We start from the raw sequence: 72,089 nt of genomic DNA, 5'->3' as shown, positions 1-72,089 counted from the left end.
ATCTATCCTTGGCAATGGATACTTGTTCTTAATGGTCACTTGATTCAATCGCTAGTAGTCAATGCATAATCGCAATGACCCGTCCTTTTTTCTCACAAACAACACTGGCGCTTCCCAAGGCGATGCAGTGGGGCGGATAAATCCTTTATCCAGCAATTCTTGCAACCGAACCTTCAATTCCTTCAACTCTGAGAGGGACATTCCGTAGGGCGCTTTGGAAATCGGTTATGTCCTTGGTGCTAACTCAATCACAAATTCCACTTCTCTTTCAGGTGGCAATCCCGACAATTCTTGAGGAAAGACATCGGGATAATCGTGCACCATCGCTATATCCTTTAGCCTCGGTTCTTCAATTGACGAATCCACTACAGCAACAAAATATCCTTGGCATCCTTCATTTAACAACTTAGTCACTTCCAGTGACGAGATCAGAGGAATCGAGATTCCTCATCGACTTCCCACAAACTCAAATCTAGGATGACCAATAGGATTAAATTGGATCACCCTGCTACCACAATCAAAAACAGCTCTTTGCTTTCCCAGCCAATCCATTCCAATTATAACGTCATAGTCATGCATAGTCAAAACTGGTAGGTCTATTAATTCTTCTCTACCGTCAATGACTATCTTACATCCAATACACCCTAAGGTAACCAATACTTTATCCTTTAAGGACGTAGTTACGTGCAACATTACTTCTAACAATTTTAACTCAATCCCAGCTAACTCCACAAATTGAACGGATATGAACGAATGAGATGCTCCGGAATCAAAGAAAGCATATGCAGCATGATCACATAAGGAGACCGTACCTGTGATCACGCCAGGCGCATTCTCCGCCTCATTACGCGCCATTGCATATATTCTCCCTTGTGCTGGCGGTCTGCTTCGATTATTCCGTGGAGCGGCTCTAATATGAGGTCTCACCTGGGGTCTTTGGGGTTGAAATCGCTGTTCGGGGGCTAGCTCCAGGCAATTCCTTATATGATGATCAAATTTTCCACATTTGATGCACGCCCCCGTCCTACTCGGGCAAGGTCCATTCCCGTGCCTCCCGCCACAAAATCGGCGATTCTGATTGGACTGATATACCGATTTTCCATTATTCCTCCTCACTGGAGGGACAAAACGCCTATTTCCCATCATTGGCCTTTTACCAAACGGCGGTTGTCCCCGGATCGGCATGAACCGCGATCCATATGTGGCAGCCATCTCTTTCATTTCTCGCTCCACCATCTGACCCCGCTCATACAACTCGTCATAGTCTCTCGGGTTCAAGAAAATCAACTGATCGCGAAGCTCCAACCTCGATCCGTCCCGAAACCTCCTTGCTCTATCCAATGGATTCTCTACCATTCTCGGAGCATACTTCGACAATCTCGAGAATTCAGCATCGTATCGATCTATCGTCATCTAGTTCTGGCGGAGTTGCTGAAATTCTAACATCTTCTGCTCCCGAGCGGTCTCGAAAAAATATTTCCCATTAAAGACTTCCGTGAAGACAGTCCAATTCAAAGCGGTACCCTCCAAGAAAACTCTTCCTTTAGTGGCCTTCCACCAATCACCGGCTGTATCTTGAAGTCGATACACTGCTAGGGTCACTTTCTCCTCCTCGATGCTACCCAATACCTCGAATGCTTTCTCCAGATATTCTATCCAACGAGGTGCAGCTTCCGGGTCACCTTTCCCGGTAAACTTCGCCGGTTTCAATTTCAAGAACTGCTCTACCAACTAATGCATCCGCCTATTCCCATTGTCATTTCCCTGATTGACATTGCCCCCACGGGCAAGAAGAACAGAAACCTCAACGGCTTGGGCAATAGCGGCAGCTCGTTCCCGAGTCCGCCTACCCATAAGATTTCCCATCTCCTCAAGATCCCTAAGGACTCTATCCACTCTCCGATCTTCTCTAACTGTAGTTCTCGAACTAGAGGCTCCTCTAGAACCTCCTCTAGATGCTCCTCTGGAACCTCTACCTTGATTTTCCATTTCCATCAACTCTCTTCTCAACACCTGAACCAAAAGTAATTCTGTCAAGGAATTAGAGACCTAAACCATCTACTCGGTCTAGCAGTCTCACACTGCTTAACATAGCAATTAGCTCAAAGCTAATAATCGTTTCTGGAAGAACGATTCAACAAACAAAACCAAGCACTCAAGACGACAACAATCAATCAAGCAAATCACGGGCGCATATTCAAATGCCCCGCATAATGCGATTAGCTCACGTAAACACCTAATGTCTCTCCGCCTAACTATCCCAAAGTCATCGCTCCTTATCACTTCACAACTCTTCCAAACTTGAATCGAGCTGACCTTACTACGATACCACTCCAAACGGGGATGTCACGACCCGAACCCTACGAGTCGTCGACATCCCACCCGGCCGCAACGTGTGCAGGTTCTCCAGGATCCAAAGGCCAACAAAATAAAATTTCGTGGAAGCAATAAAATCTCCGTACAGAAAACCAATAACACTACGATAACTTGGGATGGTAAAAACACACATATGTACATATATACATAGTTGTTACAAACTGTTAAACCTAGGGCTTCGGGGGTCACTGTACAAGCCCGTGACCACCTATAACAAAAAGGCATGTGGTCGAAGCCCGCTACACAACCAAAATACAACACGCTACAAAAACTATGAGGCCAACTACCCTAATCCTCGTCCTTGCTACCCAGCACAAACCCGTATCGGGCTGCCAGCTCGGCCTCATCCAACTCTGGAGATCGCTCGGCATCCAAAGGCTCCACAATTTCGCCATCTTCTTATGTAGGTACCGTAGTTACAGGATCGGGCGCCAAAACTTCAGGTGCAGCATCGGGATTCACCACTTCTCCATCTGGAGGTGCAGCTTTCACAGGATACTCCCCGATTCCATTAAAGGGAACATGAAAACCGCTCGGTGGTCCCACGGTCGGGTTCCCGTGGCGATAAGTCCATGCCACATATGTCCGGGGCTTCCAGTATAGCTCTCCGATGTCTACCCAAACTGTAGTTGCATATCTATAATAAACTTGATTTTCCCCTACAGGATACTCTGTCACTTGCATATCCATGTCCCAAGGAATATCGAACTTCGGGGGCGGAACACTCATAGTTGAGGCGGAGGGTCTAAAAAACAACAAACCCACGACGGGGTGAGATAAAATCTCAGTAGGAAAATCTCTAACTCTAGATTAGGTTGCTAGTGCCTCCAGACACATTTTCATTGAAAAATTTCCGACAATCCCTTTTTCTTACCCAAAAATTCACAATTAAAATCCAGAAAAATTCCATTCTTTCCGAAAATTCTCACACCTTCTCCAATATTCTACGTTACTCCCGTTTCGATGTTCCACGCCTTAGTCCGACAATAAAATATTCTACGTGCTTCGGGGCCCGTGATGAATGCATCGAACCATAATATAAATATCCACATTACTCCGAAAATTTCCACGTTACTCCGAAAATATTCCACGCTACTCCAAAATATTCCACGTTACTCCAGAATATTCTACGTTACTCCAAAAATATTCCACGTCACTTCAGAATATTCCACGTTACTCCAAAAATATTCCACGTTACTCCAGAATATTCCATGTTACTTCACCCTCATCATATAAGTTCATAACATTGAGCCTCGGACCTTTATAGAACACGGCTCTACATATATATACCAGAGTTTCGGACACAAAGGAATACGACCCACAAATCTCGGTCTCGGACACATAGGAACACGACCGGATTAAGTCTCGGACAATTAGTCGAACACGACTCACTTTGGTCTCGGACGACTTAATTGAACACGACTTTCATACTTTCTCGGTCTCGGACAATCGGACGAATACGGCTCACTTTGGCCTCGGACGACTTGATTGAATACGACCATCACATTTTCTCGGTCTCAGACAATCAGACGAAAACGGCTCACTTTGGCCTCGGACGACTTGATTGAATACGATCCTCATATTTTCTCGGAATAGTTCAGGACCACGTGATTCACTCACGTTAGAGAATAAATAAATCGGGACCACCCGATTAATTCACACTAAAGTAAGGATTAATCCAGACCACCCGATCAATTTATGCTAACGTAGCAATATATAAATAACGTACGATTAAAATTACTAACGTGGGAATTATTAGGATTAAACAATAATAATTTTCTAATGTATAATTAATTTACGACTATAGTACTAAACTATAGTAATAATGCCACATTTAATTAGCACCATGACATAACAACATTATGTCACATAAAATTAACTATAGTTAAAATATAATCTAACCATGGTTTAAAAATTAACTAGAGTCAAATACTAACATAACCATGATTAAATAATAGCATAAAGTAACTATAGTTAGACATAAAGTAACCATGGTCAAATTTTGACCAAATAATTGTCCTCTTGACTCCACTATTCACCTCAAGAACATGTTTCTCTCTCCTCCATTCTGCAAATTTTCGGCCAGCACCCTTCCAAGCTCAATTCCAACAATTTCTTCATCAAAATTTTGCAAATACAAGGTCTATTAGCAACCTAACCGCATAATTTAGGTTTAGAAACAATCCTATCTCAAAAATTCGCAAAACCCTCCGTTGAACGGTTGCGAAAATCTGGAATCAGACGGCGATTCCGGCGGTCCTTGCACGGCCGGCGACTTGACGACGATCTAGCAACTCCAAGTGATCCAAAGCGACACCGGTGAAAGCTTGAAGAATTTTCGGCAATGGAGGGTGAGAGAAAGAGAATTCGGCCAAGTGAGGGAGTATGAGGTAGAGAGAGAAAGTGAGCTAGAGAGAGAGGGTTCTTGAAAAAAAAAATGAAGAGGAAGAAGGCTAAAATAATAGCTAATATAGGTTAAAAATAATTATTTGGGTCCACGAAGTCGAGATGAGAAAAAAAAAATAATTTTCCTCCCCATAAAGACTAGTTGAACTCGGCCAAAGGGAAAAATGACCAAAATACCCTTCGGTCCAAGTGAAAAATGAGGTATTTTTCGAAGGCAAATGGGTCATTTCCCATATCCAGTCCAAATATACTTTTCCCGAACCTTTTTGGGGCGAACCGCGAAGGAATTGCACACGGGATGAGGAAACGTCCAAAATTTATTTATTGAAACCCCTGAAGGTCCGACGTCAAATTTTGAAGGTCGATTCGCGATCAATCTCGATCGATAGAATTTTCAGCGTATCGCAAACTAACGGACGGCTTTTAGGAGTTACGCGTATCGACCCGTGATAAAATCACGTTTAAGAATTACTCGAGCCATGGCAACCTTGGTTGTCATTCAATTGCGAGGGCCAATCATTAGTCCCAATGGGCACGATCGTTACAAAATAATTTAGGGGCATTTGGAACCCATACAAGGTCGAATGGAATGACCCGTGATCCAAGCGTAGGGTATTATCCAAATCGTTCCTTAATTATTCTTGGATCTGCCTATATTGGTCCAAAATATTCCTTCGATAATTTTCATAGCCAAAGAGTCAGTCCAGGATCAAGTTCTTAGGTCTACATACTTGATTTTCCTAGTTAGCCATTTCCATTTGGTTAGTCCGCTTGAGAGGGATCAATTCCGAGTGAGATTCGACTGAAATACATCGATGAGACTTTTCATTTATTCAAGGCTTCAAAACAAGTTGGATTACAGGATGTCACACATACCAAACACATCTCTTCGTGGACGTATTATTACATCTCCCACTCGGACATGAAGGATTTGATAATACTCTAAAACAATTAACATCGCCTACTTTAGAATCAATTCATACCTACAAAAATATCGTGCGACCAGTGAGTACACCTACACTTGAGAGCTCAGTTATGCACCTGTTAGGAATACATAACAGCTACAACTCTAAAAAGAAAAATAATGTCTCACAGTACCCCGGACATATTTTATTACATCGGTCTAAGTATACCTATCCTTTAAAGGCTATACTTGACATTCTTTAATCCACCATGTATTTACAATTATATTCGCACACACAATAAGCGATATAATTGGTCGACCAATAAATACATGTGATAGATGAAAAACAACAATAGTCTTCCTTCGTACTCATGTCTCTCTCCATTTCAGAACAACTGCTTTCCTAGACACGTCCCATAAAACCATATTAATTTTCATGACCGCCGGTAACATGCTAAAGCAGCAACATTGATCCGTTACTTTAAGAACATAGTTAGAAGTAATATATGGTACAAATTGAGATAATCAATTCATGAATTACCTCAATGACTCACACGATGAGTAAGTAGGGATAATTATACTCATCCCCTTTATTGGTCGAATAAAGCACATGTAGTATGAATTACATGCTATAGTAGATTTCTCTTTTTACAAGAGTGTATATCATTTATCAAATATATCCACTACACGGATCCTAGCCTAAACATAGTCATATGCTTTTCATGTATGTATGTTTAGCTCGAGTGCTATATCGGCTCGCTTTCTACAGCACCTAATTAAACACTTGCATCCGGCTTCCATCGGGCATACATGATTGTGGGAGTATCATGTTCGGTCTCATCATTTATAAATCATAGACCTCATCTTGATTCCAATCAAGGCAACATAAATATATTATGTACTGAATTCGCTCTTCCAACATCTTTCGTACATACCGTCTCATCTCAACTTGCTTACTACAGCGCTTGAGGTGATTGCTCGTGTGAGTGAACCAATCATTGCATGATGACATACCTTTCAACAATATATGTATGCTTGTGCTAGTCTTATAATGAATTGTACTTGAGAATGAAACATCAATTCATTTAATAATAAGTACAGTACATTTATAGTACATATACATAATGTAACAATCCTCGACAATATGATAGATTATATTCTACGTAACCCTAGAGACACCCTGTGCGTCAAGAACAAGTCTCTAGGAATAGCCTTAGTGAATGGATCAGCAATCATCTTGTTCGTAGAAATATATTGTATGGCTACTTCCTTCTGCGCTATTACATCTCCGATGAAGTTATTCTTTATGTCAATATGCTTTGTCCTACTATGATACTTGGGATCTTTGATATAGGCAATGGCTGCTTAACTATCACAATAAACCGTCACTGGTTTTTGAACATCAGTGATTATGACTAAATTTTCAAAGAAACGTTTTAGCCATACTGCTTCTTGCACTGTAGCAGAGCATGCAATAAATTCAGCCTCCATTGTAGATAGAGCTGTGCATGTCGGTTTCTTGCTACTCCAAGAAATCGCACCTCCATTAAGCAAGAACGCATATCTAGATGTCGACTTGCGCTCATCAAAATCTCCTCCACAATTAGCATCAGAGTAACCAATTAAGCGTAAATCAACTCCTTAATAACAAAGTCGATAGTCCATTGTGCCTTTCAAGTATCTCAGGATCCTCTTGACTGCTTTCCAGTGTTCTTGGCCAAGATTTGACTAGTAGCGACTCACTATCCCCACGGCATGACATATATTGGGTCGAGTACACATCATAGCATACATTAAACTCCCGATAGCACTAGAGTAAGGAACAATTTCCATTTCTTTCTTTTCTTTTGGAGTCTTAGGACATATCTCAAAACTCGGGCATTCGCCTTGCATGATAGGGGTATCAATGGGATTACAATGCTGTATATTGAATCATTCAAGAATCTTTTTAATATAAGACTCTTGAGATAAAGCAAGAAGGTGTCGTGAACGATCTCTTTCTATCTTAACTCCCAAAATATAAGCAGCTTCTCCCATGTCCTTCATTTCAAAAGTGGAGGACAACCATTCTTTTATGGTGACAACAAGATCCTTATCATTCCCAGCTAACAGAATATCATCCACATAGAGTGATAAAATCACAAATTTATCCTCGGATCGTTTGACATACACACAGTGATCTTCTTCAATCATTATAAACCCAAAAGAAGTTATGGCTTGATGAAAACGAATGTACCATTGTCCAAATGATTGCTTAAGGCCATATATCGAACGATGAAGCTTGCAAATTTTTTGCTCTTGGCCTTTAGTTATGAAACCTATCGGTTGCTTCATATAGATTTCTTCATCTAGTTCTCCATTGAGAAATGTTGTCTTTACATCCATTTGATGTAATTCTAAGTCTAAATTTGCGATTATAGCTAGGATAAGGCGTATGGAGGCAAACCTTACAACTGGTGAAAAAGTTTCTTCATAGTCTATGCCTTTCGCCACAAGGTGAGCCTTATGCTTTTCAACGGATCCATCCGCCCTACGCTTGATCTTGAAAATCCATTTATTTCCAATTGCTTTGCGTTCGGGTGGTAGATTAACCAAGTCCCAAACATGGTTTGCTCTCATAGAATCCATTTCATCTTCCAAAGTATTTTTCCATTCTTCCTTGTCGGGAGATGACAAAGCCTCTTCAACTGTCTTAGGCTCTGATCGCCTTGTGAAGCAACCATAAATGTTTCCCCTTCAATCTCAAAACGACGACGAGGAATGCTTGTACGATTACTTTTACGTAATTGAAGTCCTTGTGAGTTCGGTTCACTAGACGATGCAACACTTCCACTAGGTCTAGTATGTTGAGGTAAATTATTATTTTTTTCATCAACATTAGTGGGTGCGTTATCAGGATTTTTCGTCTCATATAATTGCAAATCCTTATCGATTTCACCTCTACTAGGAAAATCGTTCTCTAAGAACGTGACATCTTGTGATTCCATTTCAGTCACACTTCCATCAGCCTATTTACCTATGAACACATATCCTTTGGAGTGCTCAAAGTATCTAATAAAGATACATTTCTTCCCTCTAGGACCTAATTTTTCATATTTATGGAAAGAGTCATGAACATATCTTGCACACCCCTAAGGTCACAGTCCGGTTAAATCTGGTTTTCTACCAGTCCATAATTCATAAGGAGTGGAAGTGACCGACTTAGAAGGCATGCGGTTAAGTATATAGGCGGTAGTTAATAATGCATCTCCCCATAATGAGATCGGTAAATTTGCTTGTACCATCATAGACCTAACCATTTCTAATAGGGTTATATTCCTTCTCTCAAGAATCCCATTTTGTTGCGGGGTATAAGGAATAGTCAATTGCCTTTTGATACCCTTTTCATCACAAAGAGCCTTGAATTGCTCAGATAGATTCTCACGCCCGCGATCGGTTCTTAATGTTTTTATTGTTTTGTCTAACTAATTCTCTACTAAACTCATATATCGTCTAAAACAATTCAATGCTTTCACTTATGGGAGATCAGAAAAATATAACTGAAGCGCGTGAAGTCGTCTATAAATGTATAAAATATGAGGCTCCATGCCTCGCCATCACATTCAATGGACCACAAATATCAGAATGTACTAATTGCAATGGAAATTCAGTCCTAATTCCTTTACCAAATGATTTTCTAGTTGTTTTTCCTACTATACGGTGTTCACATGTGGGTAAATCGATATTACCGAGCGACCCTAAAATGCCTTCTCTAACTAATCTTTTCATTCTATCTAACCCAATGTGACCCGATCTAGCATGCCAAATATTTGCATCAATATTCACATTTTGAGAAGATGCAATTAAAGAAAAACAATCATTTACATTAACATTGTACATATTATTGTCAATGTCTAAAATCATGAAACCATTCAGTATATAACCGGAACCATAATAAGATGTTCCAAACTTAATATCAACACAATCACCATGAAAATTTAAAACATAACCTAAGCCTAGAAGAACAACTACGGAGACCAAATTTCGCTGAATATCGGGAGCATAGAGGACATCATGTAGGAACAGAGTTCGACCACCACGTAAATTTAATTTACATGTGCCAATACCCTTCACTTCAATTTTGGAGTTATTTCCAACATATATCCATCTTTTTCCTAGCGGTATCCGACGATACTCCACAATTGCTCCTCGGTCTCTAGCTACATGGTCCGTGGCTCCTGAGTCTATAGTCCACATAGGATGTGATTCAGCAAGCATTACAGTGCTAGAAACAAAAGCATTACTTAAAGTAATGGAGTAAACTATTACCTTCTTTGGCTCGGTGCATTCACGAGCGAAATGACCCATTTTGCCACAATTGTAACAGATCATTGTGGCCTTATCCTTCTTCCCACGATGCTTCTTGCTTCGAAGGGTTTTGGCTCTTTTGGATGCTTGATCAGTCTCCTTCCCTTTATTGTTGAACTTATAGTTCCTTTTACGCTTGAAGCTTGAACCTTTGCACAAACTAGTTTCAGCAACATAAGCATGCGTAGAAGATTTAGTAGCCTATAGGTGCTCATATTCTAACTCCAAATTACGCGCTATATCATCAAAAGTTGTGATATTCTCATTATGCGTCATGTTGATTTTCATATGCTCCCAACTTTCGGGAAGAGACCTAATAATGGCTCGAACTTGCTGCTCATCGCTTAGGGTAAGGCCTGCCGCCTTGAGCTCTCGTATCATGTTTGACATCTCCCGAAGGTGTTGCCTCATATTTTGATTTTGACACTTTTGAAAGGTGTCAAACTTGATAGTGAGCCTCCTCAATTTAGTAGCGGACGTACCCCCAAGTTTTTCTTTTGGAGAAATCCAAATATTTTGAGTCTCAAGTCCTTCAAACTCACACATGAGATCATCCCGCATACGACTCAGCAACGTGATGCGAGCAATGCTATTTTTCTTTTTCCAAGCTTGATAAGCTTCTAGATCTCTTCTGTGTTGAGCAAAATTTCCTTGCTTAGGTTGATCCATGGTGTGGTTGAGGGTTTCCAAAACCTCTTGCTCTTCAAGGATGTATAGAACCTTTCGGTGCCAAATATCATAATTGTCACTGTTCGGTTTTTCACCCTTATTGAAGTCAACCATAATGGTCTTAGATGCAGAAGCCATAGTCAATGACAATTCTATATTGACAGAATAATCGTAGAATTAATACTAGCACATCTTTCACATTAACATATATATATATAATTAATTTTTTACAGCAAAGAGCATCTTAAATAAATGATAATTCGACAAAAGACATGAAACGAAAGTTCACCATGTTCCCAATCAGTTTCTATGTTACGATTGTCTCACTATCATGTATTTAGTTCAATTTGCACAAAATTCAAGTTCTAGATGAGAATTTCATCAAATTCTACCAACCTATGAACTCCCACTAGAAAAATAATTACATTCTCGTGTAATCGTAAAAGCTTAACATGATGCGAACTAGTATACAAATAATTCAAGCATCAATTATAATAAAATACGGAATACTAGACGTAAATAAATAAATAAATATATATATACATATACTGAATTGCATGTAATGGCAAAACAGTAAATAAAATGAGTAATGGCAAAATCGTAAATAACCAGCCAAGGCAAAACAGTAAATAAGCAAAGAGCAGCACGTGGTCCAAAAAAATGCAAGGCAGACCAGTGCACCGTGCACAGTGCATTGTGCACTACCATGTACAGGCGCATGCCATGCACGTGCACATAGGCCACACGTGACCCGTGTCGTGCGCATGGAGAGCACGCGCAGGGCGACTCTTCTATGCGCTTGTGTCCTTGGCGACTGTTCAAAAATTCCTTCTTCTTTTTTTATTATTTCTTTGCCACTATTTGCGGAACCATAGGACCAAAATTTTCATTGTATCTCCGGTGAAAATGTGAGATTTATCCGAGGTCAATTATGCCACCCAAAAAAATCACATTTAAAAAAAAATGTGAAACTTGGACTTTCGTCCTTCCCAAGTCCACAAAAAATCAATTTCTTGTTATTTTTCTTTTTAATATACACCCGCTGTTCACTGTGAACATGTAGCCAGAGAACAAAAATTCTCCAATGATGGTCCCACACCACATTTCACTTTCTTTGCACATCTGGCGCATACGACGTTGCCCATAGGACTATCACCAATCATTTTTCTCGTCTCAACGAGATCTATCTCACCGTGCGATGAAAAAATAATTTTCATGAACAAAATTTCGAAGAAAGTCGACGAACAATACGGTGATCTATCGCGCTAGAATCGTTTGTAAATATTCATGCAATAATCTTAAAACTACCAGTCAAAACTCAACCGAAGAACAAGGTAGAGATCTAACCAAGGCTCTGATACCAATGTTGGAATTTAACATCGAGAAATTCTACTAACCTCTATCGATGTTTCATTGCGGAGTTTGCCCAAGAACTTTGTTGAATCTTTGACGTGTCCTCCACGAATCTTCAAACTCACAACAGTCCGAATATAATCACGTGCGGAAAGTATTCTTGATTCACAACGTAAATGCAAATCGATTCTCAAAGTAACTGTTTTTGCTTTTGGTGGGAGTGTTTGTTCTTGAGAGTGCAATGGGAAGAACGTACGACGTTCATTATCGTATGTACCCTTTCAAAGTTATCTTTCCCTTTTATAGATAAGAAGGTTGTCATTCAAAAAGCACCTCTTCGTAGGGTCCTCTCAAACACACCTCTTTGTGTACATACCAAGCACACATCTTCATGGACGTATTATTACAGAGTATAAGAGCCATTCTCTTAATTCCGCGTTAAATACTAATTATATGGCTAACGTTTTGCGTGACTTATTATAGATATCGTGCATGTAATGATATTTTTACATGTAGCTTATGCATGAATTAGGCATAAAATTTTTTGTCACTTACAATCACAATGATGTTATCACGTTTTTCCATGAAATCTGCATTTGAACCTATATATTCTGCACAAACACCAAAAAGGGAAATTTTTTTAGTAAAGTTAAACATGCAAAAACCTGCATAAAAGTTAAAATTTAGTTAAAATGGACATATGATTAAAAAAAAAAATCAGAGTAAAGAAAAGTTTTGAGAACTGGCATCTTTGCAATAAAAGTTTTGTTTTACACGAGTTGGACGTCCTTACAAATATATTATTTCTTTTAGCGCAACTTTCATTAATTTTTCATAGGCCGAGTTAGCGCTTATGACTATTTTTCTTTATCCATAGTTTGAGATGAGTTGAAAATCTATAATGAATAGATAAATTTTTTTAAAGAAAAAGATTTTAATTGCATTTAATATCAAGGTGAAGAAATGTGATAAGTTGTATTTTAAATAGATACAATGTCCTAATCTTTACGTTGTAATTCAAATAAAGTTAGTTTTCTTTGTTCCTTTCAAAGAATTAATGCAATGATTTTTTATAATAATTATGTTGTTTATCTTTTTATATACCATATATCTTCATTTTGCACAATTTTAATTTCTTTTTCGGATTAAGTGACTCTCCATATCTAATTGATTTTCTCCATGACCAACGAAATTAGTTATGAACGTGAAATAAGAGTCAAGAGCTTCTTTCTGAGGAAGCGATTGGAACTAAAGACTTTCTATAAAAAAATATTGAGGTGTTTTTTTTTTCGAATAATTTTGAATCAAAGTCAGCATTTTCAAAGTCCAACCCAATGCAAGTCTTACCTAGCATTAATTTAATTCCTCTAACTCTGCCCACGTTAATATTTTTGTTTTCCTACACCCTCACTAAATTTTCTAATTTCAGTTTACCCTCGCTTCACACGCTCCATCTCCTCTACCTTGCCATTGCGCCGCCCCTCGACCGCAACATCTCTGGCGAGTCCAATGGCGGAGTCCACGAGTGACCGCCACCGGGCCTTCCACTTCAGAAGTCTGATTAACCCAGCAAAACTCAGCAGTCCAATTACCAGCACTACAAAAAAAAGAGGATTTAGCGACGAATTTTGCCCCGAAAAATTTGGAAAATTTCGTCGCTAAATGACTTTTATGACGAATTTTGCCACGAACAAAAATTCGTGGCTAATTCGGCGTCGCAAAATTTAGCGACGAAATTTTGAAATTTCGTCGCTAAATTTAGCGACGAAAATATATTTCGTCGCTAAAGTCGTCACTAAAATTTAGCGACGAAAAGTGTGTTTCGTCGTTAAATTTGGCGACGAAAATTCCATTTCGTCGCTAAAATTTAGCGACGAAAAGTGTGTTTCGTCGCTAAATTTAGTGACGAAAATTCCATTTCGTTGCTAAATTTAGCGACGAAAAGTGTTTTTCGTCGCTAAATTTTGCGACGCCGGAATAGCCACGAATTTTTTTTTGTGGCAAAATTCGTCGCAAAAAGTCAATTAGTGACGAATTTTGCCGAACTTTTTGTGGCAAAATTAGCGACGAAATCAACTTTTCGTCGCTAAATTTGATTCGACGATTTTTTTTTTCCACGAATATTATTCAGGGATAAATTTTGCAACGAAATTTGTTCAGCCATGAATTTTGCGACGATCGGGCATGGGACGAATTTTGCATCGAACTTTTATATTTTGTGATCGTATAATAAAATAATTTCTTTTAATTTTCAATTTTAAATGTAATTAAAAACAAATTTAATTTCTAGAATTTGTATTTAACATTGATAAAGTAAGATCTAAATATTATAATAATATGCAAACAAAATGCATTCATCTACCATTCACTGGAAGAGAGAGTTTTCTGAAAAAATAAAATATCATTCATCTATCATTCACTTAACATAGATTCTTAAGTACCGCAACAACGCAATCTCTAACAGACAAGTGCAGTGAGTTGGGGTAGCCTCTTGAGGTGTGGTACTGTTACTGCAGCCCCCATTTGAAGACACTTCAATTGAGGATGCGCATTTTCCAGTTGGAGAAGAAATCCCTTGTGGCAGCGTTTTCGGAACCGATGATTTATTTGGTGTACACGGCAAAGGCTGATTGAACAACCTCTTAATGATACTGGACCCTTGAACCATTGAACCACTGATCACACTTTTCTGGCTTAAGCTCTGCACTAACCTGGAAAGGTTAGCATTTCCTTGATCTAAGTTTGTGCTGCCCTGACAGTTTAAGAGACATATCAATAAAGCATTCAAGAGCAGAGGCAGTGCAAACTAATAGCTGCTACAAATAAGAGTGTGTGCTCCAGACGTCTACGCAAAGAAACTTAGAAGTAAAACCAGCAGCACTAAAAGGCTCTTTTTTTCTGCTTGATAACTATAAAAAAACCTTTAGCCTCATAACAGCATCAACAGCCAACTGGGCAAACTGTTCCTTATCTTGAGATAATATTATGGAACTCAAAGTAGTCTTTGCAATCTTCATCAAGTCAGACGTAAATTTCTCTGCATCACCCAAGATAATTGTGAATTAGTCATAAAAGTTACAAAAGGCACAAATGTTGAACAGATGAACAAGCAAATGAGAAAGGTCGTTGGATTTAGCAGCTAAAAAACAACTGTACCTACATATATATCTCATCAGTGAGAATTTTACCACACCCAAGGATACTCGACAATAAAACGTTCATGATGGAAACACTAGTTATCCAAATGTTGGAAGCAAATCACAGGCAATGGTCAAGAAGAATACCTGCATCGTCTTTGTTATCCATTGCCCTCTGTAATAGAACATCACATGCACATTCAGCTACCATTCGATATCCTACAGAGATGAAGCACTTAAGATGACTTCGACCTTCAGATATCAGCATCAAGTGAAAGGTGGTAGAGATTAAGGACAAAATAAGATAGCTCAGAGGAAAAAAGCCCTCTACATTCTACTGCAATGATAACCCTATCTATAACAGCACCCATACACCATTTTGACGTGTGATTTATCCTGAGGACCAACATTCCTCTATACTGAGCATGAATGGAACCACCTATCATCAGCATCCACTTAGACGATTTATCTATCACAAAACCTTTACCCAACAAGTGATCCAGTGTCATTCAGCTTTCATCAAGCATGCCTGAGGGAAAGATCTTTCAATTGGACATAATGTGTTGAGCACTCTATCAATGCATAAACTTCAAGAACTGGAAGAACAAATTTTACTACAATAGAAGAAGGTTTACAAGACGAACCAAAAGAATATTGAAAATAATCGAGGATCACAAGAGGAATAATGGTCAAATCTCATAGGAAAGGTCCTGGGTCACAGATACCAATATTCACCTCTCAAACTCAGTGGAAAATATTGAAAAAAGCTTAGCTACCATGGAATAGAAATGCGTAATGAATTGAATGATTCAAAGGAAACAAGAATGGAAGATAAGGATTTCCACAAAAAAGTATAGAATCCACAAGAAACTCAAAAGGATCCCAAATAAAGAACACAAGCACAAACCAGAAATTATCGTCATTGGGTGTATCTTTGCATTGACCAGCTTCTCTGCCTCACGTAGAAGTTCTCCAGCCAAAACAATAACCGATGTAGTCCCATCGTCAACTTCATCATCTTGAACTTTAGAGATTTCTGACTCACATATTAAGAGTTTTGCCAAGACAGATACTGACATCGGTAAGCAAGCAATAAAAAGTCTTCCCTATCTACGTGAGGCATACAGCTCTACAGGTTTCCTATAACTTAACTTGATTCTTTTATAAGTAGTATACTTAGAATCAAAATCATTAATTTCCTTATCCCCTAGAGTTGCTTTCAGGAAAATCTTCTAGTGCCAGAAAAACATGCAACTATGAATAATGAGAAATTTTTGTAGTATAACAGCACTTATATCATATGAATGATATCGACAAGGACTTTAGCGGCCGGATTGTCAATATGAAGAGATATTAAGATGGTGGCACCATCATTTGTAACAGTAACTTCCCGGCCTCTGCCTGTTGATTGCAGAATCTTATCCTGAAGTTATGATACATCAAGAGAACCAACTTCAAATCACATAAAAAAGGCTAGCCATCTCCAATCCATAGTTTACATCAAGCAGAATTCCAATTTACTCTACATGGCAGAGGCTAACTTATGCAAACCATTCCAGATAGACAATACACTCAGAGAACTGTAAATATTACCATTCCCTTTGGACCTGAGGTGGTCTTGACCAAGTCTGCAATTGCCATTGCTCCAACAAAGGATGCCTAGAAACAAAAGTTGTAAATTCATAAGAGGAGATGACAGAGCAATAACTCAACACTCTGTGCATTCAATTTAAAACAGTTTCAAAATGATAATAATCACCTACACACACTCAAGTCACTCAACTCTTGTCGCCAACGTGCATATTTGCAAAAACATTCGCCATTTGTTAATCAAATTACTCAGGAGGGTCGACACTTCAATCCACTAAACCAACCAACGGATCCCCACATTTCCCAACATGAGGGTCGACACCATCCCACGATGTCATGCATAAAGCTTAAAATTTGGATAAAATAGCTTCGAACCGAGTAAATCGACAAATAGAACAGAGAAACAATAAAAACGATTGATAAAATCTCCATAACATATTAGCAGTAGCATATGCTGCCCACACAATGCTTCCTCTGTCCCCAGATAAGCTTCCAGACATCAAATCAAGCATAGAGTGAAAGGGAAGTCGGAAGGACCGTACCTACAGCCATCGACACAGATCCTCAGAGAGAGAGCTCGAAAATAGCCAGTTTCTGGCTACTGCCGGTCGTGGACTGCCGATTGATGGAGGCGGTAGGTCGCTGGAGACGGCGGTGCGAAGGCGACGGCGGTTGATGCTGGCTCTGGTGGCGAAGGTTGAGAGAGAGAGAGAGAGAGAGAGAGAGAGAGAGAGAGAGATAGATTTGGGCTCTGGCGGCTTGGTCGAAAGGTTGGGGATGGAGAGGGAAAAGGAAAAGAAAGAACGCGGCAAATGGATTTTGTCTGGGAACTTTAGCGACGAAAACATATTTTTGTCGCCAACTTAGCGATGAAAACGTATATTCGTCGCTAAATTAGCGACGAAAAAAAAATACGTCGCTAATTTAGCGACGAAAAATTTATTTCGTCGCTAAATTAGCGACAAATAAATAGATTCGTCGCTAATTTGAATATTTTATTTTTTATTTTTATTCGTATTGTATTAGCGACGAATAAACTTTCCGTAGCTAAATTGAATATTTTTTTTTTCATATTATATTAGCGACGAAAAGAATAATTCGTCGCTAATTTGAATATTTTATATTTTATTTTTATTCATCACTAAATTAGCGACGAATATTTATTTCGTAGCTAAATTAGCGACGAATATTTCTTTCGTCGCTAAATTAGCGACGAATATTTATTTCGTAGCTAATTTAGCGACGAATATTTATTTCGTCGCTAAATTAGCGACGAATAATTTTTTTCGTCGCTAAATTTAGCGACGAACTCGATTTTTCGTCCCTAATTTAGTGATGAATACTTTGTTTCATCATTAATTTAGCGACGAATTCTTTTTTTCGTCGCTAAATTAGCGACAAATAAATAGATTCGTCGCTAATTTGAATATTTTATTTTTTATTTTTATTCGTATTGCATTAGCGACGAATAAACTTTCCGTAGCTAAATTGAATATATTTTTTTTCATATTATATTAGCGACGAAAAGAATAATTCGTCGCTAATTTGAATATTTTATATTTTATTTTTATTCATCACTAAATTAGCGACGAATATTTATTTCGTAGCTAAATTAGCGACGAATATTTCTTTCGTCTCTAAATTAGCGACGAATATTTATTTCGTAGCTAATTTAGCGACGAATATTTATTTCGTCGCTAAATTAGCGACGAATAATTTTTTTCGTCGCTAAATTTAGCGACGAACTCGATTTTTCGTCCCTAATTTAGTGATGAATACTTTGTTTCGTCATTAATTTAGCGACGAATTCTTTTTTTCGTCGCTAATTTAGCGACAAATAAACAGATTCGTCGCTAATTTGAATATTTTATTTTTTATTTTTATTCGTATTCCATTAGCGACGAATAAACTTTCCGTAGCTAAATTGAATATTTTTTTTTCATATTATATTAGCGACGAAAAGAATAATTTGTCGCTAATTTGAATATTTTAGATTTTATTTTTATTCATCACTAAATTAGCGACGAATATTTATTTCGTAGCTAAATTAGCGACGAATATTTCTTTCATCGCTAAATTAGCGACGAATATTTATTTCGTAGCTAATTTAGCGACGAATATTTCTTTCGTGGCTAATTTAGCGACGAATAATTTTTTTCGTCGCTAAATTTAGCGATGAACTCGATTTTTCGTCGCTAATTTAGCGACGAAATAGTTTATTTGTCGCTATTCTTTTTATTTTTATTCATATTCTATTAGCTACGAATTTTTCTTTCGTCGTTAATTTAGCGACAAAAAAATGAATTCATTGCTAATTTGAATATTCTCTTTTTTATTTTAGTTCGTATTCTATTTTCATATATTTTCAATTTCTTAATTTATTAAATTTGTTTATTTATTCCATTTATTATTAAATATTTTCTTTCTATTCTTATTTTTGAAAAAAAATAGAATTCAAAATAATTCGAATTTGGGAATTATATCCTATTGGAAATTTTGTCGCTAAATGAGCAACGAAAAATGGAAACAATCTGAAGCTTCTTAAAATTAGCAATGAATTCTATCCTATAGAATTCAAAAGAATTCGCTAAATTAGCGACGAAACAATCTTCATCGGAAAAAGAAATCATCCTTGCCTCGGAAAAAGATCTCATTCGCTAACATATTATCCATGCTCCATCTCACCAAGAATAGAAACATTAGCATTAGACTCCTAAATGTATCAAAAGTAGATGTCACAATCTGAAGCTTCTTAAAATGTATTGCCACCGATCATCAACATAGAAATAGAAATGAGCACGAGCAATATCTTATTATATAGCAACATAGAAATTGACCAAGACAAATGAAAATAGAGAATGACTTGTAATTTGAATTAATAGCATATGAATTAAATATTTATAAAATATTAAAAATATCATATCTAATGTTTAATACTCTTAATTAAGACAATAAAATTCTAAAAATTAAATTTTGTATGTGACAAGACAATTACTTTGAAATTGAAAAAATAACCATGTCAAAAACACTTCCCCAAGTATTTGCTTGAATTATTTATAGTAGAGCATGGTTAATCCGATGAGAATTGCAAATTTCGTCGTTAATTGTATAAATTAACGAAGAAAATATGTTGGACTTTAGTGACAAAAAAACATATGTTATTTAGCTACGAAAATCCCTTTCGTCGTAAATGTTGCGACTAATTTTGCGACGAAATCGATTTTCGTCGCTAAATTACGGAAATTGGTTTACCGACGAATCACCTTTTCGTCGCTAAATTAGAGACGAAAAAATTTTTCGTCACTAATTTAGCGACGAAAAACTTGTTTGTCGCTAATTTCGTCGCTAAATTAGTGACGAAAAACTTTTTTGTCGCTAATTTAGCGACGAACAAGTTTTTCGTCGCTAATTTCGTCGCAAATTAGTGACGAATTTTTTTCGTCGCTATTTTTGTCGCCAAATTAGTGTCGAATTTTTTTTCGTCGCTATTTGCGTCACCAATTAGCGACGAATATAGTTGCGTTGCTATTTTCGTCGCTAATTAGCGATGAATTTTTTCGTCGCTATTTTTGTCTCAAATAGCGACGAATTTTTTTTTCGTCGCTATTTTCGTCACAAATTAGCGACGAAGTTTTTTCATCGCTAATTTTCCGTGGCTAAATCCTTGTTTTTTTGTAGTGCAGAAATTCGAGCAAAAATGACCAAGGCTCCGTGGAAGGACAAAGAGAGCCAACCTCCCATCTCAGGCTATATGACAATGAACTCCTACCCTAGATCTGAGATCAGGGCTCTGGTCAAGCGCGGCTGAGTACAAGACTCGAGGCTCGTGCAAAATTTCGAGCCTCGATGGCGGTGGCAAGCAAAGCAGAGGGTGAGTAGAGAGGGGAAGAAAGGGAAGGGCTTAGTGCTGCGACCTAGCTTTGGGTGATGCCATATTGGCCCTCGCTGGAGGAGGCGGAGGCTTGGCTGGTGGTGCTTGTGTCCGGTGGTCGGGTTTGGGGAATGACTGGCGGTCCATACTACGATGCATGAGTTGCAATAGGAGTAATGATAAAGTCGAGAATAAATTTCATGTTGTAAATGGGAATATGTTCGAATTTGAAGAAAGCCCAACATAGGAAAATAACTAAATTGATGGAAATTGTCCAAATAGGAAAATCATTAAGGGTGCATCTAGTGAAAATGCAGTGGATTAGGTCACATACGATATGGAAATATCTCCATCCTTCAAATATATTGTGAACAATATATAATAGATAAAACTTGTGCAGGGTGTATATCAAGAGAATAGTCTGATTGGTTGATTGTACCATGTCAAGATTCTTATCAGATGCATGCGATATTTTTTTTCCTTTTCTGGGAGATTTGAAAAGGCAAAGGAATATATGAGTTAAGCATATAGTAGAGAATCTCGAACTTCCTCTGGTGTCTTGCCGCGAGCCCATATAAGCCATTACCGGAGGAAGCAATCTCAACACAAGTCCACGCTTCACCGAATAGAGAAAGAAAAGAAACGACAGAAGCCATGCCAGGTACTTCGAAGCAGACCACAGGCCGAAAATATGATAAGGATTACATCAGTCTGTTGCCCGATTGCCTAATCACCCACATCTTCTCCTTTTTGCCCACGAGGGACGTCGTCAAAGCTTGTGTTTTGTCGAAAAGTTGGCGGTCTGTTTGGACCACTATCTCGGATCTCAGGTTCTCCGTCTCTTCTTATGATGATGATTCGTTTGTGGATAGGGTTTTGACGTTGTATGAGTGGGCTAAGGTGAAAAAGTTCCACCTTGACATCAGAGCAGAGCTCATCTACCCCTTTCAGATCGATTCATGGGTTCGCTTTGCGAATGATCATCAAGTGGAAGAACTTCATCTCAACCATTATATCGGCCAGTTTACACGTTGTCTCCATTGCTTTATAATTGCTTTTCGTTGACAAGGCTATGTTTGAGCGGCTGCAGTTTCTCATCTAGCGAAAGGATCAGTTGGAGTTCGCTTAAGTCCTTGTCCCTTCAAGACGTGAGCTTGAGTGATGACGTGCTTCAGAAGATTTTGCTGGGCAGCCCTGTTCTGGAATACTTGAATTTGAAACGATGTTATGGTGTAAAAGGAATTCATTCAACGAGTTTGAAAGAGTTGGTGATTGTAGATAACAACGGATTGCGCATTTTGACTCCTCAATTACTGTTATTGCGTGTGACAGGTCATTCTCATTATGAGGCAATAAGACTTGTTGAAGCACCACCCTTGCTTGAAGCCGAATTAGATTTCTACGGTCCCCACGAATCAGATTTCTGCCTGCTGAAGGAAATGCTTTGCAAGCTGCAGAATGCTACTTGAATTCTTCTTAGTTCTTGGTGCGCTTGGGTAAGCATTGTTACCTTGCTACATAATGGACGTTATCTTTTCCATGTAGCTTTTCACTTCGTATAGTGGACATCGATCTGCCAAAGCTTGTGGACATTTAGGGGTTATATTGATGAATTTTCTATGAGGAAACGAGTACTGGATTGTGATTGTACTTGAGAGAAGTTCCATCGATATTTTATCATTCCAAGCTATACTTTGCCAACATAACAAATACAAAGGATGTCACGACAAACTTTTCTCCTAGTGATCTGACTTTATCTTTTGACGTGGTTAGGTTATGGGGACTCAGAAGGTAGAAGACGTGCAGGTTTCGCTGCCGAATTGCAAGTCTCTCACCCTACACGTTCCCATCCTCGATTTTGGCTTTCATGCTATGGCAAATATGCTGGCAACTACACCAAATTTGGAGAAGCTGGCTATAATTCTTGAGCCATTTCATTCGTACTCGGTATATTCTCTAAACTCTAATTCACAGGTTAAAGATATTTCAAAGGATTCACTGGAATGTACCTTCCAAAGTCTATGCTTTCTTTTGTCTCCTCGTGTCATCAATTTATGAAACTAGTATAATTAATGCCCTAGTAGTTTCAATACTATCGCAGCCTATGTTTGAAATGCCCCCTTCACAATACTCCAAAAAAGTTTCACCACAATCTTGTGGATTCTTGTTTGTCATGTGTGTGTGTGTGTGTGTGTGAATGCCACTGACGGTGATGATTAGAAGCTTGTTAATTTCTTTTCTAGACCAAGATAGATTTAGTCTAGAAATGTATGACAATGGACTGTGCTCACATTGATAAACTCGGGTGCCAGAATTTTGGTTTTCCCTTGCTTATGATTTCCTCGGATCTGATTACTATGGGTTAGAGACCTGATTTTACAAGAGACGATCATTTTTTTCGGGTGATCGAGATATTAAAGTGTGGAAACTAAGTTGTGTTCTATTTGGAACTTTCACTTTGTATTTTATCCGTGTGTAGGATACACCTGACTTAGACTCCTCCAATGTCGATCATGACAGCTATTGGCATCTAAAGAAAAAGTTCAAGCGTTGGGCTCGACATCTCAAGAATGTTGAGATTGTTGGATTTTGGTCTTGTTTAAGATTCAAATACGAGGAAGTGCTCACGTTGGTAAAGTTTCTTCTTGGACATGCTTGCGTGCTGGAAAATATGGTCATCAAAGTTGTGAATGGATCACACTATCTTCAGGTAGTCGATTCACACGAATTGCATAAAGTGGCCCGACGACTTCAATGTTATCACAGAGCTTCTAAGCATGCCGTAGTTACACTCTATTACCTGGAAGAAGAGTACGGGAAGCGCTGGAAGAAAGGAGTTCGAGAAACAAAAAAATGTATGTGCATTGGCCGTAAAGATGCCTGATTGGAATAGGAATTACTATAAGCTATAACATCAACTAGCTTGGTCTGTTGCTGGTATTGTCTCATGGAAAATTTTCAGTGTTTTAAAGCAAGTTAGGGTTGAGCAACGTGTTGTCTCTGGAGCCCTCTATCCAATAAGGGAGTCTCTATTCAAATGAGTAATGCTGTTCTAGGAAATCCACAGTAGATCAATGACAGTGACATTCCCCACTTGGCCTTTAGCCTACGGACCGGGTGGCTTATTGTTTAATTATTGAGAGCATTTCTTGTTATGTACACATCCGGGTTGCTTTAATTAATAATTTTCAAAAAATATTGACATCCTAAAATTCGGGGAAACTCCTGAAAGAGTTTTTTTCCTTTTAATAGCATAACGAGTAGAATGCCCAAATATAGTACATGGATCAAAGTAGTTATGAAAATTTGAGTCTATTGAATAAGAAATATAAAAGATGAGAGTGCTCGATACATTATAAACTCTATGCAATCTTTGACAAGCAATGTGAGATTAAAATCCCCTCTCACACGGAAATCGTTCTGAGAACGGCAAGTAAAGTTGATGAACGAGGGCGCACATGTGTGACGGAAAAATTACCAAAAAAAAATCGTAAACCTATTGTAATTGTGTCAATTCAGTCCTAAATCTTTTTTTGTATGCTAATTTAGTCCTAAACCTTTTGCATTTGTGCCAATTCAGTTCACTTGACTGGCCGGCACCGACGTCACTGTCACCAATGCCGACGTCTCGTCTTAATACAATCAAGATGGAATGCAATAGCAGCGTGGATGGAGTTTTGAATTTAAATTTGATATTGCGGTTTTAAATTTGTTAACTCAGTCTTATGAAGAATTCTACTTGTAATCGCTCATCTCAGACAACTTATTTGTGATGAAATAGCTTATTACTTAGTTATATACATGCTTAATGTCTTCTCCTTGTGAATGCGCATGGTTAGGTTCTATTGCTTCTTATGATGTAGATGAATGTTAGTGCATTTGTTGTCAGATGACATATTTATGCTGTTGATTTCAACAGGTTGCGAGTTCTCCGGATTCTCACACAGATCTGTTGAATGTGTGAGACCGGCACCAAGGTATCACCTGTTTAACAAATTATTTGACTTAAAAAACATAGATTAGGACGACAAATCTATGTTGCTAGTCAGGTCTTCACGTTAATATCTAGAGCTCAATGGTGTCGGCGGATCCCACGTACTTTATAAATTGCACTATAATGAAGATCTAAGTGAAGGCTGGAAATAACTTCTGAGAGGTATTACCGTAATAATCAATCTCATTATAATAATTGAAAATGCTTAATGGGTAACAAACAAGGTAGTGAAAGTAGGTGTGATGTGATAGAGGATGATAGATTAATTAAAGTCATTTTATGTTGCATCCTATAATGAAAATGGGCGACCAATTTCATCGGAGGGCACACATGCACATGTCCTTTCTCGTGAATGACAATGTATAAAACTGGGTAGATACATGCATGAGGAAGCAGAAAGAAGGAAAATGCAGCGCTTTTTAAACCAAAATAAGTAGTAATTAGTTGCTTAGAGCATTGATTTATCGTTGCGGCGGTCGAAATAATGAGGGAAGGCAAGTGAAAAGTGAGGTCTTGGTTCCGGTTCCGGGGTGGGCCCAGGGAGGACGGAAAGAGCAACAGCTTTTTCCTTAATTTTTTTTTGGCCAGTTTGGAACCGGCCCGGAACCACCGGTTCAGGGCCGGTTCCTAATTTTTTAAAATCGGAATCGGCCCGTCGTGGGCTTGGCCTGTTCGGGTTCGGAACCGCCGGTCCCGGTCAACGGGCCGATTTCAGTTCTTCCGCGGGCCGGTTCTTGGCCCAAACCGGCCCGTGGCCATGTCTAGACTCAACTCTCATTTTAACCTTTTTCTTTTAAGAAGGCTAGTTCTTAATTGGGCCGTGCTCGGTCTCTGGTGCTCCATTGGTCCGTCTCGTGGAGTCTCCCCGATTTGCCTTAAAAACTAAAGCTAACAACGATCAATCAGTTAACTCGCGCGTGCAAGGCTATCTAATGAAGTTTGGGTTACTATTCTAAAGTTTTGCTGAAATTTGTTACAAATTCTAATGTTGTTGTTAATAGTTTCTTGTTTTTTGTTTACATAAATGCAACCACCATATATCATGCTGCTGGGAGGCGGAAGATAACCGCACAGTCATCCAATTCTTTTCAACATCCTAAATGAATGAAATGAGCGATTCCAAAGGCATAGACATTGCGTGGTCCTTAATTCATCGGGAGGCGGAAGATAGCAGCACAGTCATTGCTTTTTGTGTTTGTTAGAATTCTTTCGTCTTTTGTGCTGTTTGGGAAGCTTGATTGTGGAATGTTAATAAAGAAGGTCGATCTTTAGAGCTTAGTTCGGACGTGTTAGACTTGGACACATGTTTAAATTCAATGACATTTAATTTTCCAATTTATTGCTGTAGATAATTTTTTGTCGGTGTTCACCGATGCATTTCCGGATCACCCGACAAGTAGAAGAGCGGAGCAAAGGAAACAAACCGCATCAACTTTTATAGCCTCATATTCAAATCCTGAAAACAAGAATGGGTTCTGCCACGGAAACTGCAGCTAATCGATCCATATGCTTATCAATCGTGATAACCCCCAATCACATGTTTAAATTTTCCACTTGCCCTTCAACACACGACTCGTTTAATGTCCGTGAATTACCAAAATGCCATGGGCGGTAGATTCAAGTTCAGCTAAAGTTGGAGCACAACTTTACCGATTGATGAACAGAGCTGCATGACTTGTGAAACACTGTTAATGGAGATTGCCCGCCAACGGCACCAAAGGAAAATCACGGAGCAAGCAAGAGACGCTCCAGCAATGGCGAACTTGCAGAAATGTGAAAAAAAGACGAGCCGATTCAATTTTGCTACAATTCGCGATCTCAACAGAGATGGGTAAACAGTCATGAATGACCATCAGCAGAGTACGAACGAATTAAAGTGAATAGGAACATTGCGAAACTGATTGGACGGGGAGATTGATGACTGCGAACACTAACATCTCATTGAATCGAACCAAGTATTCGCATTACACGTGACTTCGATTCCAAACCAAATCAAAAGCCCTGACGCTAGAGCGCCGCAACCACCACAACAATACCTAATTCAACGACAGGCGCATTGGAGTGAAACACCGCCCCCAAAACGCAATCAACCGCCGAAGCCATAGAGGATCCTGCCCTGCCTCTTGAGGGCGTAGACAACGTCCATGGTGGTGGTGGTGACGGTCTTGCAGCGGGCGTGCTTGGTGTAGGTGATGCCTTCATGGATGCCGTTGTCGAGGAAGATCTTGAGGCCGCCGCAGGTCTCCTCGTAGATGAGGCCGCTAATGTGCTTGATGTCGCCGCGGTGGGCCAGGCGGGGGATGATGGCCGCGTATAGCTCTCCTGTTGGTTCACCAACCAGCTGTAGCTTCCAGTCGTTTCTCCTCATTGTTAGTTCAGCCATTGCAGGCATGTTTATCCCTAATCTGGTTGAAGCCCACATGCCCAATATCATCAGGTATAACAACAACAATGCTTAAGTCACATATGCAGAGCTAATTTGATTGAAATGGGAGATTGCGAGGGTGAAGCTGTAGATAATTGTTACAGCATACAAAAAGATGGAGGATGTTGCAAATAAAAACTAGTATACTGAGAAATGGAAGTGCCACATACTCTCTTTATTTTTTCCCACGTTTATTCGATTGTCAGAGAATTGTGATGAGTTGTTTATTATTATGAGATTAAATATTAAAGTGGGGTCTACAGGAGATACGGTGTGCGCCCATGCGGGCAACCATACCCCATTGAGCAGTTATATGCTCAAACGTGAAAAGTCACGTTGGTTGGTTTTACGTCAATAACCGACGTGGTCTCCATCGTTCTCCCCAGTTGTTCATTCTGTCACTTTTCAAGAAAACAGAGAACGAAGAACGCTCCTCCCATCGTCAATTGTCGTTTGACAGAGGAAAACTCCGAGATCGCAAAGGGCATCTAATCGGTGATCAATAAGGTATGTCCTCGTGATGTATCTTCGTCGATCGGTGAATCCGGTGATCTATTGGGCATGTTTCCGCTGTTTTTGAGTATGTGTTAGATCGGATTATGTATCCATCATTGGTATCAGAGCATGTGTTACTTGATTCCCGATCGTTTTGTGTTGATATGGTGCGTTTTTTGAAGATTTTTTTAACCCTAATCACGAAGTTTCTGTTCATAGCTTTTTGATTATGATTTTTTCGTCAAAATAATAAATTGAACATACCAGTAGAACGGGCTCATCGAGACGATCGTTTTGAGTGGTCGCCGGCCACGAGGGTCCGCCGGACGTCGCCCCACGCGCGCCACGCGCCGCGACGGGGCGGAGTTCCGCGAGGCCGTGGCGTTTCGTCCCTTTTTATGCCATTTTTGTTCGCCATTTTTGAGTTATGAATATACCATCGTGTTCGTCTCGAAGAGACGAAAATTTTGGCGAAAATTTGGTCGCCGGAGGATGCCGGACGGTGGCCCACGCGCCCGGCTCGCGCCGCCAGGGGCTGCGCGCGGCCGGCCACGCGCCGCACGTGCGGCGCACGTGGGGGGCCCGGGCCGCGCGCGCCTGCGGCCCGCGGCTTGTTGGGCCAGATCCGGCCCAACACCTAGCCCAGTCTCTTTTTTTGTTTAAAAAAAAATGATCCGGCCCATTTATTTTACACGGCCCATTTCTTTTTTGCTGGACCGGCCCGCGACTCGCGACCCGTTTCAGACCCGACCCGGTCCGACCTTTGACCCGCGACCGTTGACCGTTGACCCGTGACCGTTGACCCGTTGACCGTTGACTTTGACCGTTGACCAAAAAAAAAAAGTATTGTTGGTCAATACTAAGGGGTCGTGTTTTACCTATTATTTTATTTGTTATGATATGTTCATAATAGTTACAAAATAATTGGATTTTCGTAATCCATTTGTGTTCTGCATTCGTTGCGGGAACAATGCAATGGGTAAGACGAAATGCGAGAACACCCCAAAGGCCAAGGAGAGCTCAAGCTCGGCAAGCTCTAAGGGAAAAGATTACAAAATTGGGCCTTTATAAATGGGATAATACTTCTTACATTATAACTCATGTTATTAAGGTCAACGAAATGATCCAAGAAATCGTATGGGCTGGACAAGAAATGACTCCAGTAGATGCATTTTATGCACTACGTAACACTATACCTGTAGAATGGCATGGTTTGATGAATAGCGCGTGGTGGAATGATGCTGCCACATATAAGAAATCCGTGCTACATTTCTTACACGATTTTATAAGGATCGGAGCGATGAAGACGTCATCGCTTGCAATGAATATATCTTGGCGCAGACAGAATGCGCCCGGGCGTAAAGGCAAGGGTCCGCAAAGGTTTTGTCCAAAGGAGCTGATTTTGGCCCCCGATTTGATTCATAATCCTCCTCGAGACCTTAATTATTCTTTTCCTTGTACCAAAGAAATTACATATGCTCATGTTGAAACTGGAGCTAGGAGGATCACACGTTATTATATTTAGACTTTTGTTTTTAGCTAGTTCCTTTCTTGTATGTCTTAGGAGACTTTTAGGGACTTGTGATTGTTGTATTGATGATTTTTGTATATGCATTATGTTATGTGTATATATTTCGAGTGGGAGTGTTCATAAGTTTTAGTAACTGTATGATGAACACAAAGTGATGATTGTATTGGTATTGGTTTTAGATAAGAAAATCTGGATGATGATGGGGAACTTAGTGAACTGTTGATTTTAGAATTCTTTTTTGAAACTATATACCAGTATAATCGAGATGCATGAATATGATTGCATTTGTTGCATACAAATAGACTTTAAATACGTGCTAAATGTTATATTCAGATACTATGGCAACGACATCTAAGAATATTGTTGCTGAGCTCAACAAGGGTGAGAAATTGAATGGAGAAAATTATGAAATCTGGAGTATGAAAATCCAAGATGTGCTTGAAGAACTAGAGGCACTGGAAGCTCTTAACCCGACCATGACCGAGCCAGAGGATGGCAATACCGCACAACACAGAAGAGACAAAGAAGCCTTAACTGCCTGGAAGAAAAAGAAATCTACTGCTCGCATTACGTTGTTGAGTAGTATGGATAATGACATCATGAGGGAATTCAGGCAGCATGAAAATGCTAAAGACATGTGGGATGCATTGAAGGCTAGATTTGGTCAGACTTCTGTCACCAAGCTGAGGCAGCTTACAATCGGGGTCGACACTTATAAGATGCCACATGGGCAGAATATAAAGCAACATTTGAGGAAGATGTCGAACATGATTAGTGAGCTAAAGGATGCTGGACATGTGTTGTGTGATGAACAACAAGTGCAGGCTGTAATTCGCTCTTTGCCTCACAATTGGGAACACATGAAGGTGAACCCGACCCACAATGTGAACGTCATAACCTTTGAGGATGTTGTGCGCCATTTGGAGCTAGAGGAGGACCGCCTTCTGGCGGCTAAGATACAATCCGATGTATATGTTCTTGGATCTAGCTCACATGGAGCTTCGGGCTTCAAGCGCAAGCATCCTGGAAAGTTCAAGAAGTGGATAGGCAAAAGAGTTGAACCGTCCGGCAAGAAACCAAAGTTTGAGAAGCATGGAAAAGGGAAACGTCCCATGAAGAAGAACATTTCGAGGATGAAATGTTACAACCGTGGCAAGAAGGGTCACTTCGCTCGCGACCGTGGTGAGCCGAAGAAGGTAGAAACTCTTAACACACTTAAAAGTGTTTGTTATGTATCAAGTTCTGTATTTTTAACTAAATCTCATCCTTTGTGGACTGTAGACTCAGGAGCCACAGACCATGTAGCCGGAGATCGAAATACGTTCGTGGAATTTCGACGAATTCCAAGTGGAGCGAGATTGATTTATGTAGGAAACAATTCCAGAGTAGAAGTGAAAGGAATTGGCACTTGCCAACTTATCATGCGTGGTGGACGCACTTTATTTCTACATGATGTTCCGTACGCTCCAGAGATTCGTCGAAATCTTGTCTCTGTGTTGGTATTAGTCAAACTTGGTTTTAGGATGAATTTTCATAACAATGGTGTGGATTTGCTGTTAGGAACGACTTTTTATGGTTCTGGTTATTTCACGGATGGCTTCATTGTATTGGATATCGAACATACTAGTGTGAATGTATGTTATTCCCTGTTTGCATCTTCTAGTTCTAATGAGAATGATGTGAATACATGGCATGCTAGACTTGGTCATATAGGCCAACAAAGAATGAATAGATTAGCCAAAGATGGCTTATTAGGCAATATTGAGAAAGTTGAATTGCCTACCTATGAGCATTGTCTAATGGGAAAAACAACTAGAAAGCCATTTGGAAAAGGGACAAGAGCTGAATTTCCATTGCAATTAATTCATACCGACATCCGTGGTCCGATGAATGTTAGGGCAAGGCATGATGCTGTTTATTTCATCACATTTATTGATGATTATACTCGATATGGATATGTCTATCTAATATCTCATAAATCAGAAGCATTTAGTTGCTTCAAGAAATTTATGACCTTAGTGGAAAATCAGTTAGATAAGAAAATAAAAGCTTTGAGATCCGATCGAGGTCGAGAATATTTATCCGATGAGTTCAGAATTCTATGTGATGAAAAGGAAATAAATAGACAGTTATCTATTCCATACACTCTGCAACAAAATGGTGTTGCCGAAAGACGAAACAGAACCCTACTTGAAATGGTTAGGTCCATGATGGCACAAGCTAATTTACCGATTGCCTTTTGGGGCGATGCTTTATTAACCGCTGCCTATGTACTTAACCGAGTGCCTTCCAAATCAGTCACTTCTACCCCATATGAATTGTGGACAGGTCGAAAGCCTGATTTAAGCTTTCTCAAAACTTGGGGTTGTGCCGCCTATACTCATGAGTCCTTACATAAATATGGAAAATTAGGACCAAGAGGCAAAAAGAGTATCTTCATAAGATACTCGTAACACTCAAAAGGATATGTGTTCATAGGTGAGCAAGAAAGTGGAAATGTGACTGAATTTGAATCACGAGATGTTACATTCTTAGAGAATGAATTTCCAAGAAAGGGCGAAATAGGTGAAGATTGTTCCCCATTTGAAGCATTGGATCAAGATAATGAGATTATTGGACATAATGATCCAAGTGGAAACAATGTGAGAGGTGGGGAGTTGAATACAAACCGATCTCCATTGCAACCACTTGATGAATCAATGCCATTATCTGGTCCGAGTGGGAGCGTATTGGAGGAAGAAGTACCCTTGGTACAATCTTCTCCACGACGAACTAGTAAAAAAAAGCATTCCTCGACGACGCTTTGAAATTGAAGGGGAAGCTTTCATGATCTCTCCATTGGATGAAGATGAGCCAAGAAATGTGAATGAGACTCTATCTTGCCCCGATAAGGAAAAATGGATGAAAGCGATGAAAGAAGAGATGGAGTCAATGAAATCAAATCAAGTTTGGGAACTGGTTGATCTTCCAAAAGGACGCAAAGCCATTGGGAGCAAATGGGTTCTCAAAATAAAGCGTAAGGCTGATGGCTCAATTGAGAAATATAAGGCACGCCTTGTGGCGAAATGATATAACCAACAGGAAGGAATTGACTATGAAGATACTTTTTCTCCCGTGGTAAGATTTACCTCGATTCGCCTCATTCTAGCAATAGTGGCTAGTTTGGATCTTGAATTACATCAGATGGATGTAAATACTGCTTTTCTCAATGGAGAATTAGATGAAGAGATTTACATGGAACAACCCGTTGGGTTTGTTAAAAAGGGCCAAGAACAAAAGGTATGTCGACTTTTGAGATCGATATATGGCCTTAAGCGATCTTCAAGACAATGGTATATACGCTTCAATAATGCCATAGTGGCATATGATTTTGAAATAATTAATGAAGATAATTGCGTCTATATCAAAAGGTCCAAAGGTCACTTTGTAATTTTATCATTATATGTTGATGATATATTGATTGCTGGAAATAATATGGAATTTGTGAAGACAATCAAAAGTTGGCTATCTTCTAATTTTGAAATGAAAGATATGGGTGAAGCTACATACATTCTCGGAGTTAAGATTTCGAGAGATCGTTCGAAAAGGTCATTATCTCTTTCGCAAGAGACGTACGTCAATAAAATTCTCGAACGATTTTGTATGCAAGATTGCAAACCCATTGATACTCCTATTGCAAAAGGTAATGGGTTGAGCAGAAGAATGTGTCCTAAGACTCCACAAGAACAAGAACGTATGAAAAATGTTCCATATGCCGGTGTTATTGGAAGTCTCATGTACGCTATGATGTGTACAAGACCTGATATTTGTTATGCGGTTGGATTGGTCGGTAGATACCAATCCAATCCAGGTCAAGCACATTGGATTGCCGTTAAGAGAATTTTGAGGTATCTGAAAGGAACTGCCGATTACTCGCTAACTTATCAAGGAAGTGATCTGCACCTAGAGGGCTACACCGATGCTGACCGGGGAGGAGATTTGGATGAGAGAAAATCAACTTCTGAAAATGTATTCTTACTGAATAATGGCGCCATATCGTGGAGCAAGAAGAAACAATAGTGTATAGCCTTATCCACCATGGAAGCCGAGTTCGTGGCATTATCAGCGGCAGCACAAGAAGGTGTTTGGCTTAGAAGATTTATGGATCGTTTGGGTGTTACAGGAGATGCTGCAAAACCTGTGAAGGTTTATTGTGATAGTCAAGCAGCAATGGCTTATACTAAGGATCCTAAGTTTCATAGTAAGATCAAACACATAGACATTAAGTATAACTATGTCAAGGACATGGAAGCACGAAAGGAAGTGAACCTACGGTATATATCTACGCATAGAATGTTAGCAGATCCCATGACAAAGCCAATTCCTAGAGATGCTTTCTTTGGTCATATAAAGACTCTAGGACTCGGTAGAGGTTAATGTATTGAATATTTGTAATTTTTCCCCGAACGTTAATAATTGATGATGTTGTTTATCAATATTAAAGTCTATAAGTTTATTTGATATTCATGCATATTAATGCTTGGTGCACTATATGTTAAAAAGGTATGTCGGAAAGATGAGAGGTTAGCCCACTCACACGGGTAACCGCCTCTATTTATTTATGTAGTGAATAGAGATGAGGCAATTTTAAGCTTATTATCTAGGTGATAATTGAGAGCTCAAGCTTAAAATACTAATACCGCCTTAACATGATGTTAAGATGAGGACTTATTACTTACAATGTCCGGAAGTGAAATAACCCGCATATTTCGCTTTATCCGTCTTAAACGCCGGATGAGAGTTCCGATGAAAACTCTTGGCTGGAGTTGTTACGTGAACTCAAGTTAGACATTGAGTGTGTCAAGATGAGCATCCGTACGGTATTAAAATAGAAAGACATACGCTCCATAGGGAAGGAGAACATACCGTAATACGTATTTCATATTACGTATGCACTATCGACCAATGAGAGTAGGCAAGAGTTTTTTGATCTCAACTTCTATGTGCCGTGTGAGACTCTCGAGGATAAAATTCCTCATTTTAAGTACCCTCATGACTCTTCATTATTCTCAAGGTCTCTATTTAGTGTTTGCTATCTTAGGGTGTTGCCTATGGTCATGAAATTGATTCGATCTAAAGGGACATTTCTAGAAAAGCGAGCTGAACCGAGATTGAGAGATCTAATGAATGAGGAAGATTGATTTGGAGTTTTAAGTCACATTATGAATTATATTCACAGACCGGTCAATTATGATTATTTAGTGTGATCATAATTGTGAATATAATATGTCAATTTTAAAATGAGATCTAGTGAGAAATTTATATGTGACCGATCGATCTAGGGTACAACATACAATTCATTTCTTTTTATGTCCAATTTTAGAGCTGTCATGTACTCCCAACGGATATATGACAACGAGCTCTCAGTGTATGCTGGTCGCACGGGTTATTTGCCAATATGAACTTTGCGAAGATAAAATGTTTAGTTGTTAGTCCTCCGTGGACAAATAGGAGTTGTTTGCCCTACATGGGCGAGGGGGAGATATTAGATTAAATATTAAAGTGGGGTCTACAGGAGATACGGTGTGCGCCCATGCGGGCAACCATACCCCATTGAGCAGTTATATGCTCAAACGTGAAAAGTCACGTTGGTTGGTTTTACGTCAATAACTGACGTGGTCTCCATCGTTCTCCACGCTTGTTCATTCTGTCACTTTTCAAGAAAACAGAGAACGAAGAACGCTCCTCCCATCGTCGATTGTCGTTTGACAGAGGAAAACTCCGAGATCGCAAAGGGCATCTAATCGGTGATCAATAAGGTATGTCCTCGTGATGTATCTTCGTCGATCGTTGAATCCGGTGATCTATTGGGCATGTTTCCGCTATTTTTGAGTATGTGTTAGATCGGATTATGTATCCATCAATTGTATAGGAGTAACGGGTGAGTCTTGCCTAGTAGGGTCAAGTTGAAGCTGATCCATTTCCGCACTGGAAAACCCTCGAGCACGAGTGAGGAGCAGAGACCCGAGAGTTAGCGAGCGCTGGAGCAGAGACCAAACGATCGTCGGAGGAGTAAGGAGCACCTCTTCTCTAGTTGAATGCTTGAGCGGTTCTTTCACGATGCTCGCGTTCCCTCTCTTTGCTGCCGCCGACTCCAGAGGAGCAACACTTCCTTTTGCGCTCCCCCATGGATCAGCGGCTGGTCGTCAATTTCGAGGAGAATCCGCTTCGTGGAAGCAACGTCATCCCGCTCGAGACCCAACGAGCGATGAGCGAGCGCCGAAGTACAGATTGAAAGAGCGGTCGAGCAAAGACCAAAGGAGAGTCATCGGAGTAAGGAGCATCGAGCAAGAGCGAGTGTGCGCCAAACTAGAGGAAGAGCGAGCGACCGAGAGAGCGCCGGAGCAAAAGACCAAACGAGTAGTGGAGCAGAGTGTGAAGCCGAAGGCTCCAAATTTCAAAAACAAGAGAGGGAGAGAAGAGAGTCGTGTTTCTTTGGTGAGAAGGAGCGGGACGTCACTTCACGTCTTCCACCTTCCGAAGCGGAAAAAGGGTAATTAATGAGGGAGGTCTAGAAAAGACGATTTTTTCAAATGAAAAAAGGCCAAAAAAACTTTTTCTCGAGAAAAGCAAGTGGGCTTGACATGGCTGACATGGAGACACGTGTCCGGTTGTGATTGGCTGGGTGAACGGTGACGTGGCGTGGCCGGGCCACCCAATATTTTCTCGTTGTCCTTCATCTTCTTCCTCGCGACTCCTCTGAAACCGTGAGCCTCCTCACGCTCCGAAGCCGAGCTCGCATCGCCGACGCTCTAGGCCGGAACCTCCCGTCCCACCTCAATCTGCTCCTCACCGTGAAGTAGCCGCACTTGTCCGAGAACCAACCGAGCTGCTCTGCACCGACCGTCACCCGATTCGGCACCTCGCTGGTCTTCACTCCAAGCTTCACGCGCCGACGGCCCGACACTTGCAGCCAACGAGGAGGTTGCTGTCCTTACCGTCGCTCGAGCCCCCACCGAGTGTAAGCCATCACTTAAGGAAGCAATCTCAACTCAAGTCCACGCTCCATCGATCAGAGAAAGAAAACAAACGACAGAAGCCATGGCAGGTACTTCGAAGCGGACCTCGGGCCGAAAAGATGATGAGGATTACATCGATCTGCTGCCCGATTGCCTAATCCACCACATCTTCTCCTTTTTGCCCACGGAGGACGCCATCAAAACATGTGTTTTGTCGATAAGGTGGCGGTTTGTTTGGACCACTGTCTTGGATCTCAAGTTCTCCATCTCTTTCTTCGGCTCTTCTTATGATGAATCGTTCGTGGACGGGGTTTTGACGCAATATGCGTGGGCTAAGGTGAAAAAGTTCCACCTTTACGTCGAGATCGTGCGCTTCTACTCTTCTGCGATTGATTCATGGCTTCGCTTTGCGATTGATCATCAAGTGGAAGAATTTCTTCTTGTCGAATATCTAAATTCGATCCTATCAACGATGCAAGAAAGTAATGGAAATTCGCACAACACAAGAATTTACGTGGTTCGGCGGTGAAGATGTTCCGCCTACCTACGTCCACGGGGAGATGAGATCTGTTTCACTAATAACGTAGAAAAGTGTACAGCCGCTCTTTCTCACACCCTCTCTATATATTAGAGATCCGTTTCGCCCTAAACATATATAGCGAAACCCTACATGGCACAAATTACAAAATTGCCCACATAGCCTAAAATATTTAATTTTTCCATAGAAAACCTTCTATAACTGAACATAAAACGCCTCCGGCGGCTCGGGGGCGCTGCCCCCGCGACCCCCGCCCGGGCGGCCCCCCAGGACCCCCGCCCGGTGAGCGGGGAGCGGGACCCCCGTGTTGTCCAGTCGTAGGGGGCCTTTCGGAACCGCCTCATAATCTCTTCAATAACAGAATACAAGACATCAACCTCAACACTTCTCACTTTTACTATTTGCTTGGGCTACTACACGTTGTCTCCACCGCTTTATAATTGCTCTTCGTTGACTAACCTATGTTTGAGTGATTGCCTTTTCTCATCTAGCGAAAGTATCAATTGAAGTTCGCTTAAGTCCTTGTCCATGGAATCCATGCTCCTGGGTGATGATGTTTTTCGGAAGATTTTGATGGGCAGCCCTGTTCTTGAATACTTGAATTTGAAAAGATGTCGGGGTATAAAAGGAATTCATTCAACAAGTTTGAAAGAGTTGGTGATTGAAAATAATGTGGCATTCCCTTTGCAGATTTCGACTCCTCGATTACTGTCATTGTGTGTGAGAGATCACTATTTTTATGAGTCGATAAGAATTGTGGAAGCACCATCCTTACTTGAAGCTGACTTAGATTTCGATGTTCCATCCATATCAAGTATCTGCCTGCTGAAGCAAATGTTTCCCAAGCTGCAGAATGCTACTCGAATTCTTCTCGGTTCTTGGTGGGCTTGGGTGAGCATAGTCATCTTGCTTCATAATGGCATTATCTTTTCCCCGTAGCTTTTCACTTAGGATAGTGAGCATCAATCTGCCAAAGCTTGTGGACATTTTGGGGGTAATATTGACGAATTTTCTATGAGGAAAGAAGCACCGATTGTGATGTACTTGAGGGAATAATCTATGTTTTTATCATTCCAGGCTAATTTTGCTAACATAAGAATGTCACCCCATGCCTTTTTCTTGGTGATTTGACTCTTTTCTTTTGATGTGACTAGGTTACGCGGAATCTGAAGATAGAAGACGCGCAGGTTTCGCTGCCGAGTTGCAAGTCTCTGACCCTACACATGCCCGTCCCCAGTTTTAGCTTTCCTGCTATAGTGAAAATGCTGGCAGCTACACCAAATTTGGAGAAGCTGTTTATAATTTTGAAGCCATATGATCCGTCCTCGGTATATTTCCCAAACTCTAATTCACTGGAATGTAGCATCCAAAGTCTCTCCCATCTTTTGTTTCCTTGAGTCCGTTCATACGGTGAAACTAGCATAATGCTCTGGAAGTTTCAAGGCTGTCATGTGGACTCTTGCTCCTCTTCTCTCTCTCTCTCTCTGTGAATGCCATTGTGATGATGACGATTAAAAGATTGTGCTTGCATTGATGAACTCGTCTGTCCGAATTTTCACTTCCCTCATACACGATTTCCTTGGATCTGGTTACTATAGGCTAGAGATCTGATTTGACAAGAGATGATTGTTCTTTCGGCTGATTAGGTTATTAAAGCGTGGTAACTAAATCGTATTTTATTTGGAAAGTTCACTCTATCTTTTATCCGTGTGCAGAGTGCATCTGACTTAGACTCTAAGGAAATCTTGAACAAGAATTCTTGTCGTATGAAGAAGAAACTCAAGCGCTGGGCTCAATATCTCAAGAATGTTGACATTTTTATTTGTACTGGAAAATATGGTCATCGAAGTTATGAAGCGATCACAAAATATCAAGGTAGTCGATTCAAGCAAATGGCATGAAGTGGCCCAACTACTTCTATGTTGTCATAGAGCTTCTGAGCATGCTGCAATTATGCTCAATTATTTGGAAAAAGAGCATGGAAAGTGGCAAAAGAAACGAGGTAAGAGTAACAACAAAATGCATTTGCGTTGGCCATAGGATGCCGGATTGGAATAGTGACACTGTAAGCTACAACATCAATTGCTTTGGTGTGTTGCTGGTATTGTCTTCAGGGAAGTTTTTGAGCATGTTAAAGCAAGTTTTGGGATAGTAATTTGTTTCGCAATTGTTTTACGAGGTTGAATGACGTGTTGTCGTAGCTTTTCCTTCTGTAGCCCTCGATCCAGTAAGGAAATCCCTATTCAAATAAGTAATGATATTCTAAGAAATCCATATCAGATCAATGACAGTGACTTACCCCATTTAGCCTTTGTCATGTCATTACCATGTCTACTGTTTCGACCAAATACATGATTTAGGCAATTGTTGGATAAGATGTATTGGATCCAGGTATTGATAGACATGACTTGTAATTAAAATTGTTGTGTTGATATCCAACCCAGGTGCAATCGATGGTGAGACATATATATGCTTGTATTTGTTATCGATACTAGCAGTGTAGACATTATGCTTGGTGTTATGTTCAATCAAGCAATTAACCATTTTGTTGATGACATTATGAGTATTGTTGTAATTAGATTAACGGATATTCAAAAAATATTCATATGGCATAATTCCGTAGTTAAAATCCTGCACCTAGTTGAGTGTATGACTTGGCTCAAGCATGTTGTGATTGTTTGATTTGGTGTTGTTTATCTTAGTCTGAAACTGTAGTTTCTGTATTAGTATTTTTATTTGCAAATTTTCTAAGAAAATTTGGAAATGCACTCGTATTGGATAAAATAGCGATCCTCACCAGTGGACCAAATCTGTTGAAGAAGTGGATCCTTGGAAACTGTTTGAAGTAGCCCGAGTTGTTCTAAACCTCGGAAGAGAGCTTCTCAAATGCTAAGTTGCTTTTGACTATCCTTTCCTGCGAAATCCTTCCGAAATCATGTGGACATCTTAGCTCTGTGTTTGAGCTCACGAATGTGTTGTTGTTCATCATGTGTATGTCCTAATAGTGTTCCAGCAGTTTGTCAGACATGCCATTTGGTTATTTGACTTGTGTTTCTTCCCGTTGGATTTTCCTTTCATGATGGAAACAACTGTGGCATGGCTGTTGCTCCTAAATCCAGTTTGAAAGGAATGAAGTTGAGGAGCACGGATAAGCTCCTGTAGTCAACTCGTAAAGATCATTCTCTGAAGCAGGAGAATAATAATTCCCTATGGAAAATGATCGTGGAACACTCCCGAAAGAAGACAGAAGCTGGTGCAACTGCAATAGCCAGACTTTTGAAGGACTTGGTTCCATGGCAGATCGCACAGCAAAATTCACTAGAGAAAGCAAGAAACAATATTTGAGTGCATAGCTTTATGTGTGTTCCACTTGTTCTCTGCAATCCTGTGACTATTGTATGGCACAAGTTACGTACTTTGAGCATTTTGGAAGATACCATATGGCTTTTTGAGAAATAGAGACTGCCATACTAGCTGGACAATTGGATAATGCTGTTAAGAAGCTTAACATTACTTGGTTCACCGATACTCTGTGTTGTACCATAACATTGAGCACGTGAAAGATAGATGGAACATAGAGAAAGAGAGAAAGCGCTATCCGTAACTAGACATGTGATAGTCCTAGGAAGCTTTGACATTTCTTGATTCGCTGAATATTTCATTTGCATGTAAAGCATCAAGCAACAACAAAAGAAGGGAATAGAGGTTTTTCATGCAAGCTTACACAAGGGATGGTGTTTCCTAGTTCCAACATGTCTTCCCAGAATGTAAAAACTCCTATGCAGATATGATCTAACATCTTCCAGTTTGACCAAGCTTATGTCTTCAAAAACACATTCCTCAATACTTCTTATGGGGAAAGATCGGTGTTGTTCCTAATATTGTTTTAGCAAACTGAAAGATTGTGAGAGTGTTTTTCCAAATCTAGTAGAATCAGATCATGGAACTTTGGCACTTCTTTGACTACTTTAAATCTAACAGCAAGCATGAATTTGACTAGAGACTCCTCACCTGCACCGACCGAAAACAAGTAAATCTAAAATTTCACCCAATAACGAGAAAGCTGATAAAAATCCCTTTGAAGCACATTCAAAGCACCGAACTGAGAACTTCCGTTTTGAAAACGCCTAAGTTCTCATAATTAGCATATGATACATCCCCAGGAATTCCAGCAAGTACAATTCCACTTCAGGGCGAAGGCCAACCTGATTGCTAATATTGTTCACATCTCGTATCGTCTATGCCTTGTCCCTACCAACATGCCGAACTCTCGTCGCTGAAATGAAGCAGATCAAAAACCGTCAAAATGCAAGCCAAGTAGGTACTGAGAGTTAACGCAAACTTATTGATTAACAGCATAGACTTCGTACATGTATGATCCTGCAGGTTATCCCTTTGGGGTTCTGGCAACTGAACATGCTTAGAAATGACTATAATGGACAGTCCATCAAGGCCATCCATCTTAAGGAATGAGAACTCGATGCTTGCTTTTATGGAAAAGAATGAGATTTGGGCTAAAGAACCCACCAGATCTTCTCTCAGTTGATCCACTTCCCCCTACAGCAAAACTAAGGCCTCTGCGATGACGAGCTTTACTTGATACTAGAGAATCAACTGCTGCTGGAGGAGTATTGGACTTGCTTTTGTTGATCAGCAACAGAAACTTTATCGACCATCCGAATAATCTCCTCTGCATTTGAGGAAGACTACCAACTTATTTCATAGTACTAAAAGATCATACAGAAAGCAGAACAAATCATATGGCAAACATAGAGGACATTCAGATGGCAGCAAGAAATCATTACAATTGAAGATTGACATCATCCAACTCTAAGAACCTTTAACGACTGGTAATTCATATGTAGCCTGCAGATTTCACTAAATTCAACAAAAGTGAAATTCCCCCCAAAATGCAATAAATTGTCCTTTTGATTCATTATTGTTTAAAAAAGAAGAGGGACTAATCAGCAAAAGCAAAAAATCCCCCGGGAATGATGGAACTGCATATACATGCAATGGTAAATGACACCAGCTGTCAAATAAAACAATTGTTTCTGTACTGCCTTCACATACAAGCATTTAACATGACTTCATCAGACAGTCAAGATCTTATGTTTGTGATCCAAGTTCAACGGCAACCGTCCCTCCAAGGAACAATTCCTCAAGGATTTTAGAAGCACCCCTCGAAAACTGTAGTAAAGACAACAAATTTTGAACACACAAACAAATATTGCCAAGCTTATTATACTAAATATGAAATGCCCAAAAATGCGGGAGAGTCAATAGCCCTGCCATAGGCCTGCAACTTTCAGAAAACAAGTGGAATAAAGCCTAATTTCACGGAATCAGACGAGAGTTGTTGGAATCAAAACAATAATGGCGACTTTGAAAATTTAGAACAAGGGAACAAATACAGATTGGAGGGAGAATTTGTTTTATTCGAATGCAAAATACTCATGCTACAACTCAAAGCTCACTTGGAGTTCTGTGGCTTGTTTACAATGCTTCGCAAGTTTCTCAAGTCTTCTATTTATTGCTAAAGTTGCACTATTCAGAAAAAAACTAATCACCCATGACTTTCTCCTCCAAGGCCAAAGTAACATTTAATGAAGAAAAAGAAAGAGCCAAGCTGTCCACGTGAAAAGAGCCATGCACACATCTTCTAACAAACATAACGCGACAAAAAGTACACAAATAAAGTCCAATAAAAACACACAATAAATGCACTTGAATCATTCGTGGCCTTCCATGGCGAAATTTTCATGCTTCAGTAGTTCAATAATCACTCATCATTAAATGCTTGTGAACTCTTGTCTTCATTCTCCTTCCCCGGCGCCTACCATGAATCAAGGCTACCAACAAGCAAATTCAGAAACTGCAACAAATATGGTCAAATCCAAAAAATCAATTTTATGTTATTCAAACAAGAATTGCCTGGTGTATGAGAACAAACGATTTATATCTATTTCGAATTGAAGCTGCCTCATATCTCTCGCGAACATGGGATTCAAGATTTTTACTTGATTTTAGTCGGTTCTAAGCGCTGGACATTTAAAGATCTTCTGCGGGAAGCTCAAGATTTTCTTTTATTTTGCTTGGGTTTTCATTGCTTTTCTCTCCCACTCCGTCTTGGGAGTTTTTGAATATGAATAAATTTATGTAACTAATCTTGAGTGAATGTGGAGATCGGTTCAGCCATTAGTCAAGTCGATATCCACCAAGGAAGATGTTTGACGTGGCTCCACAAACTCTTCGAGATTAGGCCGCTCTCTTTTCTCGATTTAGATTTGGGTCTAGATTCGGGATTTTACCCTCCCGAACTAAATCTAAATGTTGATTCAGAAGTTCCTCACATGTATTTGATTTATGTTCCTTCAAACATATTGATATTGGTCTTACTGCTCGACTATGGTGATGGGATGAGTACGTTGAATCTAGACAGACATCGTAAGCTGTTATAAGTGGTGTGAGAGTTCTCGGAATATGCTCATCGTTGCACCTAGTAATCAGCTGCGGAACATTTATGGCAGCAGATCTATTCTTGAAGTATGATAGTGTGCTTTTACTTGTAGAATATGCTTTTTTATTTGCTTTATGATATTTTCTTTTTCTTTTATTTATTGGTGATATGTTAGGTCTGAAAGCCTTTTATATGCCTCTCGAGTAATGAATAGAAACTTTCTTTTGACGAAAAGAAGAAGATAGGAGCGATGGACGATGTACGAGTTACAATAAATGTAATGACAAGTGCTAGAATAAAGTTGGTGTCGTAAATAGCAATATGTTTGGATTCGAAGAAAACTCAAAATAGGAAAATAACTAAATTGAAGGAAATTGTCCAAATAGGAAAATCATCAAGGGTTCATCTAGTGAAAATGTAGTGGAGTAAGTACCCTATTGTCGACACTTCCAGCCGACCGCCGCAGAGTGTAAGCCATCACTTAAGGAAGCAATCTCTACTCAAGTCCACGCTCCACTGAACAGAGAAAGAAAAGAAATGACAGAAGCCATGGCAGCTACTTCGAAGCAGACCATAGGCCAAAATGATGACGAGGATTACATATCAGTCTGTCGCCCGATTGCCCAGAAGCCAATTGAAAGATACACCACGAGGGAAGCTTCAAAATCCTATCAAAGAAACATTAAATATGAAATTAAGACTCTGCAAGGCGAGCCTATTTTTTAGGGTCGTGGTTTGGAAAAGAAGGCCACACAAGCATCAAACTTGCTGTGGCGAACAGAGCAGTAAGCTCATATTGCCCGGCGAATTTTGGGGCATCATGTCACTCTATCGAATCGAGAGAAAGCTCTCTCGAAGTATTAGAAGACTCAAAGCTGCTCCCACCCAAAAGCTGGCCGGCAACTGACGAAATTCGGCACAGTACACTGCTGGTCCGGTTGGAGAAAGATGCTTTGCATAATGGAACGGTGGGACATGTATAAATTCTTGAGTGGCATTTGAATTCTATTAGAACTTCAAAAAGTTAAAGAGCGAGTGATTTCTTCCTATAACGGAAGAGTCTTCTGGGTAGGACTGATCCCCAATGCACTGGAGGTCTATAGGAAGAGTTGAGATCCATCTTGAATTACCCTTTATCACAGGAGGACATTGATGCTCTTATATCGCCCGTTACAGCTACTGATGTTAAAGATGCAATTTGGTATATTAAAGAGGGCAAGAGTCCTGGACCCGATGGATGCACTTCTTAGTACTTCAAGAGAGACTGGAGTTGTCGGTGCTGATGTTACAAGTGCTATGCTTGAATTTTTTTCCTCCTCTTCCAGGCTTCTTGGTGCAATCAATACAATAACAGTAATAGCATTAGAGCCAAAAGTTCCCAATCCTTCAAATATGTCTTAGTTTAGACCAATTTTATGCTGTAATATGTTCTGTAATGGCATCACCAAGATACTTTCTCTGAGACCAATGGGGATTTTGCCTTCATTTATTCATCCCGATCAGAGTGCTTTCATTGAAGGGGGAAAGATTGCAGACAATATTCTTTTAACCCATGAAATTGTGAGATACTATCATTGAAATGGAGTTTCCAATACTTTATTAAAGCTGATATCATGAATGCTTTTGACTCTGTCAATTTGGATTTTACTCTTAAAATGTTTTATAGCCCATTGGGATTCCTACAACTTTTGTTAGTTAGATTCAGGCTTGCGTAACAAATCCCGTGTTTTCTATAGCTCTTAATGGTTCTTTGGAAGGTTATTCTCCTAAAAAGAAAGGGCTTAGAAGAGAACCTTGTTTTACAATCTTCTTGTCATGGCTATGCAAGTATTCTCATGCTTGTTGGCTGATCTGCAGCTGCAGGGAAAATTCATTATCATCCTCTGTGCAGCGAGATCAAGTACGCCCAATTATGTTATGCAGATGACCTTGTTATATTTTCGGGCAGGGAAGGTTGAGGACTCTGTGTGATTTTGCAGATATTTGAGAAGTTGTGCCAGCTGTGACGACTGAGACTTAATTCCATGAAGACTTAGTTCTGTTCAGAATGTTTATCTGCAGACTCAGCAACAAATATTTTGGCTATATCTGGATTTGAGCAAGGTTCTTTGCCTGTGGAATATCTTGGGGTCCCTCTTGTTTCAAGCAAGCTAACTGCAAGTGATCGTAAACCTCTGTTAGATAAGATTTTGGAAATGGTCAGCCACTCATACTCGAGGGGCCAGAATGAGCTGGGAGGTAGTTTGCATTCATAAGAGAGAGGGAGGCTTAGGTTTAAATAGGCTTGCACACTCAACTATGGCTTGCACTTTTAGACGTATAGAGATATGCCCTAAAACGACTATGTAATAGTTACATCTTAGGGATTTCAATTGTATTTTCAATTTCTTATTTAATTAATGGCAAAGACGTATTTTTTCATTTGTCCAATTATTTACTTATATGAATAAATTCCATAAGATCGCTTATGACTGGACCAATTCTTGAGACATTGAGAATGTGTGATGGGTTCACGCTTAAACCGAATCTTTAAAATGTTCCCGATCAATGGATCATTGAATGGATATCAACGATCCCGTTGAGATCGGCGTGTTCTTGACTTCACAATTAACTATTGGATACTTAAGGGAATGATGAGTCACAAGTCATTGGGTATTGCGATGCCCGAGTTAGAACACAAGTGCTTGTACCGGAAAAGTTCACCGAACGTGATACGCGTTGAATGATTAGCGACATGGAAGCTTTTAGCGTGGTCAATGTCTAATTGTTCATGCTTTGATCTTGTGTAAATAATCCTTAAACCTGAGGCATAGTGTTGACTTGTGTGTTGGATGGCTATGGTTTGCGAGGACACATATTAACGGTTCGTCAATCCATCTCTGTACTTAATGGTCACGCTTCATGCACATACGAAGTTACACATGTGCGTAAAATGGAATCTGTCTCCTTGCCACATGCAAGGCATGATATCCTATGCAATTTAATTATGACAATACATTGAAATCCTATGCAATATTAACGGTTCGTCAATCCATCTCTGTACTTGATGGTCACAGTTCATGCACATACGAAGTTACACATGTGCGTAAAATGGAATCTGTCTCCTTGTCACATGCAAGGCATGATATCCTATGCAATTTAATTATGACAATACATTGAAATCCTCTGCCGGGGTTATAACCGAGAATGAAATGTTCATGTTTCGTATGAATGCATGTCGATTAGATTTGTGCATATGATCGAATTGGTGACTTGATAAATATTCCATGGTCTTTGTTCGATCGGGATATAGTAAGACAGAGAGATTAAATTACACTGTGGCCAAAGCCGACAGATTCATTATGTTCTTAAAGTATTCACATTGTCTGCGTAGTCATGACATATTGTTAAATGTCACTCATGACTTGTAGGACCTAGAGATTGATCAGGACAATCAATTCTCTTGGAAGTACTAACGTGTTAGTGCATGTCTTACTTTCAGCTCGGTGATGAACCTAGGGATGTCACACACCTTAACCAATACATGACGACATTGAACGGAAAAACAACATTGTAAATATGTTTGCAATTACGATATACCGATTTTAGTCAGGCTAAAATTAAATTAAATGTGATTTAATTTTAATTTTATTTTTTGGTCATTGGCGCACGTGCATATGATGCACATGTATGTTGAACGTGGAAATATATTATACATCCAATATGCACATTTATTATTGTATATCCTTTTTGTTTATTATAATAATGGTTATTATTATTAAAAAAAAAAATTAAGTGCATGCACATGGTCAGCAAATGCTGACCATATGCGTGGCAGACGATGAGCAAATGTTGCTCATCGTCTGCCCATGCACAACGGACGGCAACGTAGTTGCCGTCGTTGTGTAATTCGCCCACGATCAGATCGTGGTTGCTTCTCACGATGCTGATAGTGCGGCGCATTTTTTCACAAAAAAAAAAAAAAAAAAAAATTTGTCTGCAAAAAGGAAAAGGGGAAACGAGTGAAAAACAGTTTTCACTCGGGCGTGCTTTTGTGAGAGAAAAAATCAGAAAATCCTCTCTAGACTTTTGCTCTTACGGTGACCAAAATTTTGAAAGCGTGAAGAATTGATTCCACAATATTGCTAGCACAATTCAAGTGGTGATCATCCGTAAGTTTTTTATTCCGTTCGACGTTGCGATTGGTAGTGTGTCCGAACTAGAGACTTAACACTTATGGGGCTCGGATCGAAGAACATCCGAATCTTTTCGTTTCAAGCATGCTTTAAGAGGTAATCCATTAACTTCATTCGTTAATTAAGATTTTCGATTGAAACACACGAACTACGCCTCCGAAGATACGTGTATAGGTTTTATTTATTTCCGCTGCGTTTGATTATTTTATATGATATTTTTGCCTGTGCATGTTACGTGTATCACAACAGTATATGGTTTTTGAAGTTCTATTGCGGCTAAATTTACTATCGTAGGAGGAGACAGTAAAATGAGCCATCTACTCCTTTTACTTTAATCATCCCAATAGCTTTAACTTCAATGTCTCTTCAAACCGTACAATATAGTATTTTCTTAAAGTCAAAAGATGTGTATGATCAAATACACATACTATTTAAGAAAATTATGGATAGGCTTATGAAGATTGTTGTAGATATTGAAAAGATCACTGGAAAACAGATGGAGCTACCGATAGAAATAATGTCTATATGTAGGTATATCTGGAAAGTAAGGAAAAATTAATCCACAGCCAGTTTCTTCGAAGAATACAAGCGCCATTTGACGAGCTTCAGAATTTGAAAATGAATGGTGGCTGTAAGCAGAGGAGCAACAAGCAAGGGAGATGGCATCCTACTTCTGAGGGATGTATGAAGATCAACTTGTTTCGGTAAAAGTAAAGAAGTTGGGGTCGCAGTCACTGTAAGGAATAGTAGGAGATCAGCCGTATCCGGTTAAAGTGAGGAGGTCCATGCTGTGTTGAGGTGAATGAAGCATTAGCAATTGAAGAAGGTGAAAGAACCTTAGTAGTTGGCAAAACTAAAAGATCGGTTGCAGTTTGTGATGAAAAGAGATGCTGAGGTGATTGGAAATGCTGTAAAGAACGTGAAAGAACTGTTGTAGTTAGGAAGTTGATACTATTGTGGATGACATTAGGAGGTGGCCTTTAGAATTTTCTTAATGTACAAGTTACTATAATCAGAAGGATGGAAAATGTATGACCTAATTAATTAGCATTGCAAGTGAATTTAATTAGGAAACTGCCATCCTTTAAAGGATTTGCTGGTTTTAGATGTAATTCACCCACCATGATATACTTTGTTTGAAAGAAGGAATTTAAGATGTACTCTTGTGGCCAAAATGGAAAAAAAAAAAAAAAGGGCCCTGATTAAAAAGAAAAAGCTCTTTAGAGGTGGTGGCGCCGCCTCCATGTTGGCGGGGAGGGCTTGCATATTGTTAAATATGTGTATCATTAAAGCTTAAAAGTGAATTAGCGTCCCTAATCATTGAAATTTTTATGAACTCGCTGAGTTTATAATGTTTCAATCACTCCCAACATATTTCTTTGTTTTAAAATAGACTCAATTGTTCATAACTAATTTGATCCCCGTGCTATAATTTTTACGTTCTATGCTATTAGGGAGCAAAAGTTTTTGGCTTTCTTCTAATTTTTAAAGATGTAAAAAAAAAGAGATCAATTAAAGCCATCCGAATGTTTACATGACAAGATATGATCTCAATAAGTCAAGAAGATGGCAAATAACCTCTTCAGGGAAAAGGTCCGTAAACTGAGAGAGTTCGAAAACAATTCCGAAGACAAAATGCAATCCGAGAACTTGCTTTAAAACCCAGAAAAACATAAACGAGACTTTACTAGCAAGCAGCAACAGATGAGCTAGCTGATGTTGTGGCGTACAATGTTCCTATTCCAATCAGGTATTTTTATTGCCAATGCGCAAACACGTTGTTATATTCCACCGCTTTCCAACCCCTTTTTCCATGTAATTGAGTATAACTGCTGCATGCTTGGAAGCTCTGTAACAACTTTGAAGTCGTTGGGCCACTTCAAGCAATATGTCTGAATCAACTACCTCACGCTCAGACTTGACCTTGATGACCATATTTTCCAGGATAGATGCATGTCCGAGCAAAAACTTTACCAGCACGAGCACTTCGTCATACTTGATTCTTAAACAAGCATAAAATCCAATTATCTCTATATTCTTGAGATGCCGAGCCCAACTCTTGTACTTCTTCTTTACGCCCCAATAGCTTTCATGATCAACATCGCTAAAGTTATAGCCAGATTTACACTGCACAAAGAATAAAAGACGGTGAACGTTCCAACAAAAACAAGATTTAGTTTCAATGCCTTAATGTTTTAATCATCTAAAAGAAGAATTATCCCTTGTAAAATTAGATGTCTAGCCTACAATAATGAGATTAGAGGAAATCATAAATAAGGGAAAAAAAAAATATGGGCACTCGAGTTCATCAATGCCTGGGCATGAATTCTCATTGTCACCCAGTGGCCTTCACAAAAAGGGAAAAAAGAAAAGGAAAAGACCGTGAGATTGTCGTGAAACATTCGGAGCATTATATAGGGGGAGCATTTGAAACATAGGTTGCAACAGTCATGAAACAAACATATCATTACACCGGTGACATTAGTTCATGGACTCAAGAAGACAAGGGAAGTGAGATTCTTTGGATGATACATTCGAGTTAATTCTTTGAAGTTTTTATATGCAGAGATCATTATCTAAACCTATGGATTAGAGTTCAAGGAGTATACCCAGAGATCGCCCCAATCAGATGGCTCAAAACTTATGACAAGCTTCTCCAAATTTGGTGTAGTTGCTAGCATATTTGCTACAGCAGGGAAACTGAACTGCCTGAAGGGAATGTGTAGCGTTAAAGACTTGCAATTTGGCAGCAAAACCTGCACGTCTTCTACCTTCGGAGGCCACATAACCTAACCACGTCAAAACCACGTCGAAAGTCAGTTTAACTTGGAAAAAAAAATTGCAGAGGTAGAATAATTCCATCAATGTAATTCCAAAACATTCATAAAGTTTGGTAGAATAATGATCACTCATAGATGATGTCCATTGGGAAGAAAGATGATTAGGCTTACCCGAAGGCACCATGCGCCCAAAAGAATCTGAGTAGCGCTATGCAGCTTGGAAAGCATTTGCTTTAGCGGGAAGTAATCCGATCTGACCGGACCGTCAAAATCTAATTCTGCAATGACTAAGAATGGTGCTTCAATAATTCTTAACATCCCATGAAAATGATCGCCTCTCACTCGCAATGACAGCAAACAAGGAGTCGAGATCTCCACGAGGGATTCCACGATAAGAGCATCAATTACCAACTCTCTCAAGCTTCTCGAATGAATTCTTCTTACATCCTGGCAACTTATCAAATTCAAGTATTCAAGAACAGGGCTGCCCATCAAAATCTTCCGAAGCACATCATCGCTCACATTTTGGATGGTCAAGGACTTGAGCGAACTCCAACTAATACAATCACCGGATGAGAAACCACAGCCTCTCAAACATAGCTTAGTCAACGAAGAGCAACGATTAAGCGATGGACACAATGTGTAAAACTCCCAATAAATATTCACGATGAGGAGAAGGTCCTCGACTTGATGATCAATAGCAAAGTGAATCCATGAATCAATGGTAGAGTGGCAGAAGTCCCGCTTTGATCTTATGTCTAGATGGAACTTTTTCACCTTAGGCGACACATAGTGAACCAAAACTTTGTTCACAATTGAATAATCGTAAAAAGAGTCGAACCCGAGATCCAAAACAGTGGTCCAAATAGACCGCCACCTTCTCGACAAGATGCAAGTCTTGACGACCTCCCTCGTGGGCAAAAAGGAGAAGATATGGTGGATTAGACAATCGGGCAATAGACTGATGTAGTCCTGGCCTATGGCCTGGCACGATGTACCTGCCATGGCTTATGAATGGTTTCTAGGGTCACTATTTTTCTCTATTCAGTGACGCACGAACTTGTGCATGGTCACCCACTCTTTGTAATGTTATGGCTTAGATTTATGCTACGATACAGGAGGAAGTTCAAAGTCTTATACTATGCTTAATGCAAAAATTCTTTTATCATTCCAAACCCCTAAAAAGGAAAAAAAAATCTCATGCATCCTATACATGCTTGGCGTAATCAACCAACCAGATTATTCTCTCAATATGTACTCAATCAACATTTATTCATTGTACATTGTATCCGTTGAAAATATGACTTGAGTTTGAACCTCAAAAAGAAACTCTCCAAATTCGAATAGGTTTCCAAGTTTGAGTGCTTTCTAAATTGACTAAATTTTCTAAAAAAGAGCTTCCAGTTTTGGATCCAATTCTTTTCATGCTGAATTGTGTAAAAGGAGTTTCCTAAAAAGGGGTTTCCTATTTGATTAGTTTATACATGTTGAATTGTTTAAAATGTTGTTTATGTCCAAATTTCATTCAATTCTGGTTGACAATAAATGCACAGATTATTTGACGACATCCAAATATGCATGGTTTATTCTGGGAATTTCTCTCAGTGACAAACTAATAGGTACAAAGGTAAAATCTAAAATTTAAAATAAACACACAATGCCTTAAATATGCATGGTAAAACCCACTTAGAAATTGTTAGAAGAAGAGAGAAAAAATATATGATATGCTGCGTTGAAATAGAAAATGTTGACAAAAGAAGGAAAGTGGATAAATTTGGATCCACTACTTTTAATTTCAGTTTAATCATTAGCAGCAACTACGTCTCTTTAGTAAGAATGATTGGATTAAGTTGTATGGGGTTGGAAATGGCTGTTGGTGTGACGCCCTGAAATTTCGTAGTTTGTTAAGAGACCGAGTTCAATAAAAAGGATTATTGTTGAATTCTAGTTGGTATAAAATTTCGGATCAAAAGGACGTAAGTGACGATTTTTGGACGTTTCCCGATTTGTCGTTCGGTTTCGATTGAGTCTTGAAATCGTAGACGCGACTTAGGATTTTAATCCTCACGCCTAAACTTTTCCTGACCGAACCTAGCCCGTGAAAACCCAAATTTTATTCCCGATCGGTTGAGCCAAAAATTCGTTCAGTCCTAAAATGTCAAATTACCATCTTGCCCTTCAATTACTCACTTGTGGACAAAAGCTTTAATTGGTGAGTGGATTGTGGGACCCACTTGTCTTTCCCCAACCACTAGTCCACTCACCCTTCTGCCCACTCTCTCTCTCTCTCTTCCCTATCTTCTCTCACCTCACCCTCCACGTGAAGCCCCCTCCCCATCACTTCATCCCCATCTTATCTTTTTCTCTTTCTTCCATTACTTCCCTCTCTCTCCTCCTGTTGACCGCGCGAGCACTTCCCCCATCTACTGTGTTTCTTCTTCCTCTTGTCTTCTTCGTCTTCATCGTCCATCGCCATCTTCTTTTCTTTTTGGGTAGCTTCCACCCGATCTCCATCACCACCACCACAGCCTCGCCTCGCTCCACCTCGCGCCGCCGCCGCTGCAAGCTCGTTGCTCGTCCACCAGCTCCGTTCAACCCCTCCAGTCGCGCCTCGCGGCCCCAACCCCACGCCTCCAGTCGAGCCACCTCCGTCGTCCGTCACTCCCCGAGCCAACCGCCACCGTACCGCCGCGCCACCGCCGCGCCACCGCACCTCAGCCACTCGTCATCGCGTCACCGCCTCAAGCCGCGAGATCCGAGGACCCGAGACCTCACCCGACGCCGACCCGAGCCCCTCACCTCGGCCTCCGTTGTTCCTCGTGCAAGACCCACTAGATCTGGGTGTCCCGACTGCAGGAATCGCAGCCCTGCCGTCGTCCCGAGAGCGTGGAGCCAAGATTTTCCGTTCGGGTGAACAGTGTTTCGTGAACAGTGACAGTGAACAGTACGGGTGAACAGTGATCGGTGAATAGTGCTCATGAATAGTACCGGCGTGAATACTGCCGCCGGCCGACCGTGAACAGTAACTCCGGCGGTGAACAGTAATTTTCGACATCGGTCTCAAAGTTCGTGCCGAGGAATTTTCAAGGATCGCCAATAATCGTCGCGGGCGGGGCTGAGTTCGTGTCACCGCCACTCGAGTTGAGACCGCCCGAGCTAGTTAAAACGGTGAGTTGACCCTAATCCTTGGTTAGGGCGCTAATTGCGCCTAGAATTAGTTAGCTAGTCAATAGGGAATTTAGGTAGATTTGATTATGGTCGGATTAGTTAGAAACTCGGTTTAGGGTAAATGACCATAATCGATTAAATTAGAATTGTCCGTGGCTAATTGTTGTTAGGCGAACTTGACCGTTTGTTGTGATTTGATCGCGAGCGAGCGATAGGTTAAGGACGAGCGATCGATTGGCGACTATAAATCAAATTGGCTAATTAATGACTCAGGTACGAAATTGAGCCTTTATGTGGCCTAGTGGAATTGATGACTTTGTTTGAGTGGATCGCCCCGTTGAAATGTTGATTTGAGTATCCTAAATGCTCGTTGAGTGAGTTGGTGTTTGTTTGGGAATTAATTGTCCCGTGTGTCTTTCCAAACTCTATTTGGTAGTCCGCATATGCATATGACCGTGTGCAAAATCAAAGACATATTTTAGCATGAAAATAGCCTTGAGCCGAGTCTTTGAGCACGTTGTGTGAGCATCCGGCCTAAATCAAAGAGAATAAGTTGATTGATGTGTCGGGTGTGCTGTATGGTCATATGAAGGAACGATGATGGGTTTTCCTGGCAAGTTTGTACTGTACACATAGTACACACCGTACCATTTTTATGGAACCACACGACTTGCCAGAAGCACAATAATTCATGCCCCGTATGGTATGTATGGTTTTAAGGGATTATCGGATGCCGGTCGCAGCTTGTGATGGACCGAAACCCCGTATAGGGATGCCTACTTGCCGTGCCGCGTGGTGCACCTTGGATACACCGCTTGTAGTAGCCGTTGCCGAGAGGGAAAAGGAACGTAGCCTTGGTCTCGGGAAGAATGCGGGATCGCATTAGTTGTGAGAGTCGATCACGGCCGCGTGGATCCTCATCACCGTGGCGCCAAGAGCGCGATCATCGTTAATAATTGGACTTGTGTGGTGTCCAAAGGCATACTTGTGAGTGTGATGCATGTTCGGTTGGTTGTCCGATGTGGCTATTGAGTGGAGTCAAGCATTGCATTATGTGTGGTCAAGGCCGGGTAAGTATGCATGTGGGTGATTATTGCCATGTGATATGATGGCCGGATATATGTCTATATCGTGATTTTTATAATCCTCGTGTTTAGGAGGTTATAGGCGAATCGGTGTCCTAACCGAGCTTAGGCTTGATTCATTGAGATTTATATCTCACCCCGTTGTGGGAACCACTTTCGGGTCCCAAGTGATGGAGCTTTGCGGGTACCGAGGCCAAGTTATGAGGGTAGTCTTTTGGAGTAGATGAAAAGTTAACCTTATTGACCGGGTAACATTTGAGGTCTTAGTGAGCTGCCCCGAAGTATGGGGTTGTATATATTTCTGTAGCTCAAGAGGATTAAGACTCATCTACTGTCTTGTAACTGGGGATGTTACTTTTGACTATTTTCCTTGGTATATATTTCCTGCTATGCTATCCCGCTGTTTTATTTGTCCGGGAGAATTGCACGTTCCGCATGCGCCGTAATTTCGTAGGTCGATGGCTTACCCGGGACGCTATCATTCATGACCCGAGGCGAGTAAGGTAGGGATGTCGCGAGCTCGAGAGTCGGGGCGTGATAGTTGGGATATACGTGACATGCATAGGCAAAATAATAATTATAAATGGAGCAAAAATAAAATCCATACATGTATCTCAAGAGGCATTGTTCGTGAGTTTCAATCAAAAATCAAATTAAATGAAGGAATTTAACATATTACCTCTCGTAGTGTGCTTGAAACAAGCTGGTTTGGATGTTCTTTGGTTTGAGCTCCACAAAATGTCGGCCCTCTAATTTAGATATACCACCAATCGTAATGTTGAACCGAAGAACAAGCTCGCTAGAATCACTTGCTAGAAATCTTGAGGAATCAATTCTCCGAACTCTCAATATTCTTGTTCACTCCAAGAACAAAAGCAACTGAATACTTTTTGTCTCTCTTTCACACAACAATGGCACGCCCACTCTGCGAACACCCTGAATGCAAATGTGACTGTTTTCTTTTTGTTAAAGAAACGGCGCACAATGAAACTCACAATCAGCAATTGCTAATCGTGACAATTAACCCCACGATCAGCAAACCACTGGTCGTGGGTGTGCAAGTGCACGACGGTTAGCATCACTAGCACACGATAGGCAATGTTGCTGACGGGGCCTTGCGCACAATTTTTGTCCTAATGAATTAGCATCGCAGGTATTTTGGAAATTGTCAACCTGTAAAGGATTTGCTGGTTTTTGATGTAATTCACCCACCAAAATGCACTTTGTTTGAAAGGAGTTTAAGATGTATTCTTGTGGCCAAAAAGAAGGGAAAAAATGACCTTGTGCAAAAAGAAATGCTCTTTAGAGGTGGCGGCGCCGCCCTCATGGTGGCAGCGAGGGCTAGCATATTGTTAAATATGTGGATCATTAAAGCGTAAAAGTGAATTAGCGTCCCAATCATTGAACATTCTAAGAACTCACTGAATATTTAATGTTCGAGCACTCCAGTATTTTATCCTTGTTTTCAAATAAACTTGATTTCTTTGTAACTAATTTGATCCCTACCCCATGTTGAATGGAGTAAAAGGAGTATCTAAAAAAGGTTTCCTATTTGACGAGTTTATTTGTGTTGAATTTTTTAAGATGTTGTTAATGTGTAAACTTCATCTGACCATAAATACATAAATTGTTTGATATCGTGGAAAAGATCTCGGTTTTTTTATGGAAATTTCTGTCTACGACAAGGCTAATATATACAGAGGTAAAATCTAAAATTTAAAATGAAACGTAGTGCCTTAAATGAGCAAGGTAAGAGAGAGAAGAAAGCATATGATATTCTAAATTATGACATGTACATCCTCCATTGAAATAGAAAATGCTGACCAAAGAAGAAAGTTGATAATCTTGGATCCACCCCTACGAATTTCAGTTGAATCCTAACGGCAATTACCTATCATCTGATATTATAAATTATGACAATTACATCGTACATTAAAATAGAAAATACTGGCAAAATAAGGAAAGTGGGTAAATTTGGATCGCTACTCAATTGAATCAATAACGGCAATAATGTCCCTTAGTGAAAATGAGTGGATTTAGTTGCATGGGGCTGGAATAGACTCCACTATTTTTAAATGAGTGCGGAAAGAAATTCAATTAGTCTAGAATTTAAGGATGTGCATGGCAATACTTCGCTTTAGAAATTCACTTCTAACTAGAAGTTGATTTTTCTACTTTTTTTTTTTTTGGTAAGGTAAGTATGTATTGATCTTCCAAAAGCTACTTTTGCTTAAGAGAAAAAAGTTGATTTTTCTACTTCTAGAGAAAAGTAATTTTTTTTACCTTCTTCAAGTGTCCCCAAAACTACTTCTAAAGAAAAATGCTCCAGAAGTAGAAAAATGAAATTGCGTAACAAAACGGATTTTTGTTCTAGAAGTTAAGTTACCAAATAGATTTTTGCTTCGAAAGTGTTATCATGCGCACCCTAAATCTTTGCACCGAGATTAGATTTCCTAATCACATCTCCTAAGAAATATCACATCATGGTTGGTGCACCGAATTGTTTAGTTTGTTCTAAGATCAACGTGTTTTCCTCTTAGGATGTGTTTGGCAAGGATTCTCATCGAAAAGATCAATTCTATTCATAATTGATTTTTTTTTTATTCTGTTCCCTGACGAGTTTTAGAGAATTAGAGTGCATTTAGTATCTGCACAAAATTTTTATTCTCGAAACAAGAATGTATTTGGTAACTACACATAATTACTATTTTTCAGGAACAATTTCTTTTCTCAATTTTTTTTATTTAAGTGAAATAATTAAGTCTTGTCACTATAAAGTCAACCTGTCGACACTCGGTTTTTTTATCGTTAGTTCTTTAGTAAAATTTTCAAAAATTCATAAACAATTCATAAAAGTCAAAAAAATTGCAAAATTAATTTTGGGGACCTTGACCAAGCACAGGGAACCATTTTTAAATGAAAAATAATTTTTCATATTTTTCGTTTTTTAATATTTTCCCAAAAATAAAAATAATTGAAAATTTAAAAAATAGCATTTGAGATCAGAAAAATATGCAAAAATAGTCTATATTTTTCTTTTAATTCCCTTTTCAATATGACCACTTAAGATTTAAAAAAAAATTGATTCAGGACCCTATGTTTCTTCATTGAACATAATCCTAAATCAAGCCAAAAATTACCTTTTGAGTCATGTTATTTGCAAGCTTTACATTTTTGGAGTCTTGAAATTCAACTTGATTACCCTGCATTGCAACTGAGTACTTGAATTACAAGAAATTGCAAAATTGCACAATTTGGACTCAATTGTATTAAAACATTTCAATTTAGTCCTTATGATCTTTTCAAAGTCAAATTAATTAAAATTTAGGGACTGCCATGACTAGGTAAGACCTCTATCTTATGTTTTTCAACCTTACGAATCGATTGTCGTGGGCATTTCGAACTAAATTGATCATTTAAGCCATCGATTGGGGTATTTGATTAATTCACCACAAAATTTTGGAGAAAATCATATTTTTAGATGATATTCGTGCCCCTTAATGTAAATTTGAAATTTTATTTTGAAAAATTTTGAAGTTTATAAGGTCAATTTGGTCATTTTAACCTACTTGGGTTTGTTGGGTCAAACTAGATCCGACCCACGATCCGGCCGAGCTCTTTCTTCCCCAAGTGGTCTTCTTGCGCATTTTTCCATTTGTAGGCCGAGATTGATCAATGAAATTGGTTGCCAATCCCTGGATAATTGGACCGGTTATGGTGTGGGTTTTGAAGACCGGATCGGCCCGCTTCGATCAAGCCACCATCGACGACCTCGGACCACCATAGCTGCGATCGTGAAGAATTGGAATTAAGGACTTAGAACTTTAAAGTTCCTTCAATACTATGTTTATTCGAGGATAATGAGGAAAAAGGCTCACTAGGGAGCCCGAACTCCACTAGAATAGTCTTTTTCTCCATTTATCGCAAATAATCATGCTATTAAAAAGAGATCAATCCGTGATAATTGATTTTTGCTATCTCATGATGAATATATCAAAAACGTGTAAATGAGAATGAAATGAATTTATTACAACCTAGATAGTTCTAGGATGTTCAAAATGTCATAAATGCAACAATCTCAAATCATGACTAATGAGGAATCAATCTATGCATGTTGAGGATGCTTGGAATCTGCGGGCTCTTCCGATCCATCCGAGTCCCACATGTAAGGGTCTTCCTCCATCTCAAATGATAACGGCTTCGTGTCCTTGAGAATGTAAGGCTCAACCCCCGGTACATATGGCACAACATATTCCAGAACATAAGACTCCACCTTAGCTATGCGATGCGATACATACTCGAGAACGTATGGCTACACTAAGGAATGTCGGAACTCTATGCATTCTAGGATATCCGATGGGGCAACGGATGAGGAACCGGACTACCATCGCCGCCGTTGCTCCTCAAGAAGACATGTTAGTTGGAAACGGGAATGGAGGCGGTCGGATGCACAAGTTGGTAGAGCAGTTTCTGAAATTGAAGTCTTCTAAGTTTTCTGGATGTAGAGACCTCAAGGCTACCACGTCTGGCCCCGTTGAGGTGTTCGTAGTAAGACAAAGTCACTTTGGCCGTGCATCAGCTATAGGGGAATTCGAGTACGTGATGGGAAGTCTTCAACAAGTATTTCTTGGACCGCGCAAGCTAGTAGAGTTCCTTTATCTGCGCCAAAATCGCTTGACCGTAGACTAGTATGAAGCAAAATTTGCAGAGCTATCTAAGTATGCACCGGAGGAACAAAGAGCCATAGACTAGATTCCTTTAAGGATGAATTAGACAGTAGAACCCATAAGATATTAAGGGTGATCGGCTTGATTTTGGAGGAGAAACTTCATTTTCAGCTTGTAGATCTCTTGATTCAACATGGTTTGGGAATTCTTCCTTGTCTGATGTCGAACTACCACTAGGAAGCATAAAAAAACCAAGAAACCGGAAGCAAAAGCAAAAACAAAAGCGAAGAATCTAGAGGAGATACAAACCAACAGAAGAGTGGAGAGGAGGCGAGTGCAAGGAGGCAAAGAATAGGAATAAGGTGATTTCGACATAGACTAAGAGTGCACCAGAACAAGAGGGAGCCCAACATCAATTAGAATACCTCTATTCCCATGGGCCCAAAGTTGGCCGGTTTGATGAAGTCCATTCGAGTGGTTTCGATTCTTTACACACAAATGCTAATTATCTAGAAGAAGGCATGAAAAGTGGCAAGAATTAGGAATTAAGTTTTTTTTTGTTTTGATTTTGAACATAGACGCTTTGGGAGTATTTTTGTTCTAAAAATCCCTTGACTAACCCAAACGGGTTCTCGATGGGTAGGTTGGGCCCACAGGATTATCCAAGTGGGAATCTTTTAAGAACTTAATCGGTTCGTTGAATAAGATCGACCGAGAGTGCCAAATCCGAAAGATCTTATATTAGAATCGAGAACTACGATCTCATTCTCAGTGAGATAAACACAACAAGCCTCAACGTCGAAGTCAACGGGCCAGTTGTGGAACAATGCAGTCCATTGGACGGTATAGAACAATAATGGAATTTAATTGCGGATTCGAATTTAATAACGACACCACTAATGCTAATTATGTAGAAGAAGGGAACGAAAAGTGGCAAGAGAAAGGAGTTAAGAGTGACAACAAATTGTTTGCGCATCGGCTAGTTTAATGTGTTCTTGGTAATGCTTCATGTAAATTTTTTCGGCATCTTTCCTCAATGTACTGAAGCAAGTTTTGGGATTGCATTTTGTTTCGAGATTATTTCAATGTGTCATTACATGTGTACAGTTTCAACGAAAAAAGAATAACTCCTATAGTGATAAGCCCCGCTTGGCCCTTTCGTGAAGAGGGCATTTCTTGTCATGTAAGCATTCGGATGGCTCTAATTGATCCTTTGTTAATCCTCGAAATTACCTTTTTAATGTCGTAATGAGAACAACGTGAAAAATATAGCACAGGGGTCAAATTAGTCATGGGAAATTAGAGTCTATATAAAGCAAGATAAAAGATGAGAGTGCTTGAAACATTATAAACTTGGCCAAATCTTAAAAACTTTAGTGATTGGGTATGCTAATTCACTTTTAATCTTTAATGCTATTATTTTTAATCATACCTGTATATGACTTTAGAAAGATACTGTATTTATGGGTTGAAGAGAGATTGAAGTCGCAAGCTATTGGGATGGTTCAGTAAAAATAGTAGATGGCCAATCCAGGTATTGATAGATATAACTCATAATCAAAGTTGTTGCGTAGATATCGAGCATTAGTTTGATAGTTTGCGAGGTATATATAGGCTTGGGAGATCGGTTACTAATTCTTTCTTTATCTCCATAGCCGGAAGGAATACATACTTCGGAAGAGAAAGTGCATAATAATTCATTGAGATCAAAACATTGTAAGATAGATGCAATGGCTATGAAGTTTATTACCTCCGTGTGGTTATTTGGGTCCCCAACGATTAACAGGGGGAACTGCTAGTCCCGTGAAGGAGATGGAATTCTTGCCAATGGACTAAAGATCTCTGGCTGTAGCCTACTCTATCATCTATTTACAAGTTGTTAGAACAAGAAATTCAATTATTTTGAGATCTAAAAATCTAATTGATGCATGAGACGATTTTGAAAATGACATAGGCCCGTTTTTATTTGACATATTTGGACTGAGGATTGGTAGGAATAAAATACATATACAACGAATGTCCACACGTGCAGTAGCAATTGAGGAAGCAAAGAAATATTCAGACTAAAATTACATAGCAAACATAAATTTCCAAGCGAACCAAGTCTTATGTTGCTTTCTTTTGGGCACCACCAGCAAGGGCACATACTGCCTCGTGGCCACCCCCATCCTATCACGCATATCCATCGTCTTCGGATAAATGCGGCCATCGAACTCCCAATTGAACTCATGAAGCAGTGAGCCCAAAGCCAGATGAAGCACGCGATGTGCCAAGGGCACGCCGACACACATCCTTCGACCTGCTCCAAATGGAAGGAACTCGTAGTGTTGACCCTTGTAATCCAACTTCGACCCGATGAAACTCTCGGGCTTAAAAGCCATAGGTTCTTCCCAGACATCTGAGTCTATACCGATTGCCCTAGCGTTCATAAAGACCTGTGTGTTTTCGGGTATTTCAAAACCCATGAAGATGGTATCGCGAATGGCCTTCCGTGGCACGAGGAAGGGGAGTGGCGGGTGGAGCCTGAAGGTTTCCTTCACAACTGCTTGCAGGTAGGAGAGCTAGTCTATATCGGTTTCCTGGACCGTTCGGTTTGACCCGACAACCAGGGACAGCTCGGCTTGGACCTTGATCTTGGATTCCGGGTTCAGTAGGAGTTCTGTCATCGCCCACTCGATAGTGCTGCTGGTTGTTTCAGAACCGGCCAAGAATATTTCCTGTGATGTCAAGTGGCGTGCATGTCAGTGTAAATCCTGAAATGAATCCATATCAGTAAGTTCTTTGTCGAGTGAGGCAATAGTTTCTGCTTTGTCGAATGACGAAGTCCCATTGAGAGCAGTCCACTCTAACCTTTCTATGTTTCATCAATATCATTTACGGACTTGACAAATAAATATCATGCCGCGTGTTCACATAAGTTCAGACTAGATATAATTTCTTATGTCTAATAGTAAATACACAAAATCGAATATAGATAGATACAATACATAAGTGGGAGAGTGGTGGTTACAAATATTAGGGGTGTTAAAATCAAACTGAACCAAACCGAACAAAAAATTTCATGCATTTTGGTTCGGTTCGGTTTTCCGAGTCGCATAATGAAACAAAAATAATTCTTTTTTTTGGTTCAGGATATTTCGGCTCGATTTGGTTCGGTATTCAGTTAACCAAACTGAGTAAAACCAAGTATGAGGTGCTTCTACCCCGAGCAAACACCAGAACCCACTACACATGAAAATGCGGATATGGCAACCGCACCACCATCGCCACCCGCTCGCTGCACGCCCCGCAACCCGGGTTCGACCAACAGCCCTCTCCGGGTCCCCAGTAACCGATTCCATGTCCTCCGCTTGTGCCTCCGGTCCGACCTCATCGGCGTTCTCCGACCTCTGCTCGATACGCTCTGTTTTGACCTGCTCTTGAAGGAATTGATCTTACTCGAATTGATCGAGTTAGGAACGTCGAATCCAACCAGGTTCGTCTTTGCTTTGCTCCTTCAACCTCACGACAAATTTGTGGGTGTCTTGTGACTTTGACTGACTCCGGTTTGCTTTTTTGCAGAGTGAGTGGAAATGGTTTTGTGCGGCAACATTACATTGAGCTTGAAGGGGTGCACCGTCGGGAAGAGCGAGGGGGAGGGATCCGATTCGGGCTCGTGAGGTGTACGCGGTGCCTTGGGACGAAGAGGATCGGTATCGCGGAGAGCCTGAGGCGGCAGCTCCGTGGCAGGTCGGTGACGCCAACCTCGGAGCTCCACTCACATGGCACACGCTTTGCACGAGCACATGTATAAAAGAAAAACATATATTTTGTTGCCGTTTATTAAGAAAATCGAAAAAGCAAATAGTAGCGAACCGAAAAGTCGGTTCGGTTCGGTTCAATGCCTATTCGGTTGGGGTTGCAATTCGGTTTAGTTTATCCATTCACCATAATTGTTCGGTTTGGTTCAGTTATTTCAAAAAACCAAACCAAACCATGCCGTTGACACCCCTAACAAATATAATTATCCTAAAAGTTTTGAACCTATTGCATGGTGATTAATTCGGTTCCAACATTTTCAATGGAGCCAATTTAGTCCTAAACCTTTTGGTAGTATACCAATTTAGTCCAACTTGTTGCTTTTGATTGGAAATGGCTGTTGTGAACGTGACCATCCTAAGTGACATAACCGACACCGACATATACAATTTTTGCAAGTTATTGTTTGTTTAAGTTTTTGTATTTTATATTAATTTTAAATATTCTCTTATTTTCCCTTTTTAATTTTTTTTTTTTTTTTTCCTTTTTGTGTAGCATTGACGGCCCTTGTTGGGCCTCGGCCGATGGCTTCCTACCGGCCTTGTAGTAAAAAAAAGGAAAAAAATTTAAAAAAAAAGGAAAAGAAATAAATAAATAAAAATACATAAAAAATTAAATAAATTACAAAAATGAGCTACATCAGCATTGACCATGTTATTTAGGATGACCAACATCCGTGTCAATTGACAAATTGTGAAACTATTTACAACTAAATTGGCACAACTAAAATACTATGGACTGAATTGGCCGTTGTATAATAGGTTTATAACTTTTTGGACAATTTACTTGGTGTTCTGAGTAACATAACTTGTGTTTGGCAATCCATTATATCAAACCAAGGTGAGCGGCTTAACGCTAATATAGGATGTTGCTGCTTTATAAAAGCTAAGGATACCACTTCATAAAAGCTGATATAATCTGTTGAAGCTTTGGATGTTTTCCAATTATAAGGAGTTTCCCAAACAATGTATAATAGTCGAGACACCCTTTTCATAGATGTAGCCACTGTGGGAAAGTTATATCAAGTAGGCTACTAATTTACCACACTTCTTTATTGAATAATTTCATGAACAACTTTTTATTTGGGTAATATTATCCTTGTTTACATACTCAGAAACTTGCATATTTATAATGAAGGTTTTATGGCATTCTCAACACATATTTCATAAGGCTAAGATCCCTAGCCATAAAACTAAAAGCTTGTATTGAGGAAGAATGTCTATCTTCTTTCAAGAAAAGTTATGAACAGGGAAAATACCATAAAAAACTTTTGTGCACACTGTGATGATGTCTGTTTTAAACTTGAAATACCCTTTGTCTACCAATAAGAAATTGTAAACTTTGTTCATTGTAACACCAATACTTGTGTCTAGACATGGCCATGGGCTGTGAACCATCGGTTCCAGTTCATGAACCCAGCAGCCTCGGGCCGGTTCAAGGCCCAGCTCCGGTTTCGAATTTAAATTTTAATTTAAAATAATAATTTTTTGAAATAGAAAAATAATAAATTATCAATTATAAATTATAGTCAAATTGCACATTGTAATCAAATTTGGGAGGAAAAAAGGGAGAGGGAATGGACTTGAACTTAATGAATTATCATTAAGTGCCTAACATATTTTTTTGGGGATAGAAGAATCAAAGCCCATGTAATTCTTTTATCTTTGATAACCCCAACTTACCTCATCGTCAATGGTCACTACCCATTGTGGTACCCGTGGTGGTGGTATCTCCACTATCATCATTAAAGAATTCGTTGTTTCGATACAGCTTTTGTTGTTGAAATTTAGCATTTGTCCAATCATGGACATAAGCTTGAGCCTCCACATCTTCAAGATTTAATCTTGAATGGCGGTCGTCCAAAATTAATCTTCCAAGGCTAAATGCTTGTTCAACTGAATCTGTTGAATAAGGGGTTGCTAACATCTGTCTTGCGATGAGAGTGAGGATTGAGAATTGGGTTGAATGAGTCTTCCATCACTCGAGAATTTTGAAATCAGTCTTGTGTTCGGAATCACGGAACTTAAAAGTATTGGTTAAATAATTTTCTAATTCGGAAATATTACCTGTTGCTCCCTTTTATCATTTTTGTCTATTAATTAGCAAATTGTACCCTCTACTAAGTCTACCACTCTCCTCCCTTTGTGAGGCACTAGGTTTAGAAGATCCACTATCACCTAAATTATATCTACTACAAAACTCATTATATAATACAACTATAGCATTTTTAACCTCTACTTGTATAGTTTTAATATATACTGTTTCATTCAAATGTAAACAATCATAGTAATATCATTCAGATAATTATACAAATAATCTAATTTAGTACGTGGATCAAAAACAATAGCAATCAAATAAATAAGAGGAATACGGGCATAATAATATAGCCATTTTGCTTTCATTGCTATAATAGTTGGAGCTAACTGAAAATCTTGCTCATATTCACAAAAAATACCAACAATTTCAACATACTCTATTAAAAATAAATACTTAGTATGATAATAAACACAAGATAAAGTATAATTTACATTATTAAAAACTTTCAAAAAATCTAAAATCTTTTTTCAAACAAAAAAATCTTGAGGGAGCAAAGTAATTTTAGAAACATTATTTGAAATAAACATACATAATAAAACTTTATAAGCAAAAGATTGATGAAGCAACTTGTAAGTAGAATTCTAATGAGTCGGAACATCTTTTCGAAATCTTTTTGGTTTTTGTTCATGTGATTTATAAAATCCGCCCCATTCTTTTATAACTTGGGGACGACTCCATAAAAATATAATTGCTCTCTTTATTGGGGTGAGAAAAGTCTCAAGAGTTCGTAAACCATCTTGTACATATAGATTCAAAACATGTCAAGCACATCTAATGTGAAAAAATTATCCGTCAAAAGAAAATTTAGAAATATTTCTAAATCGGGAATGGAAGCGGTATTTGACGCGGCATTATCAAAATCAATTGAAAAAACTTTATTAATCAAATTATATTCTTCTAAAACTTACATAATTATTCTATAAATATTATTGGTGGTATGCTTTTAATCAAACACTCGAAATGCAAGTACTCTTTTTTGCATGTTCCAATTGTCACTTATCCAATGAAATGTGATACCCTTATAAGAATGAATTTTCCAATAATCACTCCAAATATTGCTACCTATATGCACACGTCCATTGAAATCCGTAAAAATTTTTTTGCAAAGCTTTTTTTTTTTTTTTCTAATACAGCCTAAAAAGTTCGCGTTTAAGAGTAGTTCTTGGAACATGTTTTGCTTGCGGAGTATATGCAGCATTGATAAAAAATTCAAACCAAAATTTTCACCATTTGTAAAAGGCAAATGTTCAATGGAAAAAATTGAGCTAATGTTTCTTTATAAAATTCATCACTATAACAAAATAAAGGAAAAGTGTTAGGATTGGCGTACTCGAAAATTTGTTGTTGCCTAGTGTCGATCCGTACTTGCATTGCATGTTTTTGCGTCATATGCTGACGATATGTTCTATAACCATCTCCTTTATTAAAATTGTATGATTTCATACATATTTACAATTTATCTTGTATTTGTCTCCGCTTATATGTACCTGTCGAAGTGTTGCCACAAGTTAGATGTACTCTCCTGGGCTTGCCGTTCCGGCACCTTTGTTGTCGATGTTTCTTTGATGCCGGTAAGAGGATGAAGACTTTCTTGCGTTGGGACGTGTTTGACGTTGGGAACATAGTTGATATTATCATCATCGTCTACCCAACATGTAAACTCACGAGGATCATGATATTGAGGATAATCGGATTCCCCCATCCCCATTGGCATCGGGCTCTTTCCCCTATCACCAGCTCCGCTTCCACTTGCCATTTTTTTCAAAAAATTGAGCGAAAAGCTAATTTAGAAAATTGATACAATTGAACCGGGATTGAGCGGATTGAGATAATTTGAGAGAATTTGTAAGAAAAAATGAAATGGGAGGGTATGATATTTATAGGGAATTTACAAAAGAAAAAAAATGGGAGGAGGGGTTGCAACGACCATAAGAATGGGGGAAGGGATGGGGCCGGGGGAGAGGGCCCAGAGAGAGGCTAGGGTGGGAGGAGGGGAAAGAGCCGTTGGCTCTTTCCCCAATTAGGCCAACGGCCCTAGGGCGACCTTTTTTTTTTTTTGGCCGGTTCCTAATTTTTTAAAACCGGAACTGGCCCATGAGGGGCCGTGTTGGTTATCGAAACAACCGGTCTCGGTCAACGGGCCGGCTCCAGGTCCAAACCGGCCTGTGGCCATGTCTACTTGTGTCCACTTTGACATGATTACCTAAACTTCATTTTTCGTGCCCTCAGTATCAGAATCATTTAGCTATACATTAATTCAAGTGCCTTAATCGGAAAAGGCTTTTCAAGGTTGTAACATAGGTAAGGATTAGGGACTGAAGAAAGCTTGTTTTGGCCCGGAATATACAAAAAAAGGGTTTGACGTTGGTGATCATTGCGGATCTACCAATGGCTCTGACCCTACTAGATTATTCTTCAAAAACGTCTTCAGTCTTTGAAATATATCTATAATCTTTAGAGAGCACCTCTAGTCTTCGAAGCGCACACTTGTCTTTAGAGAACACCTCTATTACATCAAGAAGGTGCAAACTTTTGTCTATGTTTTTGTCACTTGAGTATGGCACAACTATGGAGTATCTTTCATGATCTAACTCCCTTGGGGATTTTCTTTTACAACTAGATCTTGCTGGGGATAAAGATATCATGTAATCTTTTGATGTTTACAAGGTCAAACGCATGATTTACAAGTGTACAAGTGCTTGAATGGGCATTGGCCTTGCTTTTACGAGGTGCTTTGCTTTTCTTGATGCCCAGGATTAGCCTTTTCTCCTTTTTTCTTTTTCGTATTTTTTTATTGAAATCCCGCCCTTTCCTTTCCTTTTGGAAACAAAATTTTCAATGATTATGCTAGGTATGCAAATTGAATCCTAGCATGCTTAAAAAAAATCTAGGAATCCTCTACAAATTCTGTCCTTCTGCCGCTTTGAAGTGATGTCCTCTTTGTCTTGAAATAGTCAATGATCACCAACGGGGTTTATGAAACAAATGTATAGGCTCAATTGGGCCGTGCAAAGGATAAAAATGTATAGGATAGAGATACGAATGCTTTTCATCATCCTAAAGCACCTGAACTACCTTATAAGTTTAAATGTCAAGCAACACATGAAGATTGATGCTAGTTTGAGCAAGAAAATTTCTAACCATTTACCTTTTGATATCACTGGACTCACCTCCATTTGGCCTCGATGTGGGGTGGCTCTTGACAGGGGGTTAAAGAAATGAAACCACCATTTAATGGGGTCGTTAATGGTCACTTGTAGTGTTTAGGATAGAGAAATGAATGTCTTTCGTCTTCTCAATCCATGTAATCATTGCGAATGACCCCTACGTTTGCAGGTCAAGGTTTTGCTATCCCTTTCATTCCACACATCTCTCAAGTGTGTATGGGACGTGTTTGGATAGGTTTTGCTTCTTGTCTTATGAGAAAACATCCATTTGAAAGGTTTAAACATCTCTTGTTGGAAGAATTCATTTCATTTTCTCTAAAATTCATCCTCCGTGGAAATTTGTGATGCACTATGCATAGTTCAATCGTGTTAGGATAACCACCAATTTTTAAGCATGAATGCCAACAAAGTGACTATGAGAAGCCTATGCCTTTTCTAGACATGAGAATTGAATATATCCTAGATTCCTAGAAGTGTTAACATTGTAGGAAGAAAAGACTCTGAAAGCTTTAAACCTAAGAGATTGGGGAAATGAATACTTACCTGCCCGTCATGGCTGAGCATCCCTAGGAATATAAAAGGAATATGCGTGTGTATGTTCTCGAATTTTTGGGAAAATTGGAATGATACAATTTACCCTCGGTTATGCGCTCCAATTTAAAGAAGAGTGCCTAGGTTGTGGAAATTTGTCCACCGTGATGGCGAGTCCCTATTAAGTTCGAACATTAAGTATTAGTTCGTATTCCCAAATTCAAGACAAGTTGGAACAATACGGCTTTACTCTTGATTATGCATTCCAATCTAGATGCCAATGTATAGATTGTAGAAACCTGGTTGTCATGTCGACTATCCCTCTTCATGTAGAAACCGGTGATGAGTCTCTCCTAGTATATTTTTTGGAAGTCTTTGACTCTCTTATGTATGTTTGCATTGACGGGTCCTCTTTTTTAGGTTTTGTTAAACGTTGCCTGCAATTTTTCATCGTAAGAATTTCTGCTCAACAATGCTGAATCCCTTTGAATGGGTCCATTGAGATTCTCGAAGTTCTTGACATTTCTTACTCAAGAAACAAGGAAGCTTGCATTAGGATTTATGTTAGAGAATGTGATGGAGCCGACACATTTTACTCTCCGCTTGATCAAAGATCATTTCTTGGGCATCTAATTTTTCAACGTTTGTATTTCTTTTGATCCACGTGAGCCAACTCTTTCCTTCGAGTTCTCTTAAGTATCAATGATTTCCTATTGAAAGGATGACAAATTAATGTTAGGATTAGGATAATCGAAGATCAAATTAGAATGATACAAAGTTGCCCTTCACTTGAGTCAATATGTTGAAAATTTTGAGATTTTGCTATGATGTGAACGACTTTTGTTGAATCCATCCATTCTACATTTATAGAGGTGTTACTTACGAAAAGACTTATACCAGGTTTGCTTGATGGGTACGTATTTCTCTAGCGTCCATTAATAGAAATTAAATGTTTTACTTTTACATCTAGTTGTACAAACGATTCACTTGCTCTAACTAGGTGACACTTGCCCCAGCTAAAGGGTTTAATTCTTTTCCAATGTTTTCTATCCAATTTGGGATACCCCTTGTTTGGGATTTTGATTTCTTTCTTCTTGTTTACCTCCCTTTGGGGTATTGCATTTTAAATGTTTGAGAAAATTGTGCTTCACAAGTGTCTTGTCACTTGTCATCTCCCTTACGACGTCCTCCCTTTGTTAGAGTTAAGAAGATGTCTTATCGATACATTCGATATGGTTAATCTCCACCAAATCCTTCCATTCGTCCTTGAAGGTGTTGACCACGAGAAAACCCTCGCCTATATCAACCATCCATTTGCCCTAGTTGGGCGATGTTTGTCTCGACCAAATGGCCTAGTACTTTTCCATATTCTTTCACAATTTCCTATCCAATTTAAGGACGTCTTTGTACCTACACATGAAGAGATGAGTGTCAGCCCATATTTGACTTCATTTGAAATTTTTTTTTAGGAACACGATATCCCCTTTGAGGTGTTTCATTTTTGATGATTGAGGAAATTATCCTTTTTAGTCGCTTTGCCCCAGTAGGTTGTATCTTGATGCTTATCACTTTTGGACTTGATAACTTTACTCTAATATGCTCTCTTGGTCATATGAGAATTTTGCCCCTAGCTTGGTCTCTTGATAGGAAGGGAAGGATTTGCTTCCAATGAATCTTCTTTATTAATTCCGGTCATCTATCTCGGACATTTGAGTCATTGATTATTTTCATCTTTCTCTTGGTAGTTTGACAACTTTGGAAATTATCATATGGCAACTTTGTAACTCTCTCAATCATAGTCGCCCTTGAAGTGTTTGACGTTTCCTTGTCAAAAAAAGAAATCTCATATCTAAATGGCGCATAAAACGGACCATAGGAATCAATACAATTTACCCTTCACATTCGTCCTTTGGATTTAGGCATTTTCCTTTCTTTTGGATTCATCTACCTTGACTTGTCGATATCTTTCAAGAAAGAAGATGGATAAAAATGATGCATGCATGATATACATGATGCAAGTGATCTAAGCTAATTCGTGTTTGCAATGAAAGGGTGGCTTTGTGGCCTTCACTCTATTCATAAAATGTATCTCTTTAGCAAACATAACAATGTACAAAGTTTGAATTCTTTCTTCTCAAATGCTCTTTTCAAAGAGGCTTCTAATTGACGAAGAAAATTCTTTCGAGGTTTCCTCAAGGATTTCGTCCACAAATGAGCTATAAAAATGTTCTTAAAATCATTTTATCCTAAATGCATGTTTGCAATGCCATGGAGGGGGTACTCCCTATTTTGTCATTTGAAGGCATCGTTTCTTGGGTACCTTGCCTTTGTCCATCACCCGAGAGGAAAAAGATAGGAAACATTATTTCCATCTCTGATTGAAAATTATTTAGGAACAATACGTCCTTTTTTACCAAAACAGATGATCTAGTTTTGCTCCCTTTCTTGGTTGGGATCATAGTCGTGCTTGGGCAACTTGCCCCACACATTATCTACATATGCGCCATTGGTAGAACATGAATGATTTGCTTTAATGAACTCTCCTTATCGATCTTCAAGCATCTCTTCTAGCAGCTTGAATGATTGATCATCTTCAACTTTAGTCAAAAGGAATAGTTTGACAAGTTAAATTGTATAGGAGGTATTTTCATTAGACCGATCATGTTTACCCTATTGAAGAACTGTTTTTCCGTAGCTTCCGCACAAATCATCATGTGAGTATCAAAGTTTATGCAAGCATGAAAAACTCTTTTTGAAAGGTATTTTCAATGGAAGAATGAAGAAAGAGAGAATTAGTCCTCTTATCATTGGACATTTTCATTCCTCTTATCCGAACATGAAAGGAAATTTCTCAAAAGTAAATCAAGAAATAGGAACTAATCCTCGTGTCATTGGATATCCTCGTTCCTCTAATGTGAACATGAAAAGCAATTTCCCAAAAGCAAATAAAAAAGTAGGAACTAATCCTCCTATCATTGGATATCTTCGTTCCTTTCAAATTCGTTTGGAAACTAGGAAGCGTACGGGAACCCAAGCCTCAAATCCTCGAAAGTCGAAGATAAGTATTATCATCGCTCTAGTTTGGAGTATTCCCGCATGTCCTTAGTAAAACGTGCATACGCATTTATTGAAATTCAAATGATAAGGTTGTTTTACAAAATATACCACCTTGGACTAACGGCTCAAGACCTAAGGAGTCAAAGAGTTTTTCTTACAAAATGAATTGAAAGACTGAATGAAAATAACACAAAGCAAACCACTAGCGTAAACCGCTTTATCCTGGAAAGTCCATGACAGCTTCAGATGACCTAGCTTCTTCGTGCCCCAATACGATATCTTCCTCATATCAATTGGTCACCTCTTTCAAGATCCCTCTAGGACTTAATGGCACCCCGTCCAAAACACCTTGTAATTTGTTGATGCGAACCGAGAAATCCAATCTCCCTTCCCCTTTGTCACCCCATATGAAGTTTAGTCTTTGAGAATCAAATGAAAAGTTCCCCTGTACACTTGGCCTCATCTCATCA

The 72,089-nt window shown here is 39.4% G+C and overlaps 5 protein-coding genes across 5 annotated transcripts; 2 read left to right on the top strand and 3 right to left on the bottom strand.

Annotated features, from left to right (window-relative positions):
- Window positions 1-13,485: 13,485 nt before the first annotated feature.
- Window positions 13,486-16,843, bottom strand: LOC115750986 (T-complex protein 1 subunit beta-like). The gene is made up of 7 exons (XM_048275569.1): window positions 16,786-16,843; window positions 16,504-16,615; window positions 16,100-16,228; window positions 15,340-15,411; window positions 14,977-15,092; window positions 14,497-14,807; window positions 13,486-13,612 (listed from the first exon to the last, which is right to left on the bottom strand). The coding sequence occupies exons 1-7, from the start codon at window positions 16,831-16,833 to the stop codon at window positions 13,486-13,488; spliced, it is 915 nt and encodes a 304-aa protein (XP_048131526.1). The 5' UTR covers window positions 16,834-16,843.
- Window positions 16,844-21,307: 4,464 nt separating this feature from the next.
- On the top strand, window positions 21,308-22,122 carry LOC115727583 (putative F-box/LRR-repeat protein At5g02930). The gene is made up of 2 exons (XM_048275568.1): window positions 21,308-21,675; window positions 21,744-22,122. Exons 1-2 carry the CDS (start codon window positions 21,308-21,310, stop codon window positions 22,120-22,122), a joined length of 747 nt encoding a protein of 248 aa, XP_048131525.1.
- A 14,056-nt stretch (window positions 22,123-36,178) lies between these two features.
- LOC115727584 (F-box/FBD/LRR-repeat protein At2g26030-like) lies at window positions 36,179-38,535 on the top strand. The gene is made up of 4 exons (XM_030657824.2): window positions 36,179-36,433; window positions 37,325-37,525; window positions 37,789-37,962; window positions 38,350-38,535. The coding sequence occupies exons 1-4, from the start codon at window positions 36,179-36,181 to the stop codon at window positions 38,533-38,535; spliced, it is 816 nt and encodes a 271-aa protein (XP_030513684.2).
- Window positions 38,536-49,015: 10,480 nt separating this feature from the next.
- Window positions 49,016-51,054, bottom strand: LOC115727585 (F-box protein At5g03100-like). Its single transcript, XM_030657825.2, has 3 exons — window positions 50,221-51,054; window positions 49,879-50,058; window positions 49,016-49,396 (listed from the first exon to the last, which is right to left on the bottom strand). Exons 1-3 carry the CDS (start codon window positions 51,052-51,054, stop codon window positions 49,016-49,018), a joined length of 1,395 nt encoding a protein of 464 aa, XP_030513685.2.
- A 9,984-nt stretch (window positions 51,055-61,038) lies between these two features.
- Window positions 61,039-61,635, bottom strand: LOC125314104 (cytochrome P450 76A1-like). The gene is made up of 2 exons (XM_048275567.1): window positions 61,576-61,635; window positions 61,039-61,404 (listed from the first exon to the last, which is right to left on the bottom strand). Exons 1-2 carry the CDS (start codon window positions 61,633-61,635, stop codon window positions 61,039-61,041), a joined length of 426 nt encoding a protein of 141 aa, XP_048131524.1.
- Window positions 61,636-72,089: the final 10,454 nt, after the last annotated feature.

Source organism: Rhodamnia argentea, chromosome 3 (assembly GCF_020921035.1).
Source record: "Rhodamnia argentea isolate NSW1041297 chromosome 3, ASM2092103v1, whole genome shotgun sequence".
In the NCBI taxonomy this organism is placed as follows: domain Eukaryota; kingdom Viridiplantae; phylum Streptophyta; class Magnoliopsida; order Myrtales; family Myrtaceae; genus Rhodamnia; species Rhodamnia argentea.
The sequence above is the reverse complement of the archived record's forward strand: the minus strand, read 5'-3'. Positions and strand labels throughout refer to the sequence as shown.

What these genes read in the sequence shown, in the direction of transcription:
- LOC115750986 (XM_048275569.1), bottom strand. Translation starts at nt 16,833, where the DNA reads ATGGCAATTGCAGACTTGGTCAAGACCACCTCAGGTCCAAAGGGAATG. An exon ending in CCTCAGGTCCAAAGGGAATG is followed by an intron (nt 16,616 to 16,785) that starts GTAATATTTACA and finishes TCATAACTTCAG; the next exon opens with GATAAGATTCTGCAATCAAC. An exon ending in GGCCGCTAAAGTCCTTGTCG is followed by an intron (nt 16,229 to 16,503) that starts ATATCATTCATA and finishes TATGTGAGTCAG; the next exon opens with AAATCTCTAAAGTTCAAGAT.
- LOC115727583 (XM_048275568.1), top strand. Translation starts at nt 21,308, where the DNA reads ATGCCAGGTACTTCGAAGCAGACCACAGGCCGAAAATATGATAAGGAT. An exon ending in CTCAACCATTATATCGGCCA is followed by an intron (nt 21,676 to 21,743) that starts GTTTACACGTTG and finishes GAGCGGCTGCAG; the next exon opens with TTTCTCATCTAGCGAAAGGA.
- LOC115727584 (XM_030657824.2), top strand. Translation starts at nt 36,179, where the DNA reads ATGGCAGGTACTTCGAAGCGGACCTCGGGCCGAAAAGATGATGAGGAT. An exon ending in CGCAATATGCGTGGGCTAAG is followed by an intron (nt 36,434 to 37,324) that starts GTGAAAAAGTTC and finishes TTCCCTTTGCAG; the next exon opens with ATTTCGACTCCTCGATTACT. An exon ending in AGCCATATGATCCGTCCTCG is followed by an intron (nt 37,963 to 38,349) that starts GTATATTTCCCA and finishes ATCCGTGTGCAG; the next exon opens with AGTGCATCTGACTTAGACTC.
- LOC115727585 (XM_030657825.2), bottom strand. Translation starts at nt 51,054, where the DNA reads ATGGCAGGTACATCGTGCCAGGCCATAGGCCAGGACTACATCAGTCTA. An exon ending in TGGGCGCATGGTGCCTTCGG is followed by an intron (nt 50,059 to 50,220) that starts GTAAGCCTAATC and finishes TGACGTGGTTAG; the next exon opens with GTTATGTGGCCTCCGAAGGT. An exon ending in CTGATTGGGGCGATCTCTGG is followed by an intron (nt 49,397 to 49,878) that starts GTATACTCCTTG and finishes TTCTTTGTGCAG; the next exon opens with TGTAAATCTGGCTATAACTT.
- LOC125314104 (XM_048275567.1), bottom strand. Translation starts at nt 61,635, where the DNA reads ATGACAGAACTCCTACTGAACCCGGAATCCAAGATCAAGGTCCAAGCC. An exon ending in TCCAAGCCGAGCTGTCCCTG is followed by an intron (nt 61,405 to 61,575) that starts GTTGTCGGGTCA and finishes GAAAACACACAG; the next exon opens with GTCTTTATGAACGCTAGGGC.